We start from the raw sequence: 71,713 nt of genomic DNA, 5'->3' as shown, positions 1-71,713 counted from the left end.
TTCAGGCATTGGTCTTCTATAACGGAGCCACCAGCAGGGGAGATGTACTGTGGTGCCTGGAGTGGAGAAGGTGGAATTGATGATGGGCCAATAATGTATTTGGGTTCAAGGGAAAAGCTGTGATGGTGAGGGTGATAGATCTCGGGTTGTAGGTGAAGCTGTGTGTGCTAGGTATATTTATATATTGAGAAGTTCTAAAGGACTCCCCTCTGCTGTGTGTCACGGGGGAAAATTTTTCAATCCAAAAATTGCTTCCCAACACCCGTGCGGCACTTGTTCCTCCAACAAGTCAGCCTCAAAGTCCCTAGGATCTTCACGGCTACCAACCTTACACCAAAAGGTTCACACGGCAACCCATCCAAAGACAACAAGTTCCAAGTCAAGGAACCTCACGGCAATGACCCAACACCAAGTCACCCCAAAGTTCAAGGCAATAATCCAACAACACAAGGATGCTCAAAAACCTCACGGCAACAAAGTAGTAATGCCAACAAACTCAACACCAAGAGTCACACGGCAACCCAAACACACAATGAGCCACCAACAACACAACGTGTCCCAAGGGAATACTCACGGCAACACTCTTGCTCAAGTCACCCTAAAGAACTTCACGGCAACTAGTTGTAATGCCAACAACCCAAACTCCCAATGAGTTGCAATGACCGCATCCAACTCAAGGATCCACGACAATTAACCCCACCACAAAGGGCCTCAAGGAAGCTCACGGCAATACCTCAACACTAGTCACCCCAAAGTCCACGGCAACTAAGTTTCCACACACAAGAGACACAATGAGGCCCACGGCAACCAAGTGAACAACCCCAAACTCATAATGGCCGAACCTCACTCAAACAACCAAAGATCGCACCCACAAGTTACGAGGATGCCCACGGCCACCAAGTTGGCAAAGCCCACAACCCCAATAATACCAAGTGTCCCAAGTTACCCAAACTCAACACCAAGGAGTCACACGGCAACAAGCTTTCTACCCAAGCTCAATAATGGCTAAAGCACTTACTCAAGCAACAAGCTACAACACGCAAGTAACCAACAAGTAACAAGTAACTAACCTCACGCACAAGGCAAACACGCACCAAGACAATGCGCCTCAAACGCCCAACAAATGGCCAGCCGCATCAACAAGCAACCAAACCTCCAATCCCACGCAAGGCAACATACACAATCAACACACAACCATCAATGCGCAAGACAACCAAGATTAAATGGCCAGCCGCATCAACACAAGGCAATCAACAATGTGCATCAACACATAACAACCATGCCATACACATTAAACAACCATAAAGAAAGGTAGGAAGCAAGAGTAACCGAAGTAGGGACTACTTCTCTTATTCCTTTACACACGGCTATACACTTGCCAAAGAAAGGAAAATCAAAGCTCTCTCACAAATTTGGTGCTCCCGCTCACTCACTCTTTCACACTCTATCTCTCTATCTACATGAATAAAGGGAATACATCCCTTATATACAAGCTTTTGGCCGGCTGCCCTTCATGATGGGTATTGTGTGGCTGAGTTTAAAGTATTTTAAATTATAAAATTAAAATACAATGGGAAGGGATTGATGGACAACAAGGACCGGCTGCCTTTGACACCTCAACCAGCCATAGCCATTCAAATGGGCAAGGGAGGGAAACTTGCCGCCAAGTGTTTGGTCCCATGGGCTGGCCACTTCCACACGTCCATATGGGCTGCTTGCTCATTCATGCGCCCCACATGGGCTTCACGCTGCATGGCTTGGGCTCCCTTCCATCCATGCACGTAGCCTTGGCCATTATCCCATGCGTTTCCCTTTGGTGCGCTTCACATGCGCCCACTCAATTCCTTTGGGTCTTCATGGTGTACTCCACGTCCATGCAAGTGTGTTGGCTCCACTTTGCCAATTCACATGTGTCACCCTCCTTGCAAGATGTCCCAAGTGCATTGCAACACCCAGCCCACTTTGGCTTCACACCACGTGGCCCATGCATGTTTCACGCACACAAAGTGGTTTGTCCACCTTACTGCGCCACATGTCCCACTAAGTGGACTTAGTCATCATGGTGCTCCAATTGGCTTATTGCCATGCACATGCAAGCTTCACGTCCCTTTTTCTCAGGGATTCACATGATCACCACTTTATGGAATTGGCCCTCACATGCGCCCCATTGGTGTCACCATGCACAAATCACTAGCCTCACGTGGAGCTCTCCCATGTCCATGCATTTGCATGCACGTAAGTGGTTTTCTCCCTCTCTTACCACACCACATGCTTTCCACTAAGTGGACTTGAACACAATGGTGCGCTTCCACTTGGTAAACTCCACTACCACATATGCCATGCAATTGCCAAGCCTTTACGTGAACCATACCAAGCCATGCACATGCATGTGAATTTCCACTCACAACTTCACATGCTCTCCACTAATGGCCCTTTAGTGCGCCACTAATTTCCCATGCGCAAGTGACACTCTCACGTGAAACTTTCCCATGCAGCCACCACGTCCATTTAAAGGACTCTCATGCAAGGCTTCACGTCCCTTTAAGGATCCCCATGCAAGTGCCATTCACGTCCCAATTTCCCATCACTTGGCCAATCACTATCCCATGTACACAATTGGCTTTCATTAGGGTAGCCTTCAAGCACAAAACATTTTGGACTTCTCGGGGCAACAATTTGTGGGGTGACATGTGCACATTAACCTGGCGTTTTGGTCACACATCTTCTATAGCCATAACAGCTAAACCATTTAAGGAGAAAAATTATATTAGAATCTTACGAAAACTAAGATCAAGCTTATGGCCTTTCAACATCTCCCATCCGAAAAGTACAGGGCAACTAGAAATGGTAACACCAGTCACATGAAAGACATGAATAAGTCGTGTTCAAAGCATGTTCATATGGGTTTGTATGCACCAACATTTTGTATTGATTATGGCTCAAAAATGGACATTTATCAAGGATGTAACCATTAGCATCAACTATGAAATCATTACAATTGGAACATTTTCTCTATCTAGGTGAAACTAAACTTTCCTCATATACAATAACCACAATGAGATAAAATACTCCGACGTATTTCCTGATAAGTTGGAAACTATTATTGTTTAGGTTACATTTTACTAAAAATTTATTATTAAGGATTCCAACCATAACACCATCTCCAGAAAGAAGAATTGGTCTAAAACAACGAGTACCCAGATTCCTATCCTTGAAGACTTGAGATGGAACTGAAATCAATTTCATCCAAGATTCTTTCACACCATACTCCTTCATTATCCATGCATCAATCCCACTACCAATCTTGTCACATAAACATAGGCATCCTCCTAAAACACCCAACCAGCTATGCGCATTAGAAGTCCTTTGATATGCAGGTTTTGGAACGATACTACATGTCTCCTCTGCAAGATCAAAGGCTACCAAGTTAGAAATTATTCCATTAGTGGAATCAGAATAAGCTTCCCAATGAAGAGCTCCGTTCACAAGGATTGCATCTGGGTTATCAATGTAATAATTGAAATCCTGAACCCTTCTCCAAGTTTTTGTTCTGAGGGTAAGCACTTCAACTTGATTAATTAGCGGCGCTCTGGTAGAAACAATTACTACCACCTTGTAATTATTAATGGATTTATCATAACCAAGTCTACAATGAAGACCCCCACTGTTATATTTAGGCAATTTCTTAAAGTCTCCTGTTGATGGATTCCATAGGTAAAGCTTGCCTGGAAGACCAAAGCATATTAGACCATTGCATGAGCCAGAAATAGGAAACCAATGACCATCTTTGATAGGTAATCGGAGTTCCACAATTGCTTTGTCATAAGCACAATTGTCCCCTAGCGCGTCGCAATCCACAGAATGATATTCTTCTCCATAACTTACACCGTCCCAGGACCTAATCAACAACCTAGCTGGTCCAGAATGCAGTCTAGCAAATTGTGGGTCGGTGATGATGGATTTCCATGATTTGCAGACGCTCTTGAACCGCAGCAAAGTTTTAACAGGTAATTTTGCCAGAACCTCTGTAATCAAATCTTGAGGAATGCTTGGCATTGGCTTCATCGTTTTGTGTTTCATCATCATGCAACTGATAAAGATTTATTTTGAGGAAAATTTTGATTGAGAAAAGTTTCATAGAGATAGAAAATATAAGAGTTTATATAATTTTTACAAACCCTAAACTAAATAGGAATATGATTCTATTTTCTCAAAAAGAAATATATTTCTATAAATGAAAAAAAAAAAAGAAATTCAATTAAAATAAGGCTTCTAATCAAAACAGGAAATTCAAACTATATATATATATATATATTTTTTTTTTTTTTTAATTTTGTAATTTTAATGATTGATTATATTTTTTTAAGAACCTGATAATATTAAAATTAATTCCAATTATAGATATTTGAATAATTATTATTTAATTATCTTAATTTGGTGGATCTCTTTATTTAGATTAATTTAAATTCAATTAAATTAAAAATTTATTTATAAATCCTATTTAAGTATTAGATCTGATACTATTTGAATTTGAAATAATTATAAAATTACTACTTAATTATTTTTAATTAGTTATAATTTGTGGATCTCATTATATAAAATTACTATTTAATTATTTTTAATTATTTACGATGTTGTGGATCTCATTATCTATATTAACGTAATTCTATTCAAATTTAAATGAAATTAAATTAATATTTAATTAAATTAATCCTATTTCAATTTTCATTTAATCTTTAGATTAAATGCTATTTGAATCAAATTAATTTATTCTAAATATATTCAAATTACATATTAATTAGCCATCTATTTACGCATTGTATAGTAGTAATTTAATTTTTTTTATTTTTAATTTTTATTTAATTTAAATTAAGTGAACATCAACCAGTTAAATTATCTATTTTCTACATAAAATTTAGTTTGTTTATATATATATATATAGAAAACTAAGATTTAGAAGTCCAAATGATGTTATGTGTATATTTAAGTATTAAGAATTATCAAGCACTTAATGTAAAAAAAAAAAAAAAACAGTAAAAAATGAATTAGAACTCTTCTCCATTATTAATTACAATTTGATTTTTTCAAAAATACTTTATAATTATTTATTTTGAATACACTAAGTTAGTATAGAGTGTGCCTTTAAAATTACTTCAAAGAATTATTATTAAAATTATATTAAAATTTAATTTATATTAATTATTATAATATTAAAAATATAATTATTAGGTATTTAGTGATAAATATTCCGTCGCTAAAAATTATTAATTTATAGAATTGGCATTATAAAAGATTTAACGACAAATTTTCGGTGTCCAAATGATTAACATATGATGTTTGAAAGGAACTAAATTTTAGAATTATTAGCTAAATAATATTAGTGACGAACTATATGAATTATTAGCTACATAAATATGCATTATCGGCTACGCATTATTTGTGTACCATTTTTTATATTTTTGTAAATAATAGATAGATTAATAATATTTTTTATTTATTAATTTCTTATTTTAATTAATTACTTCTTATAAAATTTTATATTTAATTGAAATTAAGTATAAATAGGATTAAAAATTTTAAATTTATATAAATTTTAAAATTAATTTAAATAATAAAAATATAATTATAATTAATTTTAAAAAATAAAAGGTAATTTATATAAAGTCAATGTTTCTTCTTCATATATATATATATATATAATAGTTGTAATTACATCAGAAAGATAACAGCCAAAAAAATCTTTTTCTTATAAGATAAATTTTTAATTAAGAAAATAAATCTTAATATGCAAAAGGGGAAAAAATATATATTTTATCAAATAACATGAACATAAGAGATGTAATTAAATTAGAAAGTTGAAATCTTATTTTCTTTTCTTAATATCATAATTAGATTAGGAACCTAAAAGTTAAAGAAAAACAAACTTTTCCTTATAAAATATTTTTTGTTTCACCAAATTGTAAATAAAAAAGATTTACAAACTTGAATGTCAAATTTTAAATTTCAAATCTAATATTTAAAATTAAAATTTTAAATCCAAATCCATATATCCAAAGGCAAGCTTATAAAATTCATATACAAATGAATAAGGAAAGAGAAATAAATTTATTAATATTTCTGAATTTGATAATTTATTTTCTCTATCTAGGTGAAACTAAACTCTCCTCATATACAATAACATCATCGATATTAAATTTTCCATCATTGTAAGTCTTGATAAGTTGGAAACTATTATTGTTTAGGTTGCATTTTACTAGAATTTTATTATTAATTATTCCAACTATACCTCCATCCCTACAATAGACAAGTGGTCTGAAAGGACGACTAACCAGATTCCAATCCTTGAAGACTTGAGATGGAATTGAAATCAATTTCATCCAAGATTCTTTCACCCCATACTCCTTCATTATCCATACATCAACCCCACTTTCAGTTTTGCAACATAAACATAGGCATCCTCCTAAAACACCCAACCAGTTATACAAACTGGAAATCCTTTCATATTCAGGTATTGGAATGATACGACTTGTCTCCTCTGCAAGATCAAAGGCTACCAAGTTAGAAATTATACCATCAGTTGAATCAGAATAAGCTTCCCAATGAAGAGCTCCGTTCACAAAGATTGCATTTCGTACACCAAAGCAATAATTGAAATCCTGAGTCCTTCTCCAAGTGTTTGTTCTGAGGGTAAGCACGTCAACAAGACTTAGCCGTCCGGTGTAACCAATTACTACCACCTTGTAATCATCAATGGATTTATCGTAACCAAGACCACATTGGAGACTGCGACTGCTAGATTTACGCAATTGCTTAAAGTCTCCTGTTGATGGATTCCATACGTAAAGCTTGCCTGAAAGACCAAAGCATATTAGACCATTGCAAGAGGCAAGAATAGGGAGCCAACCATAATCTTTGATAGGAAATTGGAGTTTCACAATTGCTTTATCATAACCACAATTGTCCACTAGCGCTTCACAATCCACAGAATGATATTCAACTCCATTACACTTTATCAATAATCTAGCTGGTCCAGAATGCAGTCTAGCAAATTGTGGGTCGGTGATGATGGATTTCCATGATTTGCATACGCTCTTGAACCGCAACAAAGACTTAACAGGTAATTTTGGGAGAATCTCCATAATCAAATCTTGAGGAATGCTTAGCATTGTTGTCAACGTTTTGTGCTTCATCATCATGTAACGCAGACAGAACTGATAAAGCTTTATTTTCAGGAAAAATTTGTTTGATAAAAGTTTGATAGAAATAGAAAATATAGGAGTTTATATAGTTTTTACAAATCCTAAACTAAATAGGAATATGATTCTATTTTCTCTAGAAGAAAATATAATTCTATAAATAAAGAGAAAAAAAAGACATTCAATTAAAATAGGACTTCTAATCAAAACAGGAAATTATATATATATATATATATATATATATATATATATATATATATATATTAATTTTGTAATTTTAATGATTGATTATATTTTTTTAAGAACTTGATGATTTAAAAATTAAATCCAGTTATAGATATTTGAATTTTAAATGATTGGAATAGCTAGCTAAAATTAAGTACTCGAAAGATATCCTAAGGTTAATTACTATCCCTGATGATTATCTGTTAGCTTACAATATGCATACACCAGAATTTTTGGATCCTTTGTGGCCTTTGTGGCGCAAGAGGATACTGATCACTGCAAGAGAATGATTTGATTCAGTTGAAATTGGCCACAAAAGAATTCAATTAAAGTAATCATTTGATTCAGTTTTCAACAAGCTTGATTCCTTAGATAACAGAATTGTCAAATGCATCCTTTAGCCTTATTGTACAAATTTAGCAGATTCAAAGTTCCATTTCATTGATAGCAGTGTACTCTTAGCTTTTATTGCACCTGAAAACAAGCTTCAGCTTCATCTTCATCTTTCCTCCGGGAAGCAAGAATTTCACAGGCAGTTTAAGTTGCAAATAGAGTTCAATAATCCCCAGAATCTGATGTGCAGCCAACCATTTCATTCTCCCTCTATTCTCTGCCAAAAGCAATCATCTTGTATCTGTCAACCATCTTACAAATGATGCAGTTTCTTCCATGTTAAAAAATTTTTTGTTTCTTGAAACCTTGAAATCAAAGGCTGCAATTGCATGCATTCTTTGAGCATAGGCTCTGATACAAAGCTTCTAATTTTGATAATCTTGATTGTCTGCAATTAGGGTGTCGTCATATCAGATTTTTTAAATTTCGAAAGTTCCAATTTCGAGGGCTAATACCTTCGTTTTGGCTTGAATATCACCATAATTTGGCTGATGCTTTTCTTGATTTCAGACAAGGCCCCGCGAGTAGTAGCTTCAATAGCTGTGACTCTATGCAAATGGACATATAAGGTATTTTTTATGCTGCCTGCTAGTTCTTAATTAATTATTAATTACACAAATTCCAATTGATTTATCATTGAAAATGTCATTGCCAAGGTATTATTAATATAATCTTCAAATCTTGCTGCTGCAGGCATTGATTTGTCCATCACTATCCACATTGCTTTCAGAATTTCAATTCTATAATTTGAAAGAGTTGTGGTGGATTGATAATTTAGATCAAGAATATGATACTGATGCCTTAATCTCCTTCCTGAGACTACGTCCCTCATTGAGCCCTCCATTTTTTTTTTTTTTTTTTTTTGTGCCTGTGACGTAGATTCTAATCCTAATGAGTTAATTCACAATGTGCATATTGATCCTAAAAGCTACTGTGTGGAAAGGGCTGCAACAGGTTCAATACAAGCTGGTAGGAACACAAAACTGCAACATCTAAAACTAGTGAAATTGGATGGTTTTACAAATGAAGCAGATAAGGCCCTCTTGGCTGAACATTTAGGATAAGTTGTCACTAGTAAGCCACTAATCATAGCATCAGCTGATGGGATTTGCCTTAGCCAAATCAGAAGAGTATAGGGCAATTGCAGATGGCCACACCCTAGTCACATGAAAGGAAGTGTTCTTATAAGTAAAAGATATGAATCAGTTATGTCCAAAGCATGTTCATATGGGCTTGTAGATAGAAACCCTGCACCGATATTTTGTATTGATAAAGATTAAAAATGGCCATTTAAGGATATACATACCTTTAACCAGTGTCTATCAAGGTGATACATAACTCTCCTCATGTATAATAAACTGATTGAGAAACAATTCCCCCTCTGTAGTTCTTTCACTTCATACTCCTTCATTATCCATACATCAACCCCAATAGCAACGATAACCTTGGATAGGAAATTCAAATCAATTATTGAAATACCAACCCATATCAGACCATTGCAACAGCCAAGAATAAAGAACCAAGGATAACCTTTGATAGGAAATTGGAGTTCCACAATTGCTTCATCATAAGCACAATTGTCCCTAGCGCTTCACAATCAGCAGTATGATATTCAAATCCAAGACTCAGACGGTCCCAGGACTCACTCAATAACCTAGAACTCCAATGAAAGATTATCATTCGTCATTTAATGTTGGTTCTTGCAATGGTCTGACATGCTTTGGTCCTTCGGACAAGCTTTACTAATGTATTCCATCAACAGGAGACCTCAAGCAATGGCCTAAATCCTTTCCCTCTCTTTAAATCCCTTTTCACTCCCCTCCACATCTTATATCCATGCAAAATGCATGGTTGGTAGAAATCAGGTGAATAAAGGGTGAATTGGTCGAGTAGGAAAGGTGTGCTGATAGTATTGATTCATTCAATTTGCAAGGTTTGTTAGATTTATAGGTAATATTGGCTTTATTTGAGTAGGTGTATAAACATTCACTCAAGTTAAATGAAGTTCTTGTGAAGAATTAAAACAACCTCTGAAAACTTATTCCTTGGTCACCTTCTCTTCTATTTTCTTTTGAAATTCAAAGAAGCATGTTCTTTTACATTTTCATGCACTTTGCCTTCAGCACATTTCACAGCATCAGCTTATCTTTCCACCATGTCCTAACCTTTTTTGAGCTAACACAACACATACATTGGAGGACTTGCAAGAAATTTTCATTGAATATATGTCATTTAATTAGTTTGATATAATATATTTTTTAATTTTAATTTATATATAAGATTTGAACAAATTTCTACCGCTTGAGCTAAATTTTGAGATATAATTAGAACTGATCTATTTTCTCTACATGGTCTGAGAGCGTACTCTGCTTCAATATTGGCCATTCGTAAATGTATATATCTACAAACTTCACGCTCCATATATTTATGCTTGGGCACGAGAACTTAGGCAAACCTCTTCCCTTTGAATTAACTTTTGAATTTAGGCTCAATATATTTTCTTTATATGTTGTAATCATTAAGTGACTTCAAAAGATATAACTAAAGTGGATTATGTCAATATTTAAGTAGTGCATTAAATAGGAAGAAAGAGTATAAGTAAATAAATAGGAATACAAAGATCCTAAAAAAGCAAAGGAAGGAAAAATTTTTGTTGTTAGATCCTTGATGTGACTCTTCAATTAAATCAAGTGGCGCTAATATAGAAAGCAATATACATTATGATGAAGAGCTGTTTTGGTATTTAATTTTACTAGGTTTTTTTTACTCATTATATATATATATATCTGTAATTTAATATTTTTATATAAAATTTTTTTATTAATTTTTTATATATAATATTATCATAATATATTAATTATTATTATTATTATTATTATTATTATTATTATTATTATTATTTATCACATATATGTTATATATGCACTATTTTTAAATTAAGTTAATAAAAAAGAAAGTATATCAATGAAAATAAGAAATTATAGAGATGAAATTTATTATGAAAATTTTACTTTTATAACATAATTTTATAATTGCAAGTATTTAATAAATATACAGTTTAAATATTTGTTATTTTGTTGATGCATATATTTTCATGTTAAACATTTTTAATATAAAGTATTGAGTTTATCAAGATAAATTAGTTTTTAGCATTTTATAATTTTTATAAAATATATATAATTGGCATGAAAATTTTAAACTTTTTCACTACTATTTAAGAGTTTATACATGTAATAACTCAAATTTTTAAAATATAAATTTCATATTTTTACATAGTATTTTAATATTATCTAACTAATTTATAATTTTTATAAAACTGTCATTTGTATGTTTTTTTTAATGTTATTTCTAAACATGTTTTATAAATTATTTAATAGCTCAATTTTAATTGAAATGGCTAGTTTTATAAATTAATATTAAATCAATTAACAAAATATATTATTTTTAACCTTGGTTCTAAGGTTTGATTAAATTGTTATTATTATTATTGTTGTTGTTGTTGTTAAAATTTGAGGACCAATAGTATGATTAAAAGTTGAAAAAAAGAAAAAGAACCTAGAAATGTCATGAAGTGCACCCCCCCCCCTCGCCCAACCAATTCTCTCTCTCCCCTCTCCTTCACTTTCCCCTTCATTCTTCTCCTTCAACCGGCCACCTTCAGCATCGACGAGCTTCTCACTGGCAGGTGACACCCCAGCGTCGACAGCAGCAGCGATGGAGGGCTAGAGTGGCGCCAAATGAGAAAGAGAGAGAGGATGTGCTAGCTTCTCGTCCCGATCGGTAGTGTCTCGTTCCATGGAGGTTTTCTGTGAGAATCGAAGAGAGAGAAAGCGGAGAGACAAAGTAGTTGTAGCAGTTTTTCGACCAATTTTTCAATGATCCGACCATCGGATTGGCAATTCGAGATCACCGTTGAACTCAGTGTGTCGAAACCTTCAAGAGGGAACTGGCCCCGTTCTGATCAAACACTATTTGAAAAAGGTGATAATCGGATAGTCTCGATTGCTTAGTGAGATTTTTGAACTTTTTCAATTCCCAAAAATTAAAAATAATTTTATGATAATTATTGACAATTTTTGGGCTTCATTTAGGTGTGATCAGATCAATAATAGCTCACGGGCACCCGAGACTAGGTTTTTGCTAGACTCGGCTGCCCAGTGGTCCATCCCAGAAAATAGTCAATATTATAGTCGATCCAAGTATTTTCAGATGTTCTGGATGCATTCCAGGTGTCATATTTGACATAGGTAAACCCGAACTCTAAGTTGTTCATTTTGTCTAATATCAGATTTAGAATAAAATTCATAAAATAATCGTGGGTAATTAGAAATTTATAATTCCTTTTGCAATAGCCTTATAATATTGTTAAGGATCGTGAGGCGAGTTTTTGGTTTTGAAGTTAGTTTATATGGTTTTTGAAAAATATCAGTTTTAAGCCTTATAATTGAATTGTCTAATTGCGAGAGTTTGGTCTGATTTAGAGGGGCTATGTGATGTTGATAATATGTGGGCTTGAGGCTTATGATATTAGAAGTATTATTTGAACTACTTTATAGGTTGGGTAGGTCCTAGGTACAGAAAAATTTCTATAGGATTTTCGGCATAAACTCGGGTGTCTTTTAACTCTCTAAGTTCTTATTTTGTATTAGAGTTGAAAAATTCATTAACATAATTATTTAGATGAGCAAGGTCAGCCATCTTCCTCCACCTAGCAGCCACAGTAGTCTTCAGTGTACAGTGAGTAGATATTGATTTTATTTATAATTTCAATATTATTATACATATAAGGCATGCTCATGCATTCACTTATAATTATATGTATATAGCTATTATAAGCATACTTTGTATTGCATTATTATTTGATGAAATTGATGTGTGTGTCACCTTAGGGTAATTTGGAGCTGTATGCGTGTGTTGGGGTGCTTAAGGTGTGATACTGGATATGGATAGGATAGGCAGATCAGTTTGAGCAAGTCTCACTTGAGGCTTGGTCCTTTTTGTGATAAGTTGAGGTGAGTATGACTTTGAATTAATCTCGCTGACCCAGCATTTGGATTATTAAGAGAAAGTCCGGCTCGAGTTGATCTAGATGACAGAGGTTGAAATTAAGAGAGCTGCATAGAGGATTAGCTCTCATATATATATTTGATTGATGTGACACACGGGTGTGTGAGTACTCCAAATTATTCTTTGTGCGAATATTGTTAAACTTGGTTGAATGTGTTTATATATGCTGCATTTCATCCTTAGGGATACATTAGCCATAGATCGTTATAGAAATTTTATTTAAAATTAATATCTTATTCTTTGAGTCAAACGCTCACTCCTGTTCACTATATTTTTTCAGGTTACAGAAGGATCTCCTTCTTGTGATTAACCTGTTTCCTTCCTCACAGGTCTCTTAGCAGCAATATCAGTATTTCATAGCATTAATTAAAAATCTAGAGCTCCGCATGTGCTAGAAGCATTTTATTTAGCTTGAGACTGTAATAGTTTATTTATTTTAAAATTATAAATCTATTATTTATGCATGTGTGGATATATGGGATGATATTTATCTTAGATGAGGAAGCTGAGCTCCCATTTGATTAAATTGTTATGTTGAGGATTGTGAGGGTGAGCTAAGCTCCCCAAATTGATATATTTTGTGATTACAAGTCAGGTGAGCTAAAAATTCCCCGTTAGATAGTCCAATTTATGGCTCGACTCTGTCCGTTTGTCTTCTTGAAATTGGACTACAGTGATGGGCCTTAGGTTTAGGCTTAGAATAGTTAAGCTTACTACAGGGCTTGGGGGTTTTATGCTGATCTAAGTCTTAGTGTCGATTCGGCCCATAATTTGAATCGTGACAATACATATAATAGTGAAATAAATTTAATTTGATATAGTTTTATATAATGTTTTTTTTATTTTTAATTATTTTTTATTCAATTTTTTAATTTTATTTGATAAAAGTAACTATGCACCCATATCAATAAATATCAATATTATTAATTTTTATTTGACATATCATCTACATAATTTCATATTTTCTTATGATATGGAGAAAAACTTAAAAATAAAATTGGCAAATATATTAACTAATAAATAATTTATAAATATATTTATCTGTTTAAATATTTTTCTCATATATATAATTTATTTTATATGTTTTGCATGATAATTACATATTATTAAAAATTTATATTTATATAATTTTATTATATATTGCATATTAATTAAATATTTTTTTATAAATCAATGAATATATATATATATATATATATATATATATATATATATATATTATCAATAAAAGTAGTAGTATTTATATAAGACTTATAAATTCACTTTTAATTAGAACTGAACTGATAAAAAATTAAATTAAAAGAAAGCTTAAAAAAATTTAATAAAAGAATTCATATATTTAACTGACAAAAATTAATATATTTTTTTATTCTCTCACTTAAAGTAAAATATAATTGTATTAAAATATTTTTATATAAATAATTATAAGAAATAGATAGAAATCATCATGATTCATTAAAAAGGTGATTCATATAAATAAAATATTTTTCTATTTTTGTAAATAACATAAATCACGAAGTTATTTTTATAAAATTTTATTTTAAATTTTATTATATTAAAAATGTAATTAAGTAGAAGTTAAATATAAATAGGACTAAAAATTTTATATTTATGTAAACTCTAAAATTATGTAGGCAATTAAATTTAAAATCTTAAAAATTTTAAATTTATGTAAAGTCTAAAATTAAATTAAATAATAAAAATTATAACTGTAAATACTATAAATAATGAAAGACAATTTGAGAAAAGCAAATATTTCCCCCTCCCCTCTTACATTTTTATATATTATGTAGATTATATTTATATAGAGACAAACCATTGAACATAAACGACGACGTCAGACCAACAAGTAAACATGCCAAATGGGTAAGAAGAATTTAGATTCGACTTGTTATTTAAGATTATTTTTAAATTGCATGTTATTTTGTAAATAAATATAAATTTTGATCATTAAAATTACGAAAATTTTTTGTCTATTTATAAATTTACCATTCATATTTATATTATTATTGGTATTTTGAAGTATGTGCATTCTACTTGCCTTAAAATATTTATAATTATTTAAATTAAAATATTGATTTTAATTAATATTATAAATAAAAATATTTATTAATTTATAAATTATTATGTATTTAATTAAATTTTATTTTTAATTATAATTAATATAATTATTTATGTATAACATTAATTTAATGCAATAAAATAAAAAAAATATAATAAAGTATGGATAGATGGTGAGTTAAAAATCATCTTATTTTTTATTATATTTTAAGTTAATTTAATTAGCGTTAGTTAGGGTTTAATTAATTTTATTCAAGGATTAAGAAAGGCTGGCATGACAATTTTGTTATCTCAATAACCAGCAACTTGAGGCAAGGACTAATTGCCCAATCCTCTATGGTTTATAATTTAATTAGTAATTTTTTTAGTCCAGAGTGAAATGATTTTACTATAAATATTTAATTTAGAAAAATATTTACTTACATTCTAATGTATACATCTATTCCATTTATATATCTCATATTGAGGTGGTCAGATTGTATTATGTGCATTGGCAGAGTCTAAAAATAGGCTTAATAACCTAGTTGGTCCAAAATGCCAAAACTTGCATAGGCTCTTGAACTGCAGCAAAAACTTAACAAGTAATTTTGTGAGAAGCTCCGCAATGAAATCTTGAGAAGGCTTGACATTTAGGGATAGCAATGGGATGAGTATATACGGATATTCTATCTGATCAAATTTTAATAGGACAAGTTTGATAATATATAATTGGATTTGAGATGAATTCGGATTTAAAAAATAATACATGTAGTAGTTTGAGTCGAATTCGTGTTTTACACGAATATATAAAATTAACGGATTCGGGTAATAATAATCTGATTTTGAAATAGATTCAGATAGTTAAGAATAAATTTTAAGGAAAAATACATTCGCACTTTTGAGAGAAAAGTGGCTAATGTCGTTAAGTATGCTTGAATGGTATTGATGTGATATATTGACATCAGCGCATACCATAAGAGTATACTAATGCCTGCCACATCAAACACTGTGCTGATATCAGCATGTCATATCAGATGTGGTGCTAATATCATCATGCCACATCAATGCAGTTAACAGTATTAACTCCTGAATTCCTAAAGTGCTAACAGTGCGATAATTTTATCCTCTATTTTTTATAAAATTCTTTAATCCTTAAATTGAAAAAACACAAAAGTACAGGCTACTACTTGTACTTTTTTCTAAATTTTAATTGGACTTGTACTTTTTCCTAAATTTTAATTGGATTTTGAAGGATTTCAAGTAATGTGAATATTAATTAAGTTGTGTTCAGATAGAGTGATTTTCACAATATCTTACCTATTATCATCCCTGTTAAAATTAGCTACAACGTTTTCACATGAACAAATTCCTAACAAAGAAAAATCTTAATTTATAAATTCATATCTTGCTTCCAAAAACTTTTTGACAAAAACACTTCTAATAAAATAAAGAAATTTTCCTTACAAATATAAAATAAATGGGTTTATATAATTTTCTAAAGCCTGAACTAAAGAGGAATGGGTTTATAAATCCTTAATTATATAGGAATATAATTCTACAAATAAAGAAAAATAATTCAAATTAAATTAAGAATCCTAAACAAAACTAGAATATTCAAACTAATCCAGCAACAGCCTATTGAACTACAAGTGATAGTGGGGTATTACACGGCTTTATAACGTAAACTAATGGATCAACAGACAATTGGAGCACATACAGAGACATGACCATGCAATTAATCCTGCGTTGGCCACGGCCAGTGTAACTTTTTGGAGCACGATGACCTCTTACATGACCCGGCCGTTATGGTTCCCTTAATTCACATGGCTTGGCTGTATGGCTTCCTGCCTGATAATTCCTTGCTTTGATGTCGCATCAAAGTCTAAAATACCTAAAATCATTTACAGATTCCAAGTTTGTTTGTATGTTTTTATCATATTCTCCAAGTTTATATGCTTAGGTGACTGAGTTTAGAAAAGAATTACTCATAAACAAAACAGTTTCGTTGATTCAACAGGGAAAAGACAAACTAATGAAAGTTTGATATCCACTGCTATAAAATAAGTGGAAACAACAGCAGTAAACGCCTAACACAACCAAACTACAACAGAAATCTAAACCTTTTATTGCTCCTTAACCTAAAAAAAGGAGAAAGGCATTTAATTTCTATCATGAAAATGGGGATTCAATTCTTAGAAATCACTGGTGGAAAGTGGCTCGTGTGCATTTTCACCAATGTAGATGTTATCATAGACAAGGGCTGCAATGGCAGCACCAATCAATGGACCCACCCAGTAGACCCAGTGACTAGTCCATGTCCAGCTTACAACAGCAGGGCCAAAGGAAACTGCTGGGTTCATGGATGCACCATCAAAAGCACCACCAGCCAAAATATTGGCACCAACAATGAAACCAATTGCAATGGGTGCAACAATTCCCACATTCCCTTTCTTGGGATCCACTGCAGTAGCATACACAGTGTAGACTAGGCCGAAGGTCATCACTATCTCAAACACAAGTGCGTTCCATGAAGACACCCCAGATGATAACGCAAATGCTGATGTTTCCTGCAGTGAATGAACAAGGTATAGAAATCAGAATTTAGCATCAAACCCATGTCTAATTTTTCAAGAAACTTGGACAATTTTCCACCATACCAATCCACCAGTGGCGAATTTAAGAAGCAAGCAAGCAACAACAGATCCAAGCAACTGTGCAATCCAGTACAAAATCCCTCTTAACAGAGTAATATTCCCTCCAATAAATGCTCCAAAAGTAACAGCAGGATTTACATGACCTCCAGAGATGTTAGCACCAACCGAAACTGCTACAAAAAGTGCAAATGCATGAGCCAATGATGCAGCTATTAGACCCGCCGGCGTCGTCGACCCATTGTCCGTTAACTTATCTGCCAAAACATCCACTAAATATTAGTCCAATTCAATTGTGAAAAAAAAAAAAATGAATAGCTATCTATACATAAATATCTTACTGAAAGCCATGCCGGATCCTTCGCCGGCGAATACGAAAATAATCATAGAGAAGAACTCGGCCAGAGCCGCCCTGAGGGCGTCTGGTTGGCTGGCCTCTCCCGGATTCCCAACTGCAATTCTGGTGATGGGCATTTTCTTGAATTTTAGAAGAAGCTCTGTTTTGCTCTTTCTTTTTCTTTATTTACCATTCGCAGTGTGAACTGAGAGTTGGGGCAGGGAAGCCCTTATATATACCTGAAATAACGGCTAATGAACCGGTACAATCGGTGCCCGGTAAAAACTAAATGGAACATGATTGAGTTTTTTTAATCAAGTCACAGGTCGGTGACTGTACAGCTTGTGAAAGTGACATGCTGGCTATTAGGCAGTGACACGTGTGTGGCTTAGAATGAATTTAGCTTCGCGAAATCGGCGGAGGGGGCAGATTTTCCGATTTTCCGATTCTAAAATCGCCGACCAAGGAGTGTCGACGGGTCCCATTTTCATGATTTTGTAACGTGATTGAGTGGTTGATTGGTTACTAAGAGTGTGATTGTCATTATCAATTAAATTTATTTTTTAAAAAATAACCTTTTAGAATTTGTTTAAAATTATTATAAGTGAATTTTACAAAATATGTTATTGAGAAAGGTAATTATAAATTTTAAAGGAAATAATATTTTGTGTATTATAAAACAGACACACAAAAATATAAATCAAAACTTTATTTAAAATTTTTTATTTTAATTTTTTTTAATTATTTTACATGAGATTTAAAAAAATTGTGTTTTTTATAAATTTTGATAATTTATTAATAAAAATTATAATTTAAGTATAATTTTTTATAAAAGAAAAATTAATTTTTTTATTTTGTAAAAAAATAAAAAATTATATTCAACAAAATATTATTTTATTGAATAAAAGATGATATTCTTTTCGTGGTGAGCGGCGAGTTTTTGATTTTGAATTATATTGAATAAAAAAATGTGTTTTTTTGTGAAAGTTTTGTGGGCCATAAGGTGGAGAAATTTTATGTAATTTCTCCATATAAGGTGAGGTTTTGGGTTGGCTATTGTGGGCCCATAAGGTTTTATTTAATCACGTGGACGGTGATAAAGTGGGAAATCACAAAATTATGAGGATCGAGTGGTGGAAAACGTGCTTATCATTGACTTGTGTCTTATGTGATGCATTAATTATTAGCACGTAATTAAGCTAATTACTCCACTTACTTATCTAAATAGGCGCCCTGAGCAACCAATTTTATAATTATTAAATTAAATAATTATAACACCCATAGAATTGGTCTCGAGACAAATTTTAAAGAAATTTATAGATCATAAAATAAAATAAATGTAGAAATATTTTTATCTAAAAAAAAAGATAAAATTATCTAAAAAATAATTTTTTTTAAAAAAAATATTTTTTATATATAAATTATTTTTTATAAAATAAATACGGCCTAAATATTGGTTAAATCTTGAACGATAAGATTTGATTAAATTGTGATATCACAAGAGAAATTTATTGGATCCCACAAAGAAAAACATGTGAAAGTTGAGGTTGACAGCAAAGGAGTTGAACCTTTTTTTGACACAGCTGCTGTATCCAAAATTATTGGCAAAAAGTTAAAAAAATAAAAAAAAAAAAAAGGATTGATTGAGGTATATACAGTTACCCAATTAATAATTATTATTTTAATTAAAATTATGATAAATTTCATATATAAATAAAAATATATAATTTATATTAATTAATTGTTTATATTAAATTTAAAGTGAATATTAAATAAATTATTTATTAATTTAATATTATAATTTAATTCTTTATATTTATCCTTTTATTTTTATTTAAAGAGAATACAAAATTTTTCTAATGTCATCATCTTGATGAAGCTTATCAAGCGAATAATCAAATCCAAGAGCACTATTCAAATTAAAATTTCTTGAAAGCTAGCTATGGACAACATGAATATATTATTCTCTTATTGGACCGACTTCTTGAACTAGACTCACATTTCTGATTCTGTTGCAATCAAAGATCTGATCTCACATCACATGTAATGATCCATAGCTTGTCTTTTTGTTAGCCTTATTCTTCTGTTGAATTTTCCTCTTGTTTCTTGTTCATGATCATCCACATCGCTTGTAATGATACCGTGGCTTGTCCTTTTAGCAGCCTTCTAGCATTAATTCTGTGGACACCACAGGATTGGTCTAGTGGTCCTGAGATTTTTATGGGTTTGGACTTCTATTCTGCTACTTGTGAAGCTAAGTCTTGCATGCAAACCTCCTGCCCATCAAAGCCCAATTCATTCTGGCTTTTCCGTTGAGCTATTTAAATAAAATCATTGATGCCCATTAGAAATGGTAATGAATTGAGTTTTTTTATGGGTGTTGGATTCGATTGAACTCTAATATAATAAGTTTAGATAATATATAATTGAATTTGATATGGATTTAAATTTAAAATTTAATATTTATGACACATTTAAATTTTACATGTTGAATATCTATTATCCAAATTCGTTTATATAAATATTTAATTAAATATAAAATATATTTTTTATAAAAATATTTATAAATTTTTATATAATTTATTTTTATATAAAATAAAATTAAAATATTTTATAGAATTATCAAATTTTAAAATATAAATTATTAATAAGAATAATTTTTTATGTAAATTTTTAATTGAAATATATAAAATTAAATGGGTTCGGGTATTTTCCAAGTAATAATATTTAGACGTGAAATGGGTCCGAATGGTTAAAAATAATTTTTAATTGAGTTTGAGATAAGTTCAAATTTTAAGAATATTAATCGGTTCGAGTTCAGGTAGAGTGATTTTTACAAGTATCCTATTTATTATCATCTCTGATACCAATAATAAATTGATAATCTTCATATCAAATTAATTTCAACCATGCAATTGTTGTATGCATAATAAATAGATTTTTCACTATTGATTAGAGGTGAGTACTATTTTATTTAAATTGAAAAATCGAATCAAACCGCTTTAATTTGATAATTCAATTTGGTTTTTTATATAATTCAGTTTGGTTTTACATTTTAAAAATTTAGGTTATTTAGGTTCGGTTTAATTTTGGAGAAAAAAAATCGGTTTGAACAGAACCAAACTGAATAATATTTTTTATTTTTGAATTAATTTATTTTTATAGGAAATTTATGAATTATATGTAATTATATATATATAAATTGCTTAATTTCATTGATTAATGGTTATTAGGTTCAAATTAAGGTTTAAATCAAACCAAATAACTTGAAAATCAAATCTAAATTAAAAAAATAAGCAAATTCGGAACAAATCGATTTAAACCGAATCGAACCGAAATAAAGTGCTTCGGTTCAATTCTGTTTTTTATTTATTTCTGTTCGATTCGATTCTAAAATATAGTAATTCAGTTTTGATAATTTAATTTGGTTCTGTTCGATTTGAACTGAATGCTCATCTATTATTCATTATGATAAAATCTATATGAAATTTAAAATAATTAATGATTATAATAAAGCTGTTGTATATTCCAAACAGTTCTATTTTAAAATTTTTCAAAGAATATCGGTAAAAATAAATAAATAATTAATAAATGGAGATTAGAAAGCAGCAGTTCAATATTAGCACAACCCAAGTTGGGTGTAATATCAGAAATCATGTTGCAATCAGCCTGCTTTTCCTTAAACTCTGCAAACATACAAAAGTTAAATCCTTATGTATCTCAGGGAACTGGATGTTGAATCATATAGATGGAAAGGAAAAGCACGCATAATAAATTGGCTCCATTGGTGATAATTGGAAGAATACTGTGGTTATTATCATAGTTATAACCAAAAGTGGTGTCTTGAACAGCCAACAAATCGTTAGTGTCAATGTTAATGGTTGGAGAAGTATCAATAGCATAACCAGGTTGAGTTCTTGGAGGGCATAGCCTGTAGCCATTAGTAGTTAAGGTGGTAGAAGTAGGAGGAGAAGCAACAAGAAATTCAAGAAAATCATCAAGCATACCATTCTCAGTAGTTGCAGCATTTGGAGAAACTAATGATGAGTTATTGAACCTGCTCTATTGCTTTATCCATCAACTCCTGAAGAGCATCTACAAGCACCTGCAACTCCTTAACTGATTGGGATTTTTGGAAGCACACAAATCCACATCCTCTAGTTTCTTGTTCTTGCTAAGCTCGGCCTCCATTGCCTTGATTTCACTGGAAAGAGAGAGCGCAGATTGCTTAGCTTCATAGTTAATAGCCCCAGGAAGGCGATTTTTCAAGAAAAGCATCAAAAACTGAAGGATGTTCAGATTAAACCTCTCTTTTAGGGTTAGTACTAGGAGATGAGACAAAAACAGAGAGCTGAGCATCGCAGATATAACAGCCATTAGCCCGGTTAAACAAAAAGTTGCCCTAAATAGTTAATTTTATTAAAATATAATAATTAAATAGTAATTTTTAGTCGTTAATTTATTTGTTCTATCTTAAACTAATTCAATTATATATTTAAATTAGGATTAATGGGTTAGGGCAGATTCAGTAGTTATCTTCTCCATTAGAGCTTCCGCGGTCTGATTTAAAGGGTATTGCTTGGTCTGCGTAGCGTGGACTGTCAGGTAAGCTTTTGTTCCTCTTGGATTTCCTCCATCTTCTCTGCATCCAAAATAATAATAATAATAACAATAATGATAACCATATTCTAATAATATTTTTAACTTCTACAAAACTTAAGGTAAAAAAATTATTTATTCAATTATTTCTATGATGTTCTCAATTTTAATTATTTTTTATTTTTTAATTTTATGTAGTATTTAATTTTTTTTTAATTCAATTTTATAATGTTTGGAGACATATTTCTCAACTTATATATTGCTTATAAATAAATAAATAAAAAGGTCAAAATAATATAATTAGATTGAAAAGTTAAAAAAGAAATAAAAATAAAGGTGATGATTCCATTATATTCCTCTTTTTGCATACCCAACATTTTCTTGATATGATAATAATTCATCACCATCTTTTCAGGCCATTGTCTGTCGCTTTCACTGGCCATGCTTTGAATATGAATATATATATATATATATATATATATATATATATATATATATATTCATATGTATGTATGTGTGGGTGCCTCACTATTTATTCATAAGCTCATAGCCTCTGTGTAGCTGATCTTGCGACTCTATAAACTTGAAGGCCCCTGCTAAAGAGTATTTGCTTATCATCCCATCTACCTAATAATATAAATTATCTAAATATCATATAAATATCCTTTAAAATATGAGGTTAATATATTGAATTAAGAAAATAATTGATATGGCATAATTAAAATTATAATATAATTATAATTATATTATATATTTAATTATGTTATTTAAAAAAAATAAATTTTATATAATAGAATGATTATTATATAATATAATCAATTACACTTAAAGTAACGTGATATGAAAAAAAAAATAAAACCATAATTATTTATATATATATATATATATATATATATATATGTATGGGTGCCTCACTATTTATTCATAAGCTCAGAGTCTCTGTGTAGCTGATCTTGCGACTCCATAAACTTGAAGGCCTCTGCTAAAGAGTATTTGCTTATCATCCCATCTACCTAATAATAGAAATTATCTAAATATCATATAAATATCCTTTGAAATATGAGGTTAATATATTGAATTAAGAAAATAATTGATATGGCATAATTAAAATTATAATATAATTATAATTATATTATATATTTAATTATGTTATTTAATAAAAATAAATTTCATATAATAGTATAATAATTATATAATATGATCAATTATATAATATAATCAATTACACTTAAAATAATGTGATATGCAAAAAAAATGAAATCATAATTATTTATTTTAATTTTTTTTATTTATTATCAATACTATCATTACTTCTATTGTCAACCACTATTATTTTTGTCTTGTCATCATTACTACTACCACAGCCATCACTTGATTATTATCATTACTACCTAATTACTAGTATCACTATTATCTCTGCTTGTTACCGTCATCACTTAACTATCGTTATTGTCACTATTATCGCTCAACTACCGATCACTGTAATTATTACTATTTATTATTAACATTATAAATAAATTAAATATTAAAATAAAAATTATTATTGTATTATACTAATATTTTTATTTTACAACAAAAAAAAAATAATAATAATAATTATATTATATTACAATTTTAATTATATTTTATTATATTACATTCTACTAAACGTGGTATAAGGGTACAAATGTTTCAAATTTGATCATATAAATGGTACCCTTTTAATCTTAAAAAAAAAAATTAGAACCACTATATAATTGTTAAAAGTTTGTGTATCATTTTGTTTTTTTCCTAAATCTTTATCATGGGTAGTGCGATCATAGGAAATTTTTTTTATTTTTATAAATGATTTAATTTCAGTAGGGATGATTTTAATTTAATTTATTTAAATTGAGAATATAAAATTAATAATTAATATATATTATTTAACTAAAAAAATATTATTTATCAAATTTAATTAAATTAAAAAAATGATATCATTTAGTGAAATAATAGAGAGAGTAAACTTCTTATCACCATTTTCTAAACTAAATTTATTGTCCAACAAAAATAAAAATTGAATGATTGAAATTAAAAAGAACTTCTTATCACTATAAATATAATTAAAGTGAAAAAAATATGGCAGGAGTTTTGGTTTAATAATATTGATAATTATTTTTAAAATTATTTAAATTTTAATTAATTTCAGAAGTAAGTATATAAATTTTAAAAAACAAAATTTATCATATTTCGATCAAATTAAAATTATAGTATAATATGAAAAATCAGCCAATGGTATAAACTCAAAGATAAAGAAACACAAATGTTATATAGAAATTTTTATCTAGAGAGATAGTGTATCATGAATTTAAGACACAAATAAGAGAGATTTATTTATATAATAATAAATCTTATTATATATTTTATATCTTAATTTATGGTGAATCGAATTTAGATAATAAAATTTTATTTTTATAAAATATAATATTTTTTTAGAGAATATATATATGATAGAGATAGTATACACTTTTCAATAAAATTATGATAATTTTATTAAAAATATGTTAAGTTATATATTTTATACATATTTTTTAAAATTAATAAATTTTAATATAGTAAATTAAAGTTATTTTTTAAATTATAAAATATTAAATTTAAATTATATATATCAGCCAATGAATCTTGTGTCATGCCTTGAATTTAACCAACATGACTTTACCATCCTCAATCAAAAGAAGCCAAAAGAAATGGTGCACATCAGAACAACCCAAAAGGCAAGAAAAAATAAATAGAAAAAAGAGAGAGAGAGAGAGAGAGAGAGAGAGAGAAGAGAAGAAGAGAGCCTTAAATGGACAGAAGAAATGCACTGGCATACACACAAACAAATCCTCTCTCTCAATGATATCTCTGCCTCTGCTTCTTCTCCTGAAGGCTCTGTTTGCTCTCATAAAATAGTACCTTTTTTTCTATATTGCAAAGTTACACTAATCTAACCCATCAAAGCCCACAATCTCCCTGACTTTTTAGCCAGCTCTTCACAGCTGTCATGTGCTTTGTTCATACTAACCAACATCTTACAAAAATCCCCACATTAAAATCACAGTCTTCTGAATTTTTTTTTTTAATTTTTCTTTGTCCAAATAATCTTTCAACAAGAGATTTTAATAGTCAATATTTTTATTTTTTTTTATAAAAAAATTGTACTGCATTTATTTTATTATTTTTATTTGCCAAACATTTTATAAAAAAATAATTTTAATTGTGATTGATTAATAGTTTTACATTTTAACTTTATTGTAAAATATTGTCAATTTTTTAGTTTTTATATTATGATAAATATAATTATTAAAAATTATTAATTAAATTTAAGTACAGCTATAACAAATATAAGAGAATTTTTATTAATGTTATTCAATTAAAGAAAAAAACTCAAATAAAAAAAATGTAATCCTAAAAATGGATAAAATATATCTTTGCCAAAATTCAATTGAGAATATTTATATAATGGGAAATGCTAGCAATTGATGTTGCATCATGATAATTGATTTATATAAGGCTAATATGTATTAAGTTGGTATTGGATAGAAGATTAATAAAGCTTAATTTTTTTATAATTTTTAATTTCTCATTAATGTTATTAAATATTTTAAAAAAATTAAATTAATTTTTTATCTCATTAATAATTATACTTTCGAAGGGTTAAATGTTAACTTTTGAAAAGATTATGTCAATAATTAATTACTCTATTTAAAAATTAAAACTTATAATTAAAAGTTAAAACTTATAAGAATAACATTTAATTTTTAATATTTTAACTTTTTATAAAATATATCCTAAGTAATAAGACTCATTTCTTAAAGAAAAAGTAATAAGACCTATATAAATTAATAATTAAATGTATTACCTGTAATTTATATTAATAATCTTTTTATAAATATAACTTATTTTTTTAATTATGATTTTCTTTAAAGAAAAAGATAAAAAAATTCATGCTTAATAGGAATTAATAACTTACTTTAAATGTAAGTGAAATTTGGTCCATATGAGTTATTTTGTAAGGTAATTACTATGTTGAAACGGTAAAATAATTAATTACTTGGCTTTAATAATTAACTCATAAATTTATGAGTTGTGCCTTTCCACAACATCAATTTAGTAAATTAAATTATATAAGATTTATTTAATATAAATTTAATTTTATATGAAAGTAAATTTAACAAAATATGTATGACGTTACAGAGAGGTTGAGCTCATATGAGAATGAGCTCATCAACCATTAGATTAAATATTTGTATATATATTTATATATTTTATATACATATTTTAATTAATTCTGTAACACTCCTAATTTTTAAATTTATTATTTTTTTTGGACAAATATTGATGTTTTAATTTTATTTAAATTTTAGAAAATTATTTGAGATTTTTCAGATTTTTGAAATCGGGTTTGATTTCCTGAAAATATAAAACTTTGATGATTTTTAAAAATTAATTTAAAGACCACGTGGCAAAACTAAAAATATATTTGGAGTCTACGAATTCTTTTGAGTTTTTTAAAATTTTTTCGAAATTTTTGGGTCTCGTTTTCGGTCCCAAGGCAGAGTAAAAATTTAAAATTTTATATCCTGAATCGAACCGGCGGAATCCAACCAGACCGGATCGAACCGGTCGAATTGGACCGGCTTTTTCTTTTCTTATTCTTCCCTTCCCCACGCGTCCCGACCTCTCTTCCTCTCTCTCTCATTTTCTCTCTCCTCCCTCCTCCCCAGGCCGCGCCGCCGCCACCCAGCCTTCTCCACCTCGCCAGCGCATCGCCCCAGTGCCTCCTTATGGCAGGCCGACGCTCCAGGCAGCCAGAAAACCCGCGCGAAGACTCACCTGTGCCCGCGCCTCTTTAGCTTCCCGATCGAAATTCGGCCGATCCGGCCATCAATTGGGTCGGATCTTGTGTCAAACACCATCTACACCTCGAGAGCTTTCCATAGACACCAAGAACATCAAAATTCATCGAGCGGTTTGTTCAATTTTCGTCCGGAAAGTTTTAGCCTATTTTGACTTTTGGGCTAGATTTCTCGCAAACCGTGAACCCTACGAGAAAACCGAGAGTACCAGAGTGCTCCACTCGTCGAGAGCTTTGCGGTGGTATAAATTTCAAATTTTTTCGACACCGTTTTTCAGTAGGTCCCACAGAACTTCGTAGTATTTTTTCGAGCATTAAATGAGCTTAAAAAATTTCATAAAAATTATATACTAACCCTCGTATTATGGGCTTCGTGTAGGTACCTTCAATTTTTGGGAATTCGACGGTTGCCCGAGTATGTGAATTTCCGGCCAGACAGATCGGCTACCGAAAAAGTCTTAAAATTGAATCGATATTTTAGCTAGCCCATTATTGTCAAACGTCCCAAGCGTGTTCCTGAGATCGGAATCGGCATAGGTAAATCCGAACCTTACTTTTTCGTAATTTTCTAGTGCTTGAATTAGATTTAAAATTCATAAAATATTCGTGGTAGCTCAGAAAATTATGATTCTTTTTGCATTAGCCTAGTAATATTGCTAAGGACCGCGGGGCAAAGTTTTAGAATTTTTAGAGCTTATTTAGGCAGTTTTTGCAAAAATGATCAATTATAATGACTAAACTGTAAATTTACATATTGTGATTGATGACTGTTTGGATGGGTCTAGGAGGGGCTGTGTGATATGATTGAGTTGTGGGTGTATGGTTGGTGAATATAGAAGTGCGTTTTGAGCCCTTTTGCAGGTTGGGTAGGTCCTAGGTATAGAGGAGACTCTGCCAGATTTTCGGCACGACTTATGACGTATTTGGTTGTTTTCTTAGCTTGTATTGAGTCAAATTTATTAAATGATTGTAATAAAATTGTCAAGTGAGCCGGGACAGCCTTCTTCCTCCGCCCAGCCACCACAGTGACCGCTGTCAAGTCTGTGAGTAAAATATTAATTTTAATTGTAATTTCACTATTATTAAATGTTTAAGCATGCCCATGCATCACTTATATGTATGTATCCAAGTAGTTAAACTCTAGGCACGTTTTATGCTCCATTAATAACTGTTAAAGTGCCATGGATGTTGTTGTGGTAATTTGGAGTAGTGTGCGTGCGTTGGTGTGCGTGTGATGTGGTATTGACCATGGATAGGACGGGTAGACACGGCTTGAGATCTTCGCTGGGACCCGGTCATTCGGGGTAGACACGGCTTGAGTTCTTCGCTGGGACCCTGATTTGGTTATTAAGTGGAAGTCCGAGCTGAGTTCTTCGCTAGCACAGGTTGGATTTAAGAGAGCTGTATAGGGTATCAGCTCCCATATATTATGATTGATATTACTGGGTGTGTGAGTGCTCTAAATTACTTTTTTGCTGTTATGATGTGAAATTATTGCTGATGTTGCATTTCACTCTACAGGGTGCATTAGCTTTAGATAGTTATAGGGATTATGGTTAAAATTGATATTTTTCTCTCTGAGTCGAACGCTCATTCTTGTTCAATATTTTTCCAGGCCACAGGAGGATATTTTTAAGGTTAACCTGCTTTTCTCCCTCATAGGTTGTTTATTAATATTTGTATAAACCTGTTAATTCTTTGAATTTCCGCATGTGTTAGAAATATTTATTTGAATTGAGTCTGTAATATAAATTGTCAATGTGGACCTGTAAACTTATTATTTTATGCATGTTTGATGGACTGGATGAGGGAGCTGAGCTCCCCTTTATTTTTATGTTGATATGAGTATGTGGAGGGTGAGCTGAGCTCCCCAATTGATATATATTGTGTTTACAGGTCGGGTGAGTCAAAAACTCCCCGTTGAAAGGTCTATGTTATGGCTGTACTCTGTCCGGTGAATTCTTGAAATTGGGCTTAAATGGGCTTTAGAGTTGGGTTAAGGAATAGTTAGGCTTACTACGGGCCTCGAGGGTTTTAGGCTAGCCCAAGTCCTAGTGCCGGTCCGGCCCATAAGTAGGGTCGTGACAAATTCTATACACATATAAATAAAAAAATATTTAGCTTAACAATTATTAAACTCGCTCTCATATGAGTTTGAACTTATATTAGATACACTCAATGTTAATATTTTGTGATTAACAATTTAAGAATAAAAAGAATTTAACTTTTAACAATATATAATTATAATTTTAAATTACAAATGTATCCTAAAAATCATCAATTTGACTTTCACCATTTCATTAAATGTACATTAATTTTTTTTAAACATACATTAAATTTTTAAAAACTTATCAATCTATTTAAATATTAAAATTAAGATATAAAATTATACTACTTTCATCCACCTTTATTTGTCATTTTTTTAAAAATATTTTGTCTAAAATTATCTATCACTTTAAGAATATGAAGGTGTATTAATTTTTTTTTTAATTTTACATTCTCTTTATGAAATATATAATTTTGTATGACTCATCTTATTACCCTCATCGTATCTCTTAATTATGAGAGATAAAAGGTTAATTTAATTAAATTAAAGAAAATTTTATTATAATTTAAGTGATTTAATTACTTTTCTTAATTACCATGTAAAAACCTTAAATAAAAAATAAAAGTACAAGAAAATAGTATATGATTATTATCAAAATATATTAAATTAAAATTAAAATTTAAAAATTCTCAATAAATACTTTAAAATAATATTTTTAATAACAGTTTAAATAATAATACTAAATTATCTCTAAGTTAAAATTAATATCAATGAAAAAAAAATAATTTAAATTATTTTGAAGTCTAAGTCGTGTTTCTTTTCTTCTATGTTTACATTATTCTCCCCTTATTATATTTGTACTTTTACCATTTTATAAAAATAATATAAGTTATTTGTGTAAAAAAATTAATCAATTTTTTTAAATTTCTATGTAATCAAGTCAAATTATTTTTTAATAGAGAAAATATAAAAATAATATTAAAAAATTAAATAAAAATATTTGAATAATTTAACATAATAAAAATTTTTATTTTTATTTTTATTTAAGAATATATTTTTAAAATATTATATTTTTTAAAATATAAAAAATAATTAATTAATTTTATTAAAAAGAAGAGATTAAATCATGGCGTTTTCTGATATATAAAGTTTAAATAGTAATTTGATTAATATTAATTAATGAAAATTTTAATAAATAAATTAAATAATTTAATAAAAAAATATAAAAATTAAGTAAAATATTTTTGAAAATATAAAAAATAAATAATTAATTTTATTAATAATTTCCCAGAATCGACCAATACAACAGTTATGCTGAGGAAAAGTAACGCTGTACGATTGAAGCCGCACTTGACCGTTAACATAACTCTAGTCTAACAAAAACGAAAAAACAATTGAGACGGTGCACAACACGCGCCCTTTCTCACCTGAGCATTATTGGGTGTGAGTCAATATTTCCTCTTTCTCCGCCTCTTTTGACCCAGTCACCTCCTCCTCCACTTCGCCCCCTTTTCTTTTTTTTCCCTTCCAAGCCCAAAAGCAAAAAGAAATTTTTTTTTTTTTAATAAAAGAACACGAAAATCACGCACAAAATTCAGATTCCAGAAACTCAGAAATCCCAACTGCTTTTGTTCTACCTCTAAATTTAGTGGATCTGCTGCTAAATTTGGAGTGGCACGAATTAATTAGGGTTTTTCTGTGAGAGAAAGTTTGCATAGTTCACTAAATCTCTCAAGATGATGATCTCTAGGGGATTGTTTGGATGGTCCCCACCTCATATACAGCCGTTGACGCCTGTTTCTGAGGTTTCTGAGCCTCCGGAATCGCCATCTCCTTACCTGGATACCTCTGCTGAAGCGGCTGCCGCTGCTGCTGCCGCTGCTCAGGCTGAGGCGGAGGAGGAGATGGAGGAGCCTGAAGATTTGGATCCTCCTCCTGCTGCTGTTCCTTTCTCGCGTTTGTTCGCTTGTGCTGATCGACTTGACTGGTGTCTCATGATCGTTGGCTCGCTTGCTGCTGCTGCGCATGGTACTGCGCTTGTTGTGTACTTGCACTATTTTGCGAAGATTGTTCAGGTTATGGGGATTCCTCCTGATAGACCTGAGGATCGATTTGACAGGTTCAAAGATGTGAGTATGAATATTTCGATTTTTGAAAATTTTTGCTTGTATTTTTTGTAGTTTCTGTGTTTGCTTTGTCGATGGGGAAATGAGGGAAGTGGAAGGAAGCTGAGGTACTGAGTTACGGGTTTTTGGAGTTTGTTGAGTTCAGGTGAATTGAGCATATTTGGTACTTAGCTGAGATTGGTTGGCGGGTTAATTAAAATTAGGGATTTGGGACTTAGAATTGGAAATTGATGAAGTTTGGAATGGGATGATGTAGTTTGATAGCACTTCTTTCCTTTGTCTGTTCATTGGAAGGCAATATGGTCTTTTCTAGTGACAATTGGATGAAGAAGCAGATTTACATTTTGAGTTGAGTGTTTGATGAATTTTATGATTCTGCAGTTGATCTTAAATCTTGCATGATTTAATGTTTTCAAGTTTTTTTTTTTTCATTTGTTGGGTTTGGTAACTACTAATGTAGCTTCTGCCGAGAAGAACACTATTTTGAATACGTTAATTAAGGGAACTAGAAAATGTTTTTAAGGTATATTTGACATGTTTTGGTCCGGAGAACTCCACCTGAGCTAAAACTTGTTTCAAAATCTTGTAAAATGGTTTTCTTTTCTTTTCTTTTTCCTTTTTCCTTTTTCCTCCCCCTCTTTCTCCCTCAAAAAAAAAAAAAAAAAAAAACAAAAGAAAACCATTTCAACTGCAATGCCAAACAAATGCTAGATGGGAAATTTCATGATATGGATAAATTGTCACAGTGTGCGACTCTGTGTCTGTGTTGAATTATAATGTATTGAAAACATTGGATGTCTGCATTTTTTTAATCTCAAGGGGCTACTGATGTGAACCTCAAGATCCCAAGAAAGCCAAAATTAAGTTCAGACACTAAAGAATACCTTGACCTGTCAATTATATAAAATTGAAAACCAAGATAATTCAAAGTTAGAATTAAGGATTCTTGACCCAAAGTTTATAATCAAACAAGAACTAAGAATATCAAAAATTGTTAAATCCTACAAGATTAATCACTCTTGAAGAATTTAATTTAGTTTAAGAAAGAACTTAGGAAAAATCTCTCTCTTGTATTAATTTTATCAAAAGTAATTTTCCCTTGAAAAAGTATTAAGTTAGCCTTATATATACGGCTGAAACCCTAATTCTCTAAGCTAAAAAGAATAAGATAAAACCCTAAAAACTAATAAAAAAACTGGATTGGGCTGCACTCATACCTAAGGCCCAAAAACACATAAATAAGGCCCAAAACACATATTTGACTAAAAATAATTAAATAAAAATATTCAAACTTGTCCTAAATTAAAAAAGATATACTAAATTTGCATAAAAATTCATCAATTCTATCCAAATATTTTTTGATCATCTCTCACACAAACTTAGACCAAATTAAGGCACTTTTTATCTTCTTGGAACCCCAATTTATTGATTGTATCTCCATATTTAGCTTCTTGTGCAACCGCTTCCTCAATTAATTCTTGCATCTTTTTAACTCTAGTCCTTGTGATTGGAGCTTCTTGTGCAATTGCATCTTGAATCATTTCACGAGCATTCTTAGGATCTTGTTATTCTTGTTGATTTCCATCATCCCCTCCCTCTTCAAAAGGATTCGTCCTCGAATCTTCACCTACATCAAAAGGGGAAAGATCAACAACATTAAAAGTAGCACTCACATTGTATTCACCAGGGAGATCCAACTTATAAGCATTGTCATTAATCTTGCCACCACTTGAAATGGACCATCTCCTGTAGGATGAAGCTTAGACTTCCTTTGAATTGAAAATCTTTCCTTCCTCATATGCACCCAAACCCAATCTCCTGGTTGGAAAGTAACTTACTTTCTTCCTTTATTAGCTTGAACTGCATATCTCTTATTCTTCTTCTCAATGTGCTGTTTAGCTTGTTCATTGATCCTTTTAACCAATTCAGCCTTCTTCTTTCCATCTAAACTTGATATCTCATGCACAGGCAAAGGAATCAAATCTAATGGAGTTAAAAAATTAAACCCATAAACAATCTCAAAAGGTGAAAAACTAGTAGAAGAATGCACACTTCGGTTATATGCAAATTCAACAAATGGTATACATCTTTCCCCTGATTTCAAATTCTTTTTAACAACAGCACGCAAAAGAGTTATTAAAGTTCTATTTACTACTTCGGTTTGTCCATCAGTCTGTGGGTGACATGTAGTAGAAAATAGCAGTTTAGTATCTAACTTATCCCACAATACTTTCCAAAAGTAACTTAGTAACTTAACATCTCTATCACTGACAATGCTCCTAGGGATGCCATGCAACCTCACAACTTCTCTAAAGAATAAATCAGCAATATTTGTGGCATCATCAGTTTTATGGCAAGGAATAAAATGTGCCATCTTGGAAAATCTGTCCACTACCAAAAATATAGAATCTTTACCTTTCCTAGACTTAGGTAACCCCAAAAAAAAGTCCATAGACAAATTAACCTATGGTTCACTAGGTACAGGTAAAGGTGTATATAAGCCTTGAGGTAAGACTTGGACTTTGCTTTCTTACATGTGATACGCCTAGAGCACAATCTCTCTACATCTCTCTTCATATGAGGCCAAAAGAAGTGTTTTCTCAATGTATCCAAAGTCTTAGTAACCCCAAAATGTCTCATGAGACAACCACCATGTGACTCACGCACAAGTAACTCCCTCATAGAGCAATTAGGCACACATAATTTATTCTCACGAAATAAAAACCCATCATGCCTATAAAACTTTTGAAAAGCAGTTTTCTCACATGCATCATAAATAACAGCAAAATCAGAATCCTTAGCATACAACTCCTTCACATACTCAAAACCTAACAATTTAGTATTAAGAGTAGAGATAAGGGCATACCTACGTGACAGTGCCTTAGCAACTACATTTTCCTTACCTTGCTTATACTGAATAACATAAGGAAAAGTCTCAATAAATTCCACCCACTTGGCATGCCTACGGTTGAGCTTGTTTTGCCTTTTCAAGCGTTTCAATGACTCGTGGTCAGAATGAATCACGAACTCCTTTGGCCACAAGTAATGCTGCCATGTCTCCAATGCTCGCACTTAGGCATAAAGCGCTTTGTCATACGTTGAGTAGTTCAACACTGTACCATTCAGCTTTTCACTAAAATATGCAATAGGACGTCTCTCCTGCATCAAAATAACACCTATCCCAATCCTAGAAGCTTCACATTCTATTTCAAATGTTTTAGTGAAATTAGGAAGACTCAGTAACGAGGCAGAACATAACTTATCTTTAATTAAGTTAAAAGCGCGGTTTTGTTCCTCGCTCTATGTAAAGTCAACATTCTTTTTAACAATCTCCGTCAAAGGTGCAGCTAAAGTACTGAAATCCTTAGTAAACCTTCTGTAAAAGCTAGCTAAACCATGAAAACTACGTACCTCAGTAACAGATGTAGGAATCGGCCAGTCACGGATAGCTTTCACCTTCTCTTCATCCACCTTGACACCTTTGGCACTAATCACATAACCCAAAAACACAACTCTTTCTACGCAAAAAGTACACTTTTTAAGATTAGCATACAATTTATCTCTTCTAAGCACTTCAAACACACACCTCAAATGACGCATATGTTCTTCCATGTTTTTACTGTACACTAATATATCATCAAAGTATACTACCACAAACTTACCAATGAATGCACCCAAAACATTGTTCATTAATCTCATGAATGTACTAGGTGCATTAGTCAATCCAAAAGGCACAACTAACCACTCATATAAACTATATTTTGTTTTGAAAGCAGTATTCCACTCATCTCTTACTTTCATCCTAATCTGGTGGTATCCACTTTTCAAATCAATTTTCGAAAAGACACAAGCACTATGCAATTTATCTAACATGTCATCTAGTCTAGAAATGGGATATCTATACTTTACCGTAATCTTGTTGACAGCTCGACAGTCAACACACATCCTCCAAGAACCATCCTTCTTAGGCACTAATAGCATTGGAACTGCACATGGACTCATGCTTTCTCTCACATACTTTTTTTCCAGTGACTCCTCAATTTGCCTCTGAAGTTCCTTTGTCTCCTCAGGATTACTTCTGTAAGCTGGTCGATTGTGAATTACTGCTCCAGGAACAAAATCAATCTGATGTTCGATCCCTCTAATAGGTGGCAACTCATTAGGCATATCTTCAGCAAAGACATCTTCAAACTCCTGTAAAAGAGAAATAGCAGAACTAGGCAAAGAACTGTTAAGGTCAGCAAGATTCAAATAAGCTTCCTTGTACATAAGTACAATCATTGGCTTTCTAGCGAAAAATGCACTTTTAACGTCTTTTTCTTTTGCAAATAAGCTCATTTTTCTCTCTTTGCTCTCCTTTTGCACTGGATTCACTTTTTTTCCAGTCTTACTCAATGACTTTTCACTCCTCTCTTTATTCTTCTCTTTATTTTTACTCTCAATCACTCTCTTCTCCTCATTAGAACTCTCGGCCTCTCCTTTTTCTACACTTTTACTCTCAGTCTCACTAGTGTTTTCCTTCTCAATTGATCTCCTCAACTTCACTTGATCCTCATATACTTGTCTAGGAGTTAATGGAGTCAATGTTATCTTTCGGCCATCCTTTTCAAAAGAATACCGATTTTTGTAACCATCATGTGCCACTCGCCTATCAAACTGCCATGGTCTACCAAGCAGATGACCCGCATGCATAGGCACTACATCACATATAACCTTATCATGATATCTACTAATGGAAAAAGTAACTAGAGCTTGCTTAGTCACCTTAACTTCTCCACATTCATTCAACCATTGTAACTTGTATGGCCTAGGATGTTTCAAAGTAGGCAACTTCAATTTCTCAACCAATAGTGTACTAGCTACATTGGTACAACTACCTCCATCTATTATCATACTACATGCTTTATCCTGAATGAGGCATCTAGTATGAAATATATTTTCCCTTTGCTCCTCTTCACCAACCTCTCCCTTCACTTGCATATTCAATGCTCTCCTAGTGACTAATGCACTACCCTCTACAGCATACTCCACATCAGTAGCATCTTTTAATGGAGCCATAGAATCGCTATCTTCATCACTTTCAGTCTCTATATCCCCATTATCCCTTGAGATCATTGCCATTGTGAAGCAATATGACCTGTCCCCAAACATCTAAAACACTTTATATCCCTATTTCTTTGAGATTGGGAAGAGTTCATACCTTTATCTTTATTATACCCATGAGGCTTACTCGTACTTTCTTCATGCTTAGGCTTAGAAACAGCCTTATCCTCCTTATTAGGCCAATTTAGTTTCCATGAGCTCTTAGGAACTGAACTTGCGCTACTTCCATACCTCGGCATCCCTTTCCTCCTAAGTTGCTTTTCAATTTTTATGGCCATATGTACCATGTCCTCTAGCTTCACATAATGCTACAACTCAACTAAATTAGCTATTTCTTTATTCAAACCACCTAAGAATCGAGCCATTGTGGCTTCTCTGTACTTCTCAACATTTGCCCGAATCATAGCCATCTCCATCTCCTTATGGTATTCTTCCACACTCTTTGTCCCTTGTGTGAGTCTCTACAGCTTCTGATGCAATTCTCTGTAATAATGGTTAGGGACAAATCTTTTTCTCATTACAACTTTCATCTCATCCCAGGTATCAATAGGCCTCTCTCTGTTTCTTCTCCTGCTTAAAATCATTTGATCCCACCATACAAGAGCATAGTCAGTAAATTCAACAGCAGCAAGTTTTACCTTTTTCTCTTCTGAATAGTTGTGACAGTCAAAGACTAGCTTAACTTTGCGTTCCTGCTGAAGGTAAACATCTGGATCATTCTTCCCTTGGAAAGATAGAATTTTCATTTTGATGCTCTCAATGTTTCGATCAATACCATCTCTACCCCTGTCATCTCTCCTCGGCCTTCTTTCATGCCTTTCTCTCCTCCGATAAAGTTTGTCCTCATTTATGATTGAAGTCCGATCATCATTATTCTCATCTTCCTCATCTTGCTCATCTTCAAACTCTTCAGGTGGAGGTTTATTGTTGTTGTGTCTAGCTTGCCTCCTAGCATTAGGTCTTTCCCTCTGCAAGTTACCTATAGTAGCCTCTTGCCTATTTAGTCTAGCCTCTTGCCTTTCCATTTGATTTCTCATGTCTCCAAGCATCAAAGTTAGTTGCTCATACTATTGTTGAGTAGCTTGTATTATGAAGAATTGATATGATTTCTCTTCTTCACTATTTTTGTGTGACATAATTGGAAAACCTGCAGAAGAATGTTAGCAAATATCCTCACAACGCTCCCTCATGTGTTTACACTCAATCAATGTCACTCCACTCGTGTTTCACACAATTTAGGCTTTTACCCTCTTATGTGCTCACCTTTTTTCACTATTTAATTTTTCCTTTTAGCTCTTTAAGGAGCTAACCAAACTCAGTCAAAGTAACCAACTTGTAATATTTAACAAAATTAAAATTCAAGATAAGACTGAAGACACGAAATAAAAATAAGCAACAGAAAGATGAATACAAAGATAGAATGATAAAGGACTCTAGAATTCAAAGAAACGGAATAAGATACCAAATTATTAGAAATTGAAACAAACGAAGCATTAAAGAAGCAAAAGCTTAGGTAAAATTTAATAATTTAGGGTGTGTAGTGAACCCTAGTTGTGCCACACCAAACGAAACAGTAAAGAAGCAAAAGCCTCGGTAAAATTTAATAATTTAGGGTGTGTAGTGAACTCTAGTTGTGCCACACCAAATCTGCCTCCTTTTTTTTTGTTTTTTTTTTTATTTTATTTTTTTGGCTTGTAGCAGACTTGAAATTCTGCAGAAAAAAATTCTGCAGTTTTTTTTTTTTAAACTGCTGCAATTCAATTTTTTTTTTCAGTGGCAGATCTGAAATTCTGCAAAAAAAAAAAAAAATTGCATTTTTTTTTTTGCCAGCAGAACTGAAATTCTGCAGAAAAAATCACAGTTCTTTTTTTTTTTTGGCAGGACTGTAATTTTGCAGAAAAAAGAAATCTACAGTTCCTTTTTTTTTTTTCTTTTTTTTTTTTATACTAAAATGGCAAATCTAATTTTCTTTTTTTTTTTGAAACAAGAGACACAAAAGGAAAGGAAGGGAAAAAAAATTCAGATTAAGAATTACTGAAGAAAACGCAAGACATAAAGGAATAAGGAAATCGATGAACAAGTCACAAAACGAAATAGTACGATGAACAAATAACAAAAAAAAGAAAGCACGAAAGGATAGATAGAACCTGATTTGGGGGTCAAAGCTTCGATACCAAATTTGATGTGAACCTCAAGAACGATGCCTTGAAACCCACGAACATGTTTGGTTTATAATCCCAAGAAAACCAAAATCAAGTTCAGACACCAGAGAATACTTTGACCTGTCAATTATATAAAATTGAAAACCAAGATAATTCAAAGGTTGAATTAAGGATTCTTGACTCAAAGTTTATAATCAAACAAAAACCAAGAATATCAAAGATTGTTAAATCCTACAAGATTAATCACTCTTGAAGAATTTAATTTAGTTCAAGAAAGAACTTAGGAAAAATCCCTCTCTTGTATTAATTTTATCAAAAGTAATGTTCCCTTTAAAAAGTATTAAGTTAGCCTTATATATACGGCTGAAACCCTAATTCTCTAAGCTAAAAAGAATAAGATAAAACCCTAAAAACTAATAAAAAAACTGGAGTGGGATGCACTCCTACCTAAGGCTCAAAAACACATAAGTAAGGCCCAAAACACATATTTGACTAAAAATAATAAAATAAAATCATTTAGACTTATCCTAAATTAAAAAAAAAAATACTAAATTTGCATAAAAATCCATCAATTCTGTCTAAATATTTCTTGATCATCTCTCACACAAACTTGGATCAAATTAAGGCACTTTTTATCTTCTTGGAACCCCAATTTATTGATTGTATCTCCATATTTAGCTTCTTGTGCAACTGCTTCCTCAATCAATTCTTGCATCTTTTTAACTCTAGTCCTTGTGATTGGAGCTTCTTGTGCAATTGCATCTTGAATTATCTCATGAGCATTCCTAGGATCTTGTTGTTCTTGTTGATTTCCATCAGCTACTGTTGTTTCATTGCTAATATTTTCATCTCTAGGATTTCATTTAGAGTTGAATCCTACCAACTTTGTGTTTTTTTTTTTTTTTTTTTTGATACAAATCCTGCCAACTATTTTTGCAACTTCTGCTTTATCTTTAGACATTTCTAGGGGCAACTCTTACTTGAATTATTGTATGCACATCCATTGTGTTTACAATTGATGCCATAATTATATGCTACAATCATTAATTTGTTTTTCTTAATTAATAGAGAAAATGTATTAAGGTTGGGTTAAGGAAAAGGCAGATAATAACTAAAAGAGCAATTACTATCAATAACAGGCCTTTGTTATTCAACTCAGCTAAACCTCAATCGTAAACTATCATGATCAGTTGCATTAATCCTTTTCTTCCATTCTAGTTAGTTTAGGACTGTATTTTATCACAAGGCCTAGTGATCTAAAATTCTAAATCCTTATTTGCTGCTTCATTCTATGCCACTATTGTTTTCCTCTCATCATCTTTATTTATTCAACTTGTATTGGTATAATTTTTTGTGTAGGTACATCTACCATTCTCTCTTATCAATTTATTCTTAATGGGTGCCATTTTCATGTTCCTTCAAGTGTACTTAATCTTTACTTGTTCATTTCTTGTTTTTTTCACACTTCCATCTTTACACTTTATCTCTGTCTACTTTTGGGATATGTTGCTGCTTCGTTGCTCAACATTTGCTAGCACACATTTTTGCTAGCCAAATGCAGCCTTGCAAAGCTTCTTCTCGATCTTAGTGGGGGTTTTATGATTACTTGAGACACCATGATGTTTATCCATTTCAATCATTCTGCCTTAGTCTTAAGTGTGACTTCTTCAATTTTCTTGTGCCTTTATAGGATATAACCTATTTATTGTAAGTAATTGCTATGTAGAACTTTTGCTCTACCTTGATTGTTCCCAATTCTTTCAGTTTTGCTTATGAAAATTGCAATGTATATTTTTATTTGATTCAACATTTCTGTGTAGGTTCTTTGATTATAGGGTGTATCTCCTTAGCTTTAAGATTGTTTAACCTCACGTTGGTTTTCATCTATTACAACTATTTCATTGGCAAAATGCATGCACCTCTTAGTATCATCTTATATGTGCTTTATCAGTTTATTTAGGTTGATCCTTGGTGCAATTCAGCTTTGGTAAGAAATTCTGCGTGTTGACCCGAAGTCCTCATACTTGTAGATGCTCCTTCATATATATTCTTGATGTTGTTCTTAGATTTTTCTTGCGAGAATGGACCTGTAAGACAAGAGAGAACATTGGGCAACTTATCCGATACTTAAGTCAGTAATTGGAACTAAGTAGAGTATAGAATTAATTAGAGAGAACAATGTATTTCACTATGAAGCCTTGAGCTCCTTGTATAGGCGTGGAGTAAACTCCTGTTTAGATTGGAAGTATGATCGTATGATCATAGTAAATTCTTATCTTAGTGGAAGTATAATTAGAGTGGGATTCGGAATCCCTAATAAGGTAGGATACTTATCCTGAGTGGGTAATGTTTGTATTGGAATAGGATTCCATACATTCGAGTATTTTGGATGCTACTGCACCATTAGTCTCCCTCTAGGATGAATCTTTAGGTTTGGTGTTAGACAGTTGTTAGATGACAGAGTTTTGGCCATGTGATAGGGCCTTTTGAGTTTTATTGGGTGAACCATCGCCTAAATATTTTGGTTGGTGTATTATCGCCTTAAAGAGTGGCTTTTCGATGCCTCTTTGGGTGGACTTATGTCTTGAATGGCTTGCCGATGTGTATTTGGGTGGACTGATGCCTTAGGTGGCTTGGCGATGCCTTTTATGGAAAACTTATGTCTTAGGCTCTTTACAAGTGGATAGATGCTTTGAGTTCTTTGCAATTGTTGACCCTTTGACAAGCACATATCATTTGGAGATTTATTGCAAAAATCTTCTAGAAATTCTTTGAATTTTTTGGCAGATATAAAAAGGGAGTGACAACTTTTTGTGTTGTTTCCCACAGACGATGCCATTGATGTTTTTGGATTTTTTCTACGGGTATGAATCTACAAGACAAGAGGGAACACTAGGTCTTTGATGCTTAAGTCAGTAATTGGAACTGAGTAAAATATAGAATTAACTAGACAGAATAACGTACTTGACTGTGGAGTCTTGAGCCCTTTATATGGGCATCGAATAAACTCCTATTTAGATTGGAAGTGTGATCATAATAGAATCTTATCTCAGTGGAAGTATAATTAGAGTGGGATTCAGAATCCCTAATAAGGCGAGTACTTGTCCTGAGTGGGTAATGTTTGTATTGAATTAGGATTCCATACATTCGGGTATTTTGGATGCTATTGCATTAATTCTCAAATGCATAAGAATTGTCAAAGATGCAAGGTGCAAAAGCCACAACATACTTGGGGCCTAAGCATTAGGTGTGAGGGTATGCTCAAGGATGTGAGTGAGGCGCACATTTATTCTTAAAATATGTATAAATCTTTTACAATATTTGAACTTGTAAATTATAACTATTGAATACAAAAATATCTAAAATTTTATGAAACATCAATTATACAAAGAATGTCGCTGCTGAAAATAGTAGTAAGGTGCAATGAAATCACAAAAACAAGATTATAATATTAGACTTCAAATTCTACTCTAAAGCTACATCAACACTGCAAAGAAGATGACTGCAAAAGTTAGTTCAACAAAGGCCATATGCACCCAATAATACACAGGATATAAGTAAATCCAACCAAGAGTAAAATTGCAAAAAAAAAAAAAAAAAAAAAAAATCTCATAGACCTTAAAAGGTACACTAAGATCTCCTTAAAAGGCTTGTACTTGGGCATTGTGGTATGTGATATAGGGATGAATCCTTGCTTAAGACTAACCAAGTGATGTGATATAGCCATATAGGGCCTCAGTACGCTTGGTGCCTTTGGCACACTAGAAGTGTTAACAGGGTGGGAAAAAGGATGTGGAGCCATTTCCCTTCCGTGGCCCCACCTTAATGGAGAATTATTGCCCTTGTACCCCTAACAACAATAAAATTTTCCCCATTGCTTCCTTTTGGGGTTCCATATTCCCTGCTTGTTTTTGTTGTTGTTGTTGTTTTTTTTTTTTTTTTTTTAATAATTTGGATTCAATATTAATTATACGAAAATGCCGATAAAAATATCATATTTCTTGTTAAGATACGAGTTATCCCAGTCTCAAGTATACAAATACTGTTGGAGTAGGGGATCCTGGCAGTGCACGGAGTAATATCCCCCTTCCTGTTACAGGGCTGATTTTCAACTGTCCTGACACTTTTAAGTTCTAATTATTTTATTTAATTAAACTAAAGTAGCTTCCTGGAGCGGACTTTGGTGCGAGTATGAGAGAGAGAGAGAGAGAAAGAGAGGCGATTTTCCACTGTCCTGGCACTTCTAAGTTCTAACTATTTAAACTAAAGTAGCCTGACACTTCTGATTAAACTACAGTAGCTTCCTGGAACTGACTATTGTGTGTGTAAGAGAGAGAGAGAGAGAGAGAGAGAGAGAGAGAGAGAGAGAGGCTATCTTCCACCGTCCTGACACTTCTAATTTTTAACTATTTTATTTAATTAAACTGCAGTAGCTTCCTGCAGCAGACTTTTGGTTGTATGAGAGAGAGAGAGAGAGAGAGAGATAGAGAGAGAGAGAGAGGGTTGGTGTGGAGGGAGGGGGGGAGGGAGATCGTTGCTTGGTCTTAGATGAAGTATTGACCTGGAAGAGCAAAAGGGATATCCAAGACATGCCAGCTTGTGATGTGAATTTTCAAGCATGAGTGAGGCAGGGAGATTTTTGTTTGGTCTTAGATGAAGAGAGTTGACCTGGAAGAGCAAAAGGGAAATCCAAAACATACCAGGTTGTGACATGAAGTTTTGTGTATGTGTGAGCAGCATGCCTTTTTAACTTGTCATTTATAAATAGTGTACCCTAATCCAATAATGAATATTTGTCTTGGATAAATTAAAAATTGAAAATAGCTTGCGTGACGTTCAAAAAAAATGATCTGTGTTACTTTTTTGGGCGGCAATATGCTCAAAACCATTTGGTCCAGCCAGTTTTGCATGGCCAAGTTTCTTTTATGCAGGCATAAGGTAAGATACCTTTGTCATAAGGATAAAGGATGCTTTATCTATGTCCAAGTTTGGCTAGGAGTTTACATATCTCAAATTTTTGTTTTCAATGATTGAAACTTGGACATGAATAGCCATTTCATATGTGCATACAATTCAAGGATATGTACCTTCATATGTTCTTTAGGTTATTTTTAAGTAGGATATTTAGGGTTCCTCTGTACTAAAAATAAAGTTAAATGTTTTTGTATATTTCAAGCAGAAATGACATCTTTTCATTAACCAAGCTGTTTGTTTTCTGCAGCTATCTTTAACCATTGTCTATATAGCTGTGGGTGTTTTTGCAGCTGGTTGGATTGGTAAGATTTAGATATTTATCATAATTATTTATGTTACCTTCTCATGTATATTTTCTTCTTTGTTACCATTGATGCTAACTTGGTTTCTGTAATAGAGGTATCGTGCTGGATTTTAACTGGGGAGCGTCAGACAGCTGTCATAAGGTCTAACTATGTTCAAGTATTACTTAATCAGGACATGAGCTTTTTTGACACCTATGGGAACAATGGGGACATTGTAAGCCAAGTATTGAGTGATGTGCTGCTCATTCAGTCTGCTCTTAGTGAGAAGGTATCTTAGAGATATATCATTCTGCACTTTTTGACTTCACAGATAATTTATCTAACTTATTGAGAGGTCTTCAATGGTGTAGGTCGGAAACTATATTCATAACATGGCAACATTTTTTAGTGGTCTTGTCATTGGATTTATCAACTGCTGGCAGATTGCCCTTATAACATTAGCCACTGGTCCATTCATTGTTGCTGCTGGAGGTGTATCAAATATATTTCTGCACAGGCTTGCCGAGAGTATTCAAGATGCATATGCAGAAGCCGCTAGCGTTGCTGAACAGGTTTATTCTTTCTCCTGTTATACCTTAATGACTCCACAATTCCACCCCTCCCCCTCCCCACCCACAAAAACAAAAAATGGCCCTTGCACTCATAAAGGAAATGAAAGGATTATTTATTTATTTAGTCATTTAAGATATAATAATGAGTCTCTCTCTCTCTATACAGATTTGCTCTTGCCTTGAAGATGAATGTTTCTTCTTCATACAATACAACAGTGTTGTTAATTACCATCTCATGAATTTGGTTTAATTTAGTATATTTCTCTTTCAAAGAAAGACTACAAGAGATGATCATATGGATAAAAATTAGGTCTTCTAGATTAATATATTTAGTTTAATCTTAATGAATAATGGCAGAACGGGTGCTTGAGGTGCAAGGCTTAGAGGAACCTGCCCTAGCACCTCAACCTGCAGAAGGTGGGTGAGGTTGCATGCCTTGAGTGATGTATATACATTTTAATGGTGGCCCATGCAACGGAACTTCTACTTGTCCGGCTTTGTAGTAGAATTTATCCAGCGTGCTTCTATTTAGTGAAATGAGCTATGATCCATTTGTTAATGATTTCTTAAATTACGCAGGCAGTCTCATATATTAGGACCTTATATGCATTTACAAATGAAACATTGGCCAAGTATTCTTATGCAACCTCACTACAAGCGACTCTGAGATATGGTATTTTGATTAGCCTCGTGCAAGGACTTGGGCTTGGGTTTACTTATGGGCTTGCAATATGTTCTTGTGCCTTACAACTATGGGTAGGAAGGTTCCTGGTTACACATAACAAAGCTCATGGTGGTGAAATTATAACAGCCTTGTTTGCTGTAATTTTAAGTGGCCTGTAAGTGTCTTGCTCTTCTCTGTTGTTGGTGCTGTTATCTTCTATATGGTTTTCTTATCTGCCCTCTTGGGTGTTTCACAGTGGGCTGAATCAAGCAGCAACAAACTTCTATTCATTTGACCAAGGACGAATTGCTGCTTATAGACTTTATGAGATGATAAGCCGATCTTCCTCCACAGTTAATCAAGATGGAAACACCCTAGTGTCAGTGCTAGGAAATATCGAGTTTCGGAATGTATATTTTAGCTATCTCTCTCGTCCTGAGATCCCTATCTTGAGTGGATTTTACCTTACTGTACCTGCTAAAAAAGCTGTGGCACTTGTTGGCAGAAATGGCTCCGGAAAAAGTAGCATCATCCCTCTCATGGAGCGGTTTTATGATCCTACCTTAGGTCTTTGTGACTCATCATATATCACTTAAGGTTTCATTGAATTTCCTTAACAGCAGTTTTTCATTTCTTTTTATTTTATGTTGCAGGAGAAGTTCTTTTAGATGGAGAGAATATTAAAAACCTAAAGCTGGAATGGCTCAGAAGCCTAATAGGACTAGTCACTCAGGAACCTGCCTTGCTGAGTTTGAGCATAAAGGATAATATCGCATACGGACGAGATGCTACTTTGGATCAGATTGAAGAAGCTGCCAAAATAGCACATGCACATACATTTATTAGCTCGCTTGAAAGGGGCTATGAGACACAGGTGAAACTAACAAGACTAAGTTTTTGCTTGAACCTGTGTTATCTGTTATTTATCCTTTGGCCAATCCTTTGAGAATTTAATTCTTGTGCATTACAGGTAGGTAGAGCTGGTTTAGCATTGACGGAGGAACAGAAAATTAAACTTTCTATTGCTAGAGCAGTGCTTTTGAATCCAACAATTCTTCTGCTTGATGAGGTGACTGGTGGACTTGATTTTGAAGCTGAGAGAACGGTGCAGGAGGCTTTAGATCTCCTCATGTTGGGACGTTCAACCATAATAATAGCTCGGCGACTTAGTCTTATTAGGAATGCTGATTACATAGCTGTAATGGAGGAAGGTCAGCTTGTTGAAATGGGTACACATGATGAACTATTAAACCTGGATGGTCTATATGCAGAGCTTCTCAAATGTGAAGAAGCTGCAAAACTACCAAGGAGGTATAACCCTGCGAACAAAGTTTTTACCACAACAAAATTTCACGTGTATGCAGTTTCTTTTTTCAAGTACAGTTTTTTCAAGTAGCAAAATTTTTTGTGGTATGCTAAAATAAAATACATGATTATGAGATATGTATCTTTCTCCAGGATGCCAGCTAGAAACTACAATGAAACTAATGCTTTCCAAATTGAAAAGGATTCTTCTGCCAGTCACAGCTTCCAAGAACCATCGTCTCCTAAAATGATGAAATCACCGTCTCTTCAGAGGGTTCCAGGTGTATTACGGCCTCCGGATGGCACCTTCAACTCACAAGAATCACCTAAAGCTCTGAGTCCACCACCAGAGAAAATGATGGAAAATGGTCTTCCACTGGATGGAGCTGATAAGGAACCATCAATAAGAAGACAGGATAGTTTTGAAATGCGACTACCAGAGTTACCCAAGATTGACATTCAGTCAGCAAATCGACAAACATCAAATGGGTCAGATCCTGAGTCACCTGTATCACCCCTTTTGACATCTGATCCCAAAAATGAACGTTCCCACTCGCAGACTTTTAGTCGGCCTCATAGTCACTCTGATGATATTCCAACTAAATTTAAGGATGGAAAGGATACAAAGCATCGGGAAGCACCATCTTTCTGGAGACTGGCAGAACTTAGCTTTGCAGAGTGGCTTTATGCTGTTTTAGGAAGCATTGGTGCTGCTATCTTTGGTTCTTTTAATCCACTTCTTGCTTATGTTATTGCGCTGATAGTGACTGCTTATTATAGGCCTGAACGTCATCACTTGCAGCAGGATGTAGACAAGTGGTGCTTGATCATTGCCTGCATGGGTGTGGTGACAGTTGTTGCAAATTTTTTGCAGCACTTCTATTTTGGTATTATGGGTGAAAAAATGACTGAGCGAGTCCGGAGAATGATGTTTTCAGGTAAATAATCCTTGCTCTTGTAATTAGGTGCTTGAGAATAGAAAATAACAAAATAGAAATTCCTGTATATGAAGTTTACCTTGTTACTGCCTACTACGTAACAGCAATGCTGCGCAATGAAGTTGGATGGTTTGATGAAGAGGAGAATAGTGCCGACACATTATCCATGCGGTTGGCTAATGATGCTACATTTGTGCGAGCAGCTTTTAGCAACCGGCTTTCAATATTTATACAGGACAGTGCTGCTGTTGTTGTTGCTGTTGTCATTGGAATGCTGCTTCAATGGCGATTGGCTCTCGTGGCATTGGCAACCTTGCCCATTCTCATGGTTTCTGCAATTGCACAGGTTTGCATATTTTCTTCCTACTTTTCAACTTGATATCATTTAATTGATTGTTGACTCATTGCATCATATTTCCTAGTTTTTGAATGGACCAATTTGTGGATTGCTACTCTTTTGATCTATATTACTGGCTGCACACTGATAAAACAGATCATATAGTTGCTTTTGCTTATACCATAAATTGTAATTTTAGGTATTCTATTGCTATTGTCATCAGTTATTGAGTCAATTCAACAAGATCTATCTCCTTGTTGCTTTTTACAAGATTGCAAATGCAGTTCTGGAATTATTTTCGTCAAGATGATTCAATCCGATTTCTCCAGGTGTCGAGCCTTTTAGTTTATTGTATTCATTGTGAATTTGAAAAGAGAAATAGGAAAATTTCTGATAGTCGCATATTAATGTGTGAGATGCTCTGGAGCAAAGAGTGAATGTCTGATGCATCATCCTGGTCTTTTGGTGTGACCATTAAGTTTACTTTAATAGGGGATGTGTAAGGATGAAGAAAAGGAACCTTTACTAGAGGATATGTAAGGAATGGAGAAAAGGAAGCAAAGGAGTTGTCAGTAAGGTTGTTAAGGAGATTTGTTTGTTAGTTGTAACTGACTTAAATGATTAGTAACTGGACTATAAAAGGTGTGAGCTGGAGTTGTAATGCATTGTGATTTGTTAAATGAAAATTCTGAATCTCCCAAACTCGTAATTTTCTCTCCAAAATCTTCTTCTTCTCTTTCCTTTCCACCTGCTCATTTTATCTTCACTTTCCCTCTCTTTCTCTTACTTTCATTCTCTCTATTTTTCTCCAAACACCTTGTTTCTCGTATATGAGCTCTACTCTAACCTAAACGAGTGGAGTTTGTTCCCGATGATCCCAAGATACAAGTCTTATCAAATGGTGTGGGCTATCTTGTTTCTTATGATTGGCATTTCCGTCCAATTTGTAGCATATGGTTGAAAACACTAGAGTGAATATGTCAACCAAGGAAAATGATGTTGAATGCTATTGCTACTTCTCAGATTGCTGTTTTCTGCATCTTATTGTTTACCTGCTTATGTTTTACTCACCTTGGATTTGGTATTGAGACTGAATTGTTCAATTGTTTTGAAAATTTCATTTGTATGATCTGTTGGTCTTTGCCATCCTTGCAACAGATATATGATCTTTCCAGTCTTAACTACTTTCACGTTTCTTGGATGTAAGAGTTAAATAAACTAAACTTCAATTATATTAACATTTTTGGTTTTTGACAATTTAATAATGACGCATTATGGTATCTAATTTTTCTACCCTCGAATTCTGAATGGCTGCCAACTGAAATATTGCAGAAGTTGTGGCTTGCTGGATTTTCGAGGGGAATCCAGGAGATGCATAGGAAGGCATCATTGGTCCTTGAGGATGCTGTTAGAAACATTTACACTGTCGTAGCATTCTGTGCTGGTAACAAAGTAATGGAGCTCTACATATTGCAACTGACGAAAATATTCAATCAGAGTTTTTTACATGGAATGGCCATTGGTTTTGCATTTGGCTTTTCACAGTTTCTTCTGTTTGCTTGTAATGCCCTTCTTCTCTGGTACACTGCATACTCTGTAAAGAATGGCTATATGGATATGCCTACAGCCATCAAAGAGTATATGGTCTTCTCATTTGCAACATTTGCACTAGTTGAGCCTTTTGGTTTGGCTCCATACATTCTTAAACGGCGGAAATCTCTCATTTCAGTATTTGAAATTATAGATCGAGTGCCCAAGATAGATCCAGATGATAACTCAGCACTGAAGCCACCTAATGTATATGGGAGCATCGAATTGAAGAATGTTGATTTCTGTTATCCTACTCGCCCAGAAGTGTTGGTATTGAGCAATTTCAGTCTCAAAGTTAATGGTGGACAAACAGTAGCAGTGGTAGGAGTTTCAGGCTCTGGAAAGAGCACTATTATCTCTTTAATTGAGAGATTTTATGATCCAGTTGCTGGTCAGGTTCTACTAGATGGGCGAGATTTGAAACTTTATAATTCGAGATGGTTGAGAAGCCACCTAGGTCTGGTTCAGCAGGAACCAATCATCTTCTCAACGACCATAAGAGAAAACATTATATATGCTAGGCACAATGCTAGTGAATCTGAGATAAAAGAGGCTGCAAGAATAGCAAATGCTCATCACTTCATCAGCAGCCTGCCTCTTGGTTATGACACGCATGTGGGAATGAGGGGTGTGGACCTGACACCGGGACAGAAGCAGAGAATTGCAATTGCTCGAGTGGTGCTGAAGAATGCACCCATCTTGTTATTGGATGAAGCTAGCTCGTCCATTGAATCTGAATCTAGTAGAGTGGTGCAAGAGGCACTAGATACACTAATTATGGGAAACAAAACAACCATTCTGATAGCTCATAGAGCTGCAATGATGAGGCATGTCGACAATATTGTTGTTCTAAATGGAGGGCGAATTGTTGAGGAAGGGACCCATGATTCTTTGATGGCAAAGAATGGCTTGTATGTCAGGCTGATGCAACCCCACTTTGGAAAGGGTTTACGACAGCATCGACTTGTTTAAGTTGGGTTTGACATTCAGGCTTAGTTCCTTTGTATAGCTCTTATTGGCCATTTTTAAATTGCTGGAAATGTTGATACTTTGCATTACAGAATACTTTGGAGTGAGCACGTTCCAGCGAAAATGATGAGGCTTGTAACAATTTTTGTATGGTTGGATGGGTGGATTTCAGTGGTGGCAGTGACGGACAGTTATAGCTTTGTAGTGTAGGGGTTTAGAAATAGAGATTTTGGAGCTTGGTTGGCTATTAAGGACATGCTCTAAGGGCTAGATGCATATTATTTTTGGAGGCAAGGATTAGGTTGTTGCCTTGTCTCCGCGGCGGTATATTGATTTGTTCTTTAATCAAAAAATGGGTTGGAGGGGAGATAATTCTAGTCCTAATGGGGTGTGCTTCTTGGGTTTTGTTTTGGTTTTTCTAGATATTCTTTTCTGGCTTTCTTATGGATTAATGTGACTCTGACTAGCTTGGACGATGATGAATGTGTTTCATACTGTAAATTTACATTTGTGAAAATGAAAGTAAGTTTAGAAGAGAAAAGAGGTGGAGGGTATTTGTTGTAATCTTCCTTTGTAAATAACCACTTGGATAATTTATCATCATTTTAACCTTTTCCGGCATAATTAACTAGTTCAATTTTTGTCCCATTTTGCTTTTAATGTATCAGACTAGTGCCCCTTTTGTAATGCCTGATGAGGGATATCAACATCTTCTATCTGTTCTTGAAGTAGGGAAAATTCATTATGAAACTTGATGAAAATGAATTATATAGACATTTCAAGGAAATTATTCTCAACTTAGGGATATGTAATAATAAGGTATTTAAACTTTAATTTGTAATATAAAATTTTCATATTTTTAATTTAAGTGACATGAAATCACCTTTAATTTTCAATAGTTGATTTTAAAATTATTTATGTTGATGTGATATTTATCAAATTGAAAAATTATATTTTCATTAATTGATAGTTCGGAGAAATAAGTTTTGAGGTAGGTTTTGAGTTATTGAAGTTTTGATCTATATAAAATTGGGACTACCGGTAGATAGAGAATAAAATAATTTTTTTTTTTCAATAAGTGTCAAACTAATAGGGAAAATATAATTTTTAATCTTACAAGTGTCACGCTACTGAGAGTTTATGTTACTTAAATTAAAAATTAGAGGATTTTATATCAAATTAAAGTTTTAAGTACCTTACTTTTATATATCTCTAAATTGAGGTACTATTTATGTAATTTACCCTAGACATTTCACATTCTGCTCTTTTCTTCATAAATTTTGAACTATTTGCAACTTTATTCAAAGTTCAGAAGGCTGGACCATTTTAATCTCAAGTCTCTACTTATCAAAATCATAGCAGGTTATTATTGACAGCAGTAATGAAGCACTGCACCAGCAAGGTTAGCGTCTAGCCATGTAATGTGATTTCCAAGAAATGCATGGTACTTGGCTAGCAGCACAAAAGATACACATATTAGTCTCACTGCCAATGGATGTGAAAGGTGAAGGGCAGCTGAGGAGGCTTTTCTACCAAGTATCTACAACCAATGCCATTGTTTTTCTCGTTCTGTCTATAGACTAGTTTAGATATCAAGCATCTTGAAAGAGTCTGCTACCACTTTAAGCTTGTTGCGAACTCTTTTCCATCGTCTTTCATTTGCTCCCACAATCAGGGTGTAATATCTCCCTGTACACAAGGGCATCCAAATAAAGTTAGCCCAGTGCAGAATCTAGAGACTTAGAGACTGTCTTACATCTAAACATAAGAAATAGTGAATTAAAAGCTTACAAATTCCAGATCCTATGATCTGAAATCAATTGTTGGTGGGGCTCGATATGATGTTCTAGGTCAATAATCAGTCATTTTAAGATGGTAGGAAGCTTACCATTGCCTATTGCTATGGTTGCAAAGGAAGTACTTGAATAATTTGGAGATGTAAGCTGATATTCAAAGGTGTAATAGTTTTTCCCATCTATTGATCGCTGCATTCATCAGATAGCCATCAAAGAAATTGTCAGCATGAATATCGTTGAAAAATCATTCTATTTACTCACAACAGTAACACATGCTTTTTACAAATAATAATCAAATGGTAACTTCTGAACCTTATTTTCATCGTTGCCTATAATTTGAAAGCTTTACATGGAGATTTTTTACGCTACTAGTAATTGCCATTCATTACAAATGGCAGCAAAGCGCAGGTAGAGACTTCATATAGCATATAGCCAGTCAACAAGAATTATGAGGTTCTATATGATTAGAGATAATCTATCAGATCCGATATAAGATGAGCATTATCAGTCAAGAGGAAAAAAAATATCCAACAGGATGAAAGGACAAAAAAACTTAGCAGGCATTATCAATACCAACCTCTTGCATGTCAATTATAGTTGGCCTTTGATTTGGCGCAGCATACACATTTTTTACTAGATCAGAAATAACCTGCAGAACATGAATTCTGGTCAAGGATTATTTAGACATTCATGATTCAGAACAAGATCAAAATTATGATATTTTTACCTGTTCCATCGGTCCCAAATCATGAATGTCTTTTTTATCAGTCGGTATGAATCTCACTCTAACATTCTGCAATTGTAGGACTCGGTCCTTAAATGCAGAATCATGCCCCCTGAAATCAAAATCCTAAACAATGGACAAGAGAGTTCTTGAGTTTCATAAGCTAAAGAAAGTCACATTTCCACATTATAAAATTAGTTCACAACTTACTATCCAATCTGAGGGGTAGTAATATGAATATCCATCTTTTGGGTCAGAAAAAGCTCGATAGTTCTTTGGTACCTCTACACAATGCCAACATATGAGACTGTTGTAATAGGAGTGTTTATATGTAAATCACACTATTCTTTTAATCTGCATACAAAGCATTTGTGCTTTTCTTTTTTTGCTATTGTTATTGTACTTGGGTTCTTGCGGAAGACACTGAGCATCGAACTCACTACCTCCAATGGAATTAACTTCAGGTGCATCAACTAAGTTAGCAAGACATTACCATACTTCAAATGAAGATAGACCAATTTGTGTTACCTTCAGCAAAAAGGGGATTTACAGGGAGCAAACTTGCTGCCAGAGCTCCAACACCCAACAGTAGCAGTCTTCTCCTGCAATTGCCTAAAAGAAATTGGAGTATATCTTCAGTGAATTGATCATAAGTTAAGAAAAGAAAAAACCTAGAAGTCTATCCATTACCTCTACAAGAAAAAACAAAAGTTAACATTATCCAAACACCAAATTGCAGGATTTAAATTCTATGCTAAGCAGTGAGAAATTAACTGTGAACTAAAAAATCGAAGTTAAACTGATAAGGGTTTCTTCTAAAACTTGATTTCCCAGTCCTAAAACAGTGCCTGTCAGAGGATAAGCAATGAAATTGAAGCTACTCAAATGGGTATCTTACTTTCTTCATTGAAGTTTGCTTCTGTAGTGCCTGAAACAGAGTTGATACCAGCTAGTAAAATGGGTCGAGGCAATTCATTTGAACAAGGGGCGTTTAACTGGAAACAGAGAAAAATTGAATGTCTATGAATTAACTCTGAGATGGAATATAGTCAAAGTAGAAGCAAGAACAGAATGTTTAGAGGAGACTGACACAGACACCTTTTGGGATAAGGTTGAAGAAACCCAACTCAAAGAAACAGAAGATAATGCCATTGGTAACTAGGAGAAGTAGAAGTAACTGCAGCTTCTCATAAATTAGCTTGGTTCTTGATGGGGTTAGGAGTTTGTGGTCCTTTCCTGGAAGAGTTCTCTGCGTATTTATCCTTGGAATTTTGCAGCAACTGGATAATGCAGGAATTGCCAGGAGAGTTTGGGTCCTATTAGTTTGAGAATCTATCATTTTGATTCCATTGTATTTACGTTAATGGTTATATAATTACTATTTTACCCATAAAGATAGCTTATAATTTTTAATAGGTTCTTACTATTTAAAAAACTAAATTAATTAAGTTTTGATATTTGATTAAGTAAATTATTGCCTTTTTATTTTTTTATTAATTAACAGTTAAAAAAAATCAAAACTCTAAAATGCATGCAAAATTTTGAAAATTTTTCGCTAATAACAAAAAAATTCCAAGAAAAAATTGTTTAAATAAACATTTTTCAAGCATATATATATATTTTTAATTTAAAAAAAAAAGAATTTAAAAAAATAAAAAAGAATTATTAATATTGTGTTTTTGAAATTTGTTATAAATTCTAAACATATATTTTTATTTTTTGCATTTGAATTTTTTTATAAAAAATTATTTATTGTATATTTTTTTAATTTTACTCTTTATTTCTAATAAATATAATAAATATTTATACAATGAGTAATTAAATGAGATAAAAAATAATTTAATTAGTCAATAATATATTTTTATAAAAATGAAATTTATCCTTTTATTTTTTTAATTAATATGCAAAATCCAGATATGATAAATAAAAATAGGTAAAGGGGTACTTTTTTAACAGTTAATTAATGGAAAAGTGAATAAATGGATTAAATGGTTCACTAAATAAAATGTTAGTGACAAATTAGTTGAATTTTTAAACAATAAATACGGTTAAGGTTTTGATTCCATTATTTGATTTTTGTTTGAAAGAATGGAAATTGAAATCGAGCTTTAATTCTTTATTTATTTTAGAAATAAAATCAAAATTTTAGTTAAATTTTGATTTAATTCTAAGTAATTTTAATTCAATTTTAATTTTAGTCTTGTTTCACTTTCAGTTCATGTCTCAATTTCTGTACAAAAATCATAAAATTTGTGGGTTTTTTTTTAAATACTATAAATAATTATATATTCTTATCATCAAAACATCAATAAAAATTGATAATATTAATATTTAAATAATAATACCAATATGAAAATATATATTATATATGTAGTCTTTAGCAAGTACATTATTTTTTGGTTGGGCCCGATTGACTGAGAGCTTAAGAGGAATTTGGTGCCTTGACTGGACAGGATATTATTTTCAGTTCAAGTGGTATCAGAGCCTCGTAACGTTCTGGGGGTCTCGGGTTCGATTCTGCCATGTGTAAAAAACAGCTCTACACTAAGAGTGGGCCTGGAGAACCCAGAGTCTGCGCAAGTGGAGTCGTGGTGGGTTGGGCCCGATTGACTGAGAGCTTAAGAGGAATTTGGTGCCCTGACTGGACATAATATCTTTTTCAATTCTTAATTTTATAATTTTTAACTAAAAAGATACATATATAATTAAGAATTAAAAAATATATTATATAGCTAAAAGATGATTTAGTCATATTATCAATAACTATAAAGTCATGTAATACATTTATGATTAAAATTATTAAGAAATTGTTGATTAACTAATAGGCTAACAAGAAGCACCACATGGTACTCTGTTTGCTGAGCACATATTATTCTTTTCAACAAAATTGCTAAGATTGCTATTTGATTTGATTAATGAATGTGAGACTCTTGTTCTTACTTTAATAAGGGTGGGAACTTAATCAAACTCCAGTCCAAACTCCAAAGCATCATAACAAGATGCTTTAATACTTTTATTAACTTGTTAAGCAGAAATCACTAGGATTTAAAAATATTGTCTCTTCCAAATTTGCAGGATCTGTTGCACTTCAATTCTTTTATCCAAGTGTAGTATTCTTCTAGCTGAACAGGAGGCAAAACTTCCAATGAAGAAGGTGAACAACCTATGCTTAATCTTTAGATCATTACAAGCAGCACCAACAGAACTAATTATTTGCTCGAAGAGTTGTTCTTGAGCTCAAACAGCCTAATGCACAGCTTTAATCTATTAGACATGAAGCTTAGTAATTTTATGTCACTGTTAAGACATTTATGAGGCTCTCATACTTTGTTAATTTACCAGTCTGACCAAAAAGTTCAAGCTTGTGGGAAACTGTAGTGCCTAGGAATAGGTTTACGCTCTTAACAGTTACAATGTGAATGCGAGAACAAGCATACACAACCAACCTTGTAGAACACTTGGGATTCAAGTATTGACTTCTTAAATAGAATGGCAGTTTAAATCATACTCTATAGCAAACATGCCACGAATGATGACCAGGCTTAACTGATCAAACACCAAGCATGTAGATTTTGGCAAGAACATGATATTGATTTTGAGCTCAAGATGACGGCTCATTCAAGAATGAAACAGACAACCAATTCTTAAAAAAAAAAAAAAAAAGACTGATTTCCATTATCAAGATGAATCAAATAACATATATCACTCTCAGTACAACTCCTAAGTCAAAAATAGGCTAGCCATTTGGACTCCTGGGAAGACCTGCATTCCTATGTTTTGTTGTGGGATGAATAGGTCCTTCTAAATCCCATTTCAGACTCGAAAAGTGATAATTTGTTTTAATTCAACTTGATATTAACTATGAACAAATAAAAAATTACATCAATACAATGTCAGAGGAGAATGTTATTTCCCTAAAAAAGACTTTCCATAAAGCTCTGCAAAAAAAGGAAAGAAAAAAGAAGCATACATGGCAATAAGAATCAGGGCTTGTAAAGCTCTGGAAAATGCACAAATGGTGCTTCACAAGGTTGTACCGAATCAGATAAATGGAGATTGAGCAACCACATTAAACACTGAAAATATTGAAAGAATCAATAACTGTGTGCAATTTATCTTTCATTTTGTCCCACCTCCTCTCATTGGCCCCTGTGGTCAGTGTGTAGAATTTACCTGCCACAGAAAAGCCAGATCCAAATGAAAAGCGGAATGGAAAGGATAACTTGCTTTCCCAGGGTCAGGGTATATTTGATATCAAAGGACACATCTAACTGCAAATGTTGGTACTATAGAATCAGTATTTTCACAGGGAACAGATGCACAGTTTTTTGTGAATAATTTTAGATACAAATGAAAAGATTGTAATTTTGGTCGCCCTCCCTCGTGTCATTAATCTAAGTGACAAAAATGACTGGTAATAACACATGTACTGCTTCTGATTGCAGATATTCAATGACTGAAGAAAGTTGTCATCATTGATCATCTCAGGCCTTGAAATCTCAATTCATCACCAAAAGTTCCATTAGCAATTCTGGGGCCACTAAGGCATATGTGAGAGTGCTTGGTGAAGGGGAGAAATAAAAGGGAAAAAAGAAAAAAAAAAAAACTAAAAAAATAGAGGAGATGAAGGGAGATTATCCCAGATCAATTTATGGATTTGTTCTGAAAATCATAGATTCATCAATTCACTTCTATGAAGTCATGATAACTATCAAAAACCAAAAAAGGCAGGAATTTATTCAGAAATTTAAAAATCAGCAAATGAATGATGGGGCAGGGCACAGCAAGATTACCAAATCCATTTCCCAGTAGCATATTCAAATACAATGAATTAGTTTCATACCATTGCCAATAGAGATTGTACTAAGAGCATGACGGGTATAGTTTGGAGCCTGAGCAATGAACTCAAACGTGTAATAAGCTTTTCCATCAACATCATGCTGCACCACAGACAAAATTCAATCAATTAAGCATTAATTTACCATCACAATTCCAGTACAAAAACTGGCATAGATAAAAAAAAAAAAATAATAAACTAACCAAGTAAATAATTGTAGCTGTTGAACCATATTCGACTCCATTACTATTTATATCATAATATTACTCGGTTCAGCTTGAGATCGTTAAATTGTTCTTAACTTTTTAAAAGCGATGTGCTTCATGAAATATAGTAATTTTGAGCAGCCATTAATATCTTACCAATGCATTTCTCCGCAATAGTCTATATATGTAACTAGTAATTTCAATCATGCAATGAAAAGCAGCATTTGATTTCCATCATTTATGATTGCCAAAGAGGTTAAGAAAGATAGCAGGTATTTTAAACCCAACTAATTGCTGATGCAATGGTTTGGCAATCCCAAATGCCTTTTGCTCTTTATCATTGTAATCCACATTGTGCATTTAGGTTTTCAGTGCACAAATTTAGCATTTGACGACCTTATTATTTGATACCCATCATAAAATAATCAGCTTCGCGAAGGAATTGAAAAGGGAATCAATAAAATCAATGTTCTTAGTACAACAGACTATTCCCCCAAGTCTTTTTAAAAATCACAAAATAAATTACACTCAAATAAACAAGAGGAAATTATACCGCAGATGCCTCAATTAGTTTTGTTTTCTGGGATGGAGGGGCTAAAACCTTTTTGATCAATGTTTCAGCAACCTGAGAAAGTGAAATGAATGTTAGCACCTTCTATCAGTTAGAGATATGTTCTGACTATAATTATAGACCTATGCAAGAGCATAAAATGGAAACCATGACTTTCTGATCTTTTGGGACAAATATATCTGGTGTTAGGAGCATCTATGACAAACCTGTTGTGGAGGTCCAAAGTCTCGAATATCTGTTTTGTTGGTTGGGATCATATTTACACTGACACTTTCTAATGGCTCAATGACATCTTTAAAGACCTTGTCTTGGCCTTCAATGACCACTTCCTGCCAACATCCCAAAGACTAATTTATTAGTATTTAGCATCAACATGAGAAGAGGAACGAAGAATGGAACCTATAGCAAACTTACCTCCCACCCAAATGGATATAGGAATGAGTATCCGTCCTTCTTGTCTGTGACTAAAAGGAATCCCTTTTTAGTTTCTGCAGCAACTGAACCATATCAAGGGTGTCCTCTTAGGATATCAGAATCATTTATTTAAGGAACCAACATAATGCATAATTGGAAAGGGTTCTTTTCTAATTTCTATACAACTAGCTAGAGCACAAAATCAGACGCAGAGACTTCAATTAGCTAACAAACAAAGCAAAACAGAAAAGCCCACATCTGCAACAACAAAGCTTACATGATGAAGTTTGGTTAACCAGAGAAACCCAAGGGGCAATCACACTGACAGCTATCAATTGGCGTCTCCTGGATCTAACTGCAAAGATAGATCAAAATTAAATAAAACAGAAACATATTATAATTCAAATTTTTGTTTCCAAAAAGATTTTTTTTTCCATTAAGGAAATTGAAGAATAGAGCTAGATTATAAAAATTCATATTCCAATCGAGATAAAACCTTAATGTCTACCACAAATATTTAGAATTCAAACAATACAACTCAACTTAATTCAACTAAGCCTTTATCCCAAAAATTTGGGGTCGGCTATATGGATTCGCTTTCTCCACTCTAAATGATTTTGGGTTAAATCCTCAGAAATATGTAATGCTTCTAGGTCATGTTGTACTACTCTCCTCCAAGTCAATTTAGGTCTATCTCTTTTTTTCTATCCTCTAACCTAATGTGCTTTACTTGTCTAGCGGGAGCCTCCGTATGTCTACGCTTCAAATGATCAAACCACCTCAATCTCCCTTCTCTCAGCTTATCCTCAATTGGTACCACTACTACCTTTTCTCTAATACTCTCATTACAGACTTTATCTAGTCTAGTATGGCCACTCAATCACTTAACTCCTTCAGTGCCCAACACTCACTACCATATAACATAGCCGGTCGTATGGCTGTACGGTAAATTTTTCCTTTCAACTTATTGGGAATCTTGCAATCACATAAAATTCCCGTGGCACGTCTCCACTTCAATCATTCGGCTTTAATTCTATGACTAACATCCTCCTCACATCCCCCATTTACTTGAAGGATTGAGCCGAGATATTTAAAGTGATTACTTTGGGACAGTACCACTCCATCCAAACTTACTCCTTCCCTATCACCAGTTTGACTTTCATTGAACTTGCAATGCATGTATTCTGCCTTCGTTCTACTTAACTTAAAACTTTTTGACTCTAGAGTACTTCTCCAAAGCTCTAGCTTTCTATTGACTTCTTCTCGCATCTCATCTATCAAAACAACATCATTCGCAAACATCATGCACCAAGGAATACTCTCTTGTATATGTTTCGTCAATTCATCTAAAACTAATGTAAAAAGGTAAGGGCTTATAGCTGATCCATGGTGTAATCCAATTAAGATCGGAAAATCTCGTGTCCCCTCCCACTGTGCGCACAATAGTAGTTGCTCTTTCATACATATCTTTTAACACTTGTATGTACTTAATAGATACCCTCTTTTGTTCTAATACACTCCATAAGACATCTTTTGGAACACTATAATAAGCCTTCTCCAAATCAATAAAAACCATGTGTCGATCTTTCTAAACATCTCTATATTTCTCCATCAAGCTTCTAATGAGAAAGATCGCTTCCATAGTTGAACGACTGGGCATGAAGCCAAATTGATTGAGAGAGATAGAAGTATCATGACGTAGTCGATGCTCCACAACTCTCTCCCACAACTTCATAGTATGGCTCATGAGTTTAATTCCCCTATAGTTCGAGCAACTTTGTATGTCTCCCTTATTTTTAAAAATACGTACTAAAATACTCCTCCTCCATTCATCTTAGAATTCAAACAATAATCTTGGAAAATGATTTTCTTCTGTAGGCAACAAGTATGAGTTACTCAGGTTATACATGATATCAACTTGTTTATAAGCATGCAAAAAAGAGATATCTTTCAGTCTTTTCTACCATTTAGTTGAATGTAATTGCAGCAATGTGAATTGATCTTATGCCTCTTTTGTGAACAACTAGACTGAAGAGAGTTTTGTTTTCTCTTGTGCAGTTGACCTGTAGTGAATCCTATCATACCAAAACACCATCTAGAAAATAATTATCATAATTGACCCATCAAAACATCAGGCACATATATATCAATGGCATTAAAAAAGAAAAAAAAGGAATCACTTTGACATAATATCATAACCACATTGCCAGCAAAGGATAACATTTTCCAGAAATTCACTTAATTGAAGTGAAATTCCCACAGTTTATAAATTAAACCACTGTATAGAAAGAAATTTCATTCTATAAGCAACTCACATATCAATGTTAAGTAAAATTCAAATTGCCTAAAAGGAAACACGAATGAAAACAATAAGAAAACCAGAATTCACAGTATGCGAAACCAAGTGCCCATGATTAATAATGACATTGTTCATAGTAGAGAATCAGGAATTAATCAAACAAAGAACAGACCTTGAGGTTGAGCCAATGATTGCTCAGCCCGAACGATAAACGAAATACCTCTTCTACAGCAAGGAAACGAACCATGATACCTTTGCAGTCCTATCTATATACACAACAAAATAAATTAAACCCATGTAAGACTATATATAAACTTTTCAGATACAAGTATAAATGAAGAGGAAGGACCTGAGGAAAAGAGTTAGAAGAAAATGTGTGATAAAGGGAAGGTGAATTTTGCAAGGAAGCCATTGTTGAGTGAAGAGGGTAGAGGTTGTAAGGACAATAAGAGACTCAAATGTCTCTGGAGTCAGCAAGGATTTTTTTTTTTTTTTTTTTTTTTTTTTGTTTTTGTGGTGGAGAGCTTATCCTTAATATTTTTGAGTTCTCGCGCTTTGCTTATCCTTAAGGCTGCTAGGCCACGTTTCGCATTGAATTTGAGATTAAAAAACGTTTTTTCAGAAAGTTATTATTTGAAATATTATTTAAAAATATTTTTTAAAAATTATTTTATTATTTTAATATTTATGATAAAAAATATTAAATTTAATTTATAATACTCAGTCTATTATTTATTAAAGTCGTTTTTAATTCTGTAAATTTTTTAAAATTTAAATTATAAAAATAAATAAAAAAAACTCAACAGCAATTTTTACTATAAGAAACTATTTCTATACTCAATTGAAGGTGTTAAAAGTACATAAAACTTTTTTTCGCATGTGGGAAACGTATAAAGGACACGTAAAATCCCATTTGTAAATATATTTGTGCGAGTTTGATTTCTAATCATAATGATTTAAAAAATTTTTTTTACATTTTGTCAAAATCTCTACTTATCAACTTGAAAACAAACTCTTAATCCTTCAACTTTAAAGCTCTAACGAATTAATCCTTAATATTTCATTAAATTTGTAAAACTATAATTTTTATGAATGTAAATATGGCTATTTTTCTTACTTAGATTAAAAAGTTATTATATTCTTCTAGTGTTTAAAAACTCACAATGTTAATTTCAGATTCATCCATGGATGCAATTTTATACACATATGTAATTGAGATCAAAATTATGAAAAAAAAATCAATTTAAATCATCAACTAAACAACCAAAAATTTATGGTCTTCTGCCAATGAAGAAAACAGTGAGCTAGTTATATATATATAGAATACACATAAGGTAATTACAGAAATAAACTGCTATTAAAATCATGACAATTTTAACAGAGTTTTGTTCTTATATAATCCACACACACTACATATTTGAAATGAGATTCCAAAAGACCAACCCTTGAAAATTTAATTTTAACAGTGAGCTAGTTATCCAAGGTAAAACTGGTAGTTTTTTAATACCCTATAACAAATTTTGAAGATTCAAATAAATTTTAAATTTAAGCTTTTAACGACGATATTAAATTATTTAAATATATATTTACTAATTTTTTAAAAATTAAATGATAATATTTGAAAAATTAAACGTTAATATTTAATAAAACCGAAAAAAAAGGAGTAGATTATGTGATTGCTTTAAGCCTTGCATGTAGTCTTTATGCCACTGATGAGACTGGCCAAAGATGCAATGGACCATGGTCCTTTAAGGCATTATTATAATTTTTTTTTCTCATTATGATTCTTTTAATTTGATTAATCTTGATGCAACTCACCCCACATTGCTTGTTTAGGGGTCGCTTGCTCACCCGGGCGACACGATTAAATTTGGATGGGTGCCTGGTGTCTCGATATCTAATGGGAGATCTATCTCTCTTTCCGTATTAAATTTTGAGAAACTTGTGTCACTGAATTAGAATTCTAGTCCAAGGAAAATTCTAAGACCAACAAAAATTTTGGTAATAAATATTCAGAGACCAACTCTTATTCTTAATTCTAGTGGGAGTTTAACACGATGTCTAATCTAATTTAATTATGATTCTATAGTTTAATTAATTTACAATCTAATTTTTTTATTAAATTGAAAACTCCAACTAGAGATATTTTCACTTTCTGCCTTGTAAGGAGGAGTAATTAAAACCAAATAAACTGAAATTTTGTTATGTTATTATTATTATTATTATTTTTTTATATAATTGAATATCATGTCTATTTGTTTTACTTTCTAATCTATACATGATGTAGATTTTGCTCAATATTGACAATAACAATGCAAAAAAAAAAAATGGTTATAAGAAAATTAAACTATTCACCAAATTGGAAATTAACAATATATTTGGATAGAGTAAGGGAAGCTTTTATAAAATAAGATAAGATAAGATAAGATAATAGAAGGTAAGGTACCAAAACCTTCATAACACACCAATTTGATGGGTTAAAAAAGTAAAGATTTTGAAGATTTTAAAATCTCCTAAAACCTTACCTCTTTTAAAAAATCTTCCTCCCTTTAAAACCCATCCTTTATTTTCAAAAACTTTCTCCTAAACTTTGAGGAAAGTAAAATGAAGGAAATCTAAGTAATTGGCAACTTGAAGCGACATAAGGGACACATATGGCTTCTCCTAAGCCAACTTCCAATGCAAGTCTTATGGAACTTGTGAGAGCAAGGAATGCTTGTAACTTGACATCCGATTACCAGCTTTTCCATGCAGATTGCACACGATCCTGTCAAATTTTCACCGTCATAAATGACTTCCTCTAATGCCTCAATTGATGACTTCGCCGCTAGAATTGGCTCGGATCCTGTTCCTACTTGCTCTTCTGATTCTCTTTATTAGCAGAAAGAATACAAGTGATGATGGAAAAGATTATGCATATGTATGTTATCTTATTTACAGAGATACTATATCTATTTATGCATGGGAATATGAGCTAGTTTTGACGAGAATAATAATTGCTGTAATTATGCTAAACTAATCTCTTTTAATCATGCTAATTGCTGTAATTATGCTAAATAAATCTGTTATAATCATGTAAAGACAGATTTTCCTATAATCATGCTAATACCCCCTCAAACTCAAGGTGGTAGCACAGGTGCCAACTTGAGTTTGCTTAAGAGATCCTGAAAGCGAGCGGGAGGATGCGCTTTGGTGAATATATCAACAGTTTGGCTGACAGAGGAGACAGGAATCAAACATATGGTGCCATGAGCAACATGATGACGTACAAAATGACAATCAATTTCGATGTGTTTGGTACACTCATGAAATACATCATTATGAGAAATCTGTATGGCACTTCTATTATCGCAATGAAGTATCGTAGCAGAAGAATGAATGACACCCAAATCAGTTAATAACCATTGTAACCAAAGTAATTCAGATGTAGCATCAGCAAGAGCATGATATTCAGATTCTGTGCTAGAACGTGCAATAACAGTTTGCTTTTTGCTATGCCAAGAGATAAGAGAATCACCCAAGAAGAAATAATAAGCAGTTGAAGAGTGATGGTCTGTCAGATCACCAGTCCAATCAACATCAAAGTAGCCAGATAATACTAGGGAGGAGGTAGAAGAAAAGTACAAACCATGAAAAAGCGTGCCTTTGATATAATGAAGGATTCGAAGTATTGCAGAGAAATGAGTTGAGCGAGGAGCAGACATAAACTGGCTGACCAGATGAACAACATATGAAATATCAAGTCGAGTAACTGTGAGATAAAAAAGACTCCCGACAAGCTGTCGATATAAAGTAGGATCATCAAGAGTAGTGCCATCAAGAGGTGTAAGTTTGCAATTGAGCTCCATCGGGGTTGATACTGTTTTGCTATCAGTGATGCTTGCTCGAGAAAGTAAGTCGGATACATACTTGGCTTGAGAGAGATAATAGCCATCAGAATTTTGAAAAATTTCAAGACCCAAAAAATAGCTGAGAGAACCCAGGTCTTTCATTTCAAAATGCTGATTGAGATAATGTTGTAACTCTGAAATACTAGATGAATCATCTCCTGTTATTATCATATCATCAACATAAAGCAACAGAAGAACAATACCATTGTCAGTTCGGCGAGTGAATAATGCAGAATCATGTGGACTAGAGATAAAACTAAGTTGAGCAAGAGTGGAACTAAATTTGGCAAACCAGGCCCTAGGAGCTTATTTTAATCCATATAAGGCTCACCGATGTTTGCAAACCTTATGAGGAGAATGATACCTAGGAGGAGGTTGCATATAAACCTCTTCTGTTAAATCACCATGAAAAAAAGCATTTTTGACATCCATCTGGAAAAGTTTCCATTTACGAACTGCAATAATAGTTAAGAGACTGCGAACAGATGTTAATCGAGCCACTGGAGCAAAAGTTTCTTCATAGTCGATACCATACTCTTGAGTGTATCCTTTGGCTACTAAGCGAGCTTTGTAGCATTCAATAGCTCCATCAGAACGGGTCTTGATTTTATAAATCCCAATAGGGGTCTTGTTTGGTGGAAGATCAACTAAATCCCAAGTATGAGTTTTCTCTAAAGCCTGAAGTTCTTCAGTCATAGCTTGTTGCCAAAGAGGGTCAGTACTTGCCTCACGATAAGAACGAGGCTCATGAAGGGTTGCAATAGTAGAGTAACAATGAAAATCAGAAAGATAATGAGGAGTTTCTCTTACACGGGTATAACGACGAAGAGTACTATTAGGAGGAAATGCAGGCGCAAGTACTGGATCAACAACTGGTGCAGGTACTGGATCAATAACTGGTGCAGGTTCAACAGGGGTAGGTGGAGTTGGGCTAGTATTAAGCACATCAAAATCACCTAGATCAGGACTTGGAAACAGCTCTTTGGAGGAGTCAGTGAAAAATAGAGAGTCAGTATTGACAGAGTGATGAAATTTGGAAAGAGAAGAGAACATAGTATTGTCCTAAAAGGTAACAAGACAAGAGATGCGTAACTTATTAGAAACAGGATCCCAACAATGATACCCTTTGTGTTCAATGCCATAACTAAGAAAACAACATAGACGAGCACGGGGTTCTAATTTGGTATGTTCATGAGATTGTAAAAGAACAAAAGAAACACATCTAAAAGGTTTAAGGATGGAATAGTCAGGAGGTTGTTCAAACAACTTTTCAAAAGGAGAAAAATTATGAAGAACCAAGGTAGGAAGATGGTTAATAATATAAACAGCATGAAGAGCTGCTTCTCCCTAAAATTTTTCTAGACATGAGACAGAAAGAAAAAGAGTGTGGACAGAATCAAGAATATGGTGATACTTGCATTCGGTTCGCCAATTCTGTTGAGAGGTGTGAGGGCAAGAATGTTGAACAACGGTGCCTTGTTGACTAAGAAACTGAAGTAAAGAAGAATCCCGATATTCCATGGCATTATCTGTTCAGAGAATTTTAATGTCACAAGAGAACTGAGTGTTAATCATTTTTGCAAATGTGATGTAAATTTGTGATAACTCAGATCGATGTTTCAAGAAATATATCCAAGTAAACCGAGAATAATCGTCAATAAATATCACAAAATAACGAAAACCATTTATTGAAGAAATAGGAGAAGGACCCCAAATGTCAGAATGAATTAAGCCAAAAGGAGTGTCTGAAGTAGCATTATTATGAGAAAAAGACAATGCAGGTTGTTTTGCAAGCTGACAATTTAAACAATTAAATGACTCAAACTTAGTAGATCCTAATAATCCATGGGAAATTAAAGGTTGGATTTTACTGGCAGAGGCATGACCAAGACGAAGATGCCATTGGTGAATGAAGGAATTGGGGATTGTAGCTGCAGACACAAGTCTCTGAGGAAGATGTAAAGATGCAAGCTCAAATAATCGACCCACTCTGCGACCCATCCCAAGAACCTGTCCCGTTTGTGGATCCTGTACCTGGACACCATGGGGAGAAAAAATAACATTTAGTCCTTTTTCACACAACTGACCAACAGAAATAAGATTGAGTGCCAAATTAGGGATATAATAGGTGTTAGGGAGATGAAGATTTGAGGTAGACACATGACCAGTACGTGTGATGTTCATTTTAGTACCATTTGCAGTATGGATTGATGGTAAGGAAGATACAGGTTTTGCAAAAGATAAGAATTTAAGATTAGTGGTCATATGATTACAACATGCACAGTCAAAAAGCCAATAAGAATTACCCGGAGTGGCAGACATGGCAGCAGGGAAATTAGAAGAGATAACCTATTTGAATAGTGCCTCAAGATCACTCATGGTGATGGCAGTAGAACTCTCAGTAGCAGCAACAACAGTGACAGAGGAAGATCCAGGCTTTGAGACATTCTTGAATTTAGAATGCCCTCCTTTTGGTCTTGGAGGGCGTGTGGGACAATGTTCAAGAATATGACCGTAACCATAACAATATTTGCATTCTATAGTAGGACAATAAGCAAAAGCATGATCAATTTGATTACAATTCTTACAGAATTGATTGCCATATCTCTGATATGAGGATCGAGTAATTGCAAGAGCTGTTTCAAATTGAGCAGTTTTGTAACACCCCTATATGCATAGTCCTGTGCAAATCACTGTTCCGGTGACTGGTGTCGGTCCAGACAATTCAGGGGATTAGAACTATATTTAAGTTACCTAGAAAAGCCCTGAATGAAAATTAAAAGTGATTACCAGAAGGTAAAGTATAAATAAGAAAAACAAAGCATAAAAGGTTAAATGAACCGAAGGTCACAGCGATGGGTGATCGCATTGGGAAGTGACTGCGAGATTAGTCAAAACCCTAATTTCATATGGGGCATTGTGACACCGCAGGCTTAAGAAAAATTGCGAAGTTAAGAAAATGTAAAAATCACAAAAAAAGGTTGAGAACCAGATCAAATAATTAGGTCAGGGTTCCGGAAGAAATACAGTATTATTGGTAAACCGGATTAGACCGGCGAGGGACAAATTAGTCAATTAACCCCTAGAAGTAACTCATGACCTAACTGTCCAATAAAATCTGAGAAATAAAAATTTTGAAATATAGATTTAAATTAAAAAACTATGGAAAAAGAAAGGAAAAAGAAAAGAAAAGGAAATTTGAATTATGACATCACTAGAGTGACATCACCATGACATAATAATTATAATTTCTTAATTATGGAAAATGTGGATAAATGTACACCAAAATAAAAAGTCAAATATACTAATTAAAAAGAAAAAAAAATTGTTGTCTTCAGCCTCTCTTTGAGCGTCCCTCTCTCCTCTCCCAATTCTCTCTCTAAATCCTCCATGAAAGCTTAAATCCAAGCTTCTTAAACTCCAAAATTACCCATAAATTCCCCAAATTTCTTGATTAAACCTTGCTCTTGAAACTTGAAAAGAAGAATTGAGGGAAAAAAAGTGAAGAATTAAAGGAAAGAGTGAGGATCAAGGGCTTCACCTAAGGTTAGTGTGTAAACTTTTAATTATCTATTTAAATGCATGCTTAGATATTCAAGTAACTTAGGAATTGTTGAAATTGAAACAAATCAAGCATGGTAGGGGCCAAGAGTGGATTTCGGCCAACACTAGAAGGACTAGGGTTTGCATGATTTTGATGAAACTAAAAATGTTAGCAAGCTTGATGGAATGTGTAAATGAGATTTATATACTTTGATTGCATGAGATGTAACAATTAGTTAATTAGGGTTCTTGACCCTTAGGGTTTTGAGGGAAAAATTTAAGAATTTGGTGAATTGATGTACTTTGACCTAAGTGAAGTTTAAAAAGGTTAATTGGTGTAATTTAGAATATGTTTGAATGGTTAAAATTGAAATGGGATTGTGAATGTGTGATGTTTAATTCTGGACAGCTTGACCCTTACCCATTCAAATAGGTATAACTAGAAATTGGTTGCTCCAATTGGTGTAAGGCTAATTGCAGATGAAAATTAAGACATAATGCAATAATTTTGGTGAAGAAACCTTGCCCTAAAACTGAACACAAAGGGGTGTAAAATTAGGTCAAATCCGGGTAAGGCACACTGCCACTGTACAGAAATGACCAAATGAACAATGTTTGTTCATTTGGCCATAACTTGGTCTAGGTAGGTCTAAATGACCTGATTTTTGAACCATTAAAAAGCTATGACACAGTACTACAACTTTCATGAAGAATACAAACCCAAATTCTGCCCATAACTAAGTCAAATTGTCAACCAAAGTTGGTTGCTCAAAACTGCCAGAACCAAATTTGGTACTCAGAATCTGGTTTGGACCAATCCGGCCAGCCTTAGAAAAATGGCCATAACTTGGGCTTCAAAACTCCAAATGGAGTGATTCAAAAAGAGAATTAAAGCTAAGACATTAAGGAACAACTTTGATAAATGAATTTAGCCAAAATTCCACTGTAGACAGACTAATGGAACAGTAGAAACTTGTGACCCGAAACTAAATTTTTGGGATTTTACTTAGGTAGTTTGGAAATTTAATTGGCAATCAATGCCAACAAATTTAATACCCAAAATATAGTATGTGGGTGCAATTAGAGTTAATAAACCTATTTAGAAGGAAAAAGTCAACATTTTGACGTGAATAGTGCCATGAATATTGTCACCTTGCACAAAAATGTAAAGAACTGTAATGAGTAGGATAAGTTTACAAATAAATTATTGGAATTAATTATTAGAAATGGATTGAATGGATGCTGAAGCACTTTAAATTTATGTGTTTTAGTTGGAAATGGATCTTCGAAGGAAAAATGAAAATTAGAGTAAATTGAGTCAACAAAAGAGATTTGTGCACAACTAGTTTTAAATTGTTCATGTTTTGCATATTTTATTTGATTAAATGATTTTAGTTTCTTTATGTATTATGTTTACCAATTATTAAATTTATTTCAATGATTATTGAAATATGTTATGGTATGAATGAGTTTAGTTTTGAAAAATGAAATTAATTAAGATTTTATTTTGTTATGAATTGAATGAAACTAGCTTCGGAAAAATTTTGATTGAAATGAGTTTACATGGTTTACATGAAAAATTTGATTTGAAAAATGGTTTATACTTAACATGGGAAATGGATTAAATATGTATTGAATTGTGATGGGCATAAAAAAAATTATTGGATATTGAAATTGATTTTGAATCGAATTTTGTTGTGATTTATGCTCACAAAGTGGACAAAGAGATTCATGATGTGTTTTATATCTCATTATAGATGCTTAACTAGGTTATTACTCATCCCTCATTTGTTGAGGAGACACTGGAGTTAGCTTTATTTTGATTACCATGGTACGTACACATACTTAGATCCTCCTCTTATCAGAGGTTAGATCTAAGTTTAACTTTGCCCTTTTCGGAAGTAACTTGTTTTGTGGATGTAATGTGCACGATGATTCAATCTTCCTGATCATAGGGAGTTAGAATCACTTTGAAGATGGCCAGTACGGATTAGTCCTGCATAGTTAGTGAGATAAAGAATAGTTTTTAGAGAGTGAGAAATGGTGATTTTAAAGTAAGATTTGTGCATAATTGATTTTAGTGAAATTAATATTTATTTCCATAAAATGATGAGATTATTTTAAATGTTCAATTATGATTTGATAAATTGATCATTGAACAAAGTCATTTAACCAAATGATTGGTATTATTGGCAATGTTTATTTTGATTTTTGGAATTCTGATGAATTTAAATATTTCCAAATTCCTAGTTGTAATTTTGTTAATATATATTGTATTACGTTTTAAATTATAGTTGTGCACTACTGAGTTCACCACTCAGTGATAGCTTTGTATGCTGTCGCAGGTGAAAGGACTATAGAGCAGCTAAGTAAGATTCCTTGAAGACTCATTGGGATTAGCTCCTGGTATAGCATAGGTATATCCTTGTATGTTAGATTTTGATGTATGCATGTAATTATATGTATGTAATTTATTTGAGCAGTTGCACAAAAACTTTTATAATATTATTTTGGGTATGTAATTAAAATGCAAATTATTGTAATATTAATTTGAGATTTTATTTATCTGTATATTATTGTAATATTAATTTTATTACCCTAATGAGTATGATATTCAAATTTCTTCCTGAGTTTTGAAATCCATGTATGGTTTTCCTTATGAAAAGTATAGCTTGAAAATTGAATTGAGTTGATTGTGTTGAATTGGGAGATAAATGATTTGTATTGGAGTTGTGGTTGAGTAAAAATATTGGGAGTGATTTTCTTTGCAGGTCTTGAAGAACTGTTTTCTTAAAATACAGCCGGCACTCTGCCGAAATTTTGAAAAATTTTCGTAACATCAGATTTTATTGGACAGTTAGGTCATGAGTCACCTCTAGGGGTGAATTGATCAATTTGCCCCTCGCCGGTCTGATCCAGCTTACCAATAATACTGTATTAACCCTAACCTAATTATTTGATCTGGTTCTCAACCTTTTTATGTGATTTTCACATTT

At 32.8% G+C, this 71,713-nt stretch overlaps 6 protein-coding genes and 1 pseudogene across 7 annotated transcripts; 2 read left to right on the top strand and 5 right to left on the bottom strand.

The window, feature by feature from the left end:
* Positions 1-6,140: 6,140 nt before the first annotated feature.
* LOC110650612 (F-box/kelch-repeat protein At3g23880-like) lies at positions 6,141-7,257 on the bottom strand. The gene has a single exon (XM_058134660.1). The coding sequence runs from the start codon at positions 7,194-7,196 to the stop codon at positions 6,141-6,143; it is 1,056 nt and encodes a 351-aa protein (XP_057990643.1). The 5' UTR covers positions 7,197-7,257.
* Positions 7,258-7,636: 379 nt separating this feature from the next.
* On the top strand, positions 7,637-8,878 carry LOC110650613 (F-box protein At2g39490-like; annotated as a pseudogene).
* On the bottom strand, positions 7,743-9,626 carry LOC131173254 (uncharacterized). Its single transcript, XM_058135284.1, has 3 exons — positions 9,345-9,626; positions 9,121-9,258; positions 7,743-8,972 (listed from the first exon to the last, which is right to left on the bottom strand). The coding sequence occupies exons 1-3, from the start codon at positions 9,492-9,494 to the stop codon at positions 8,937-8,939; spliced, it is 324 nt and encodes a 107-aa protein (XP_057991267.1). The 5' UTR covers positions 9,495-9,626; the 3' UTR covers positions 7,743-8,936.
* A 7,278-nt stretch (positions 9,627-16,904) lies between these two features.
* LOC110650615 (aquaporin TIP1-2) lies at positions 16,905-18,132 on the bottom strand. Its single transcript, XM_021805675.2, has 3 exons — positions 17,914-18,132; positions 17,579-17,829; positions 16,905-17,488 (listed from the first exon to the last, which is right to left on the bottom strand). The coding sequence occupies exons 1-3, from the start codon at positions 18,044-18,046 to the stop codon at positions 17,114-17,116; spliced, it is 759 nt and encodes a 252-aa protein (XP_021661367.1). The 5' UTR covers positions 18,047-18,132; the 3' UTR covers positions 16,905-17,113.
* A 12,762-nt stretch (positions 18,133-30,894) lies between these two features.
* LOC110662820 (ABC transporter B family member 20) lies at positions 30,895-51,085 on the top strand. Of its 2 annotated transcripts, none has more exons than XM_058133540.1 (11): positions 30,895-31,542; positions 44,026-44,080; positions 44,176-44,351; positions 44,434-44,634; positions 45,214-45,473; positions 45,555-45,865; positions 45,952-46,172; positions 46,269-46,654; positions 46,757-47,541; positions 47,646-47,887; positions 49,211-51,085. In XM_058133540.1, exons 1-11 carry the CDS (start codon positions 31,150-31,152, stop codon positions 50,438-50,440), a joined length of 4,260 nt encoding a protein of 1,419 aa, XP_057989523.1. In that variant the 5' UTR covers positions 30,895-31,149; the 3' UTR covers positions 50,441-51,085. The 2 variants fall into 2 exon arrangements, with proteins under 2 accessions (XP_057989523.1, XP_057989524.1); XM_058133541.1 differs by having other exon boundaries at positions 30,896-31,542; positions 46,269-46,609.
* Positions 51,086-51,781: 696 nt separating this feature from the next.
* Positions 51,782-54,298, bottom strand: LOC110662819 (photosynthetic NDH subunit of lumenal location 1, chloroplastic). The gene is made up of 8 exons (XM_021821949.2): positions 54,056-54,298; positions 53,856-53,952; positions 53,486-53,569; positions 53,168-53,241; positions 52,961-53,083; positions 52,811-52,882; positions 52,326-52,422; positions 51,782-52,126 (listed from the first exon to the last, which is right to left on the bottom strand). The coding sequence occupies exons 1-8, from the start codon at positions 54,107-54,109 to the stop codon at positions 52,023-52,025; spliced, it is 705 nt and encodes a 234-aa protein (XP_021677641.2). The 5' UTR covers positions 54,110-54,298; the 3' UTR covers positions 51,782-52,022.
* A 2,492-nt stretch (positions 54,299-56,790) lies between these two features.
* On the bottom strand, positions 56,791-61,785 carry LOC110662818 (psbP-like protein 1, chloroplastic). Its single transcript, XM_021821947.2, has 8 exons — positions 61,634-61,785; positions 61,457-61,550; positions 59,263-59,340; positions 58,986-59,068; positions 58,778-58,900; positions 58,554-58,625; positions 57,801-57,897; positions 56,791-57,130 (listed from the first exon to the last, which is right to left on the bottom strand). Exons 1-8 carry the CDS (start codon positions 61,694-61,696, stop codon positions 57,027-57,029), a joined length of 714 nt encoding a protein of 237 aa, XP_021677639.2. The 5' UTR covers positions 61,697-61,785; the 3' UTR covers positions 56,791-57,026.
* Between the last annotated feature and the right edge of the window lie 9,928 nt (positions 61,786-71,713).

The sequence above is a fragment of the Hevea brasiliensis genome, chromosome 14 (genome assembly GCF_030052815.1).
Source record: "Hevea brasiliensis isolate MT/VB/25A 57/8 chromosome 14, ASM3005281v1, whole genome shotgun sequence".
Taxonomy (NCBI): Eukaryota; Viridiplantae; Streptophyta; class Magnoliopsida; order Malpighiales; family Euphorbiaceae; genus Hevea; species Hevea brasiliensis.
Note: the sequence above shows the minus strand (reverse complement) of the source record. Positions and strands in the feature narration are given on the sequence as shown.

What these genes read in the sequence shown, in the direction of transcription:
- LOC110650612 (XM_058134660.1), bottom strand. Translation starts at nt 7,196, where the DNA reads ATGATGATGAAGCACAAAACGTTGACAACAATGCTAAGCATTCCTCAA.
- LOC131173254 (XM_058135284.1), bottom strand. Translation starts at nt 9,494, where the DNA reads ATGATAATCTTTCATTGGAGTTCTAGGTTATTGAGTGAGTCCTGGGAC. An exon ending in ACTCCAATTTCCTATCAAAG is followed by an intron (nt 9,259 to 9,344) that starts GTTATCCTTGGT and finishes TTCCTATCCAAG; the next exon opens with GTTATCGTTGCTATTGGGGT. An exon ending in TTGATAGACACTGGTTAAAG is followed by an intron (nt 8,973 to 9,120) that starts GTATGTATATCC and finishes TCATGTGACTAG; the next exon opens with GGTGTGGCCATCTGCAATTG.
- LOC110650615 (XM_021805675.2), bottom strand. Translation starts at nt 18,046, where the DNA reads ATGCCCATCACCAGAATTGCAGTTGGGAATCCGGGAGAGGCCAGCCAA. An exon ending in AGGATCCGGCATGGCTTTCA is followed by an intron (nt 17,830 to 17,913) that starts GTAAGATATTTA and finishes ATGTTTTGGCAG; the next exon opens with ATAAGTTAACGGACAATGGG. An exon ending in AATTCGCCACTGGTGGATTG is followed by an intron (nt 17,489 to 17,578) that starts GTATGGTGGAAA and finishes CATTCACTGCAG; the next exon opens with GAAACATCAGCATTTGCGTT.
- LOC110662820 (XM_058133540.1), top strand. Translation starts at nt 31,150, where the DNA reads ATGATGATCTCTAGGGGATTGTTTGGATGGTCCCCACCTCATATACAG. An exon ending in GTTTTATGATCCTACCTTAG is followed by an intron (nt 45,866 to 45,951) that starts GTCTTTGTGACT and finishes TTTATGTTGCAG; the next exon opens with GAGAAGTTCTTTTAGATGGA. An exon ending in CCGGAGAATGATGTTTTCAG is followed by an intron (nt 47,542 to 47,645) that starts GTAAATAATCCT and finishes ACTACGTAACAG; the next exon opens with CAATGCTGCGCAATGAAGTT.
- LOC110662819 (XM_021821949.2), bottom strand. Translation starts at nt 54,109, where the DNA reads ATGGCATTATCTTCTGTTTCTTTGAGTTGGGTTTCTTCAACCTTATCC. An exon ending in AGCAAACTTCAATGAAGAAA is followed by an intron (nt 53,570 to 53,855) that starts GTAAGATACCCA and finishes AATTTCTTTTAG; the next exon opens with GCAATTGCAGGAGAAGACTG. An exon ending in ATTTGGGACCGATGGAACAG is followed by an intron (nt 52,883 to 52,960) that starts GTAAAAATATCA and finishes CATGTTCTGCAG; the next exon opens with GTTATTTCTGATCTAGTAAA.
- LOC110662818 (XM_021821947.2), bottom strand. Translation starts at nt 61,696, where the DNA reads ATGGCTTCCTTGCAAAATTCACCTTCCCTTTATCACACATTTTCTTCT. An exon ending in TATATCCATTTGGGTGGGAG is followed by an intron (nt 58,901 to 58,985) that starts GTAAGTTTGCTA and finishes GGATGTTGGCAG; the next exon opens with GAAGTGGTCATTGAAGGCCA. An exon ending in ACTTTGGACCTCCACAACAG is followed by an intron (nt 58,626 to 58,777) that starts GTTTGTCATAGA and finishes TCACTTTCTCAG; the next exon opens with GTTGCTGAAACATTGATCAA.